This window comes from Aegilops tauschii, chromosome 3 (assembly GCF_002575655.3).
Source record: "Aegilops tauschii subsp. strangulata cultivar AL8/78 chromosome 3, Aet v6.0, whole genome shotgun sequence".
NCBI classification, from domain to species: Eukaryota; Viridiplantae; Streptophyta; class Magnoliopsida; order Poales; family Poaceae; genus Aegilops; species Aegilops tauschii.
Window position 1 is genome coordinate 594,847,501 of NC_053037.3, and position 72,089 is coordinate 594,919,589.

Here is a 72,089-nt window from a genome sequence, read left to right on the forward strand (position 1 = left end):
ATCGGTAAATGACTGAAAAACTGCAAATGATGTCAGAACGTGTTGGAAATTGATGACGTCGCTTTGAATGATGCATACTGAACGCAAAAATAGGCTGGAGTTCAAATAAGTTTAAAAAACATTGAAGTGCCCGTGTAACAGATGAGTTCTCGTCCGAAACTCTGATACTCCGAAAGAGATTGTCCAGTTTGTACACGAGGTGCGTCCAGTTTTCGCCGTGACCCTCTCTACTCTTTTGCACATGCTATGCGGGTGAAATGATGATACCATGCCATGTTCCAACATTTTCAGAGTTCATTTTGTAATGATTTTCAATTTCACGGTCATTTAGCTCTCTAAACAAATCGGTAAATGACTGAAAAACAGCAAATGATGTCAGAACGTGTTGGAAATTGATAACGTCGCTTTGAGTGCTGCATACTGAATGCAAAAATAGTCTAGAGTTCAAAAAAGTTTAAAAAACTTTGATTATCATAAAAAAATACATTGATTATCAATGATCTTTTTGTGTACAATCTAAATTGTCAGTATGAGTCCTCAACGGTTTAGAAACCGGTGAAGACTCATATTGCGACCACAAATTCTACAGATAGAGTTCAATGAAGACCAAGTGCTTGTGATAGGTTGAGAATTAACATATTTAAGGTGGTTAAAATCTTGCTAGGGGAGCGGGGTGGGACTAAAAACAGCCTGCCACAACCTCTTTACTACCGGTTCATGCCACGAACCGGTACTAAAGGGGCTGGCCGGGCCCCAGCCCCTTTAGTACCGGTTCCTGGCATGAACCGGTACTACAGGTTCGCCCCGAACCGGTACTAAAGATCTCCTCCCGCCTAGCCGTTTGAACCGGCACTAATGGACACATTAGTGCCGGCTCAAATGCAAACCGGCACTAATGTGTCTCACATTTGACCCTTTTTCTACTAGTGTGGGCCAGGGGGGACGTGCAGTGGACAGAGGCAGACAAAGAGGACACATAATACGCCGGCTTTGTGTCCGCTTCGGACCCAAATCAAACCCAAATTTGAGCCAGAAATAGGTCCGAGCGGACACGAGACGGACAAAAAATGTAAATGGGTGTGTGCGTTGGGCATCGACCCAAACAGATGCAGGCGGACAATTTGGGTCATTGCGTTGGAGTTGCTCCGACACCTTCTTTCTAAAAGCTCAACCTTTTTTTAGCCCCACCCCCACCCCAAATTCTCTACTACTCCCTCTGTAAACTAATATAAGAGCGTTCAGATCACTACTTTACTTAAAAAGAATATATCCATTTCATCTTTTTTTCCCACCACTCCTTGGTCCAACCTTCCCCGTATAGTAATCATCACCTCAATTTACTTACCTCCTGAATCATTTTCACTTTAATTTTACTTATCAAACTTTTTATCAAAATATAAGGTAAATCACGGGCATAATTTGATGATCATTTATTTACACAATTGCTTATTATGAACAGGTAAATCACAAGCTAACATACTTAGAATACTTATACCCCGTTGCAACGCACGGGCATTGGTCTAGTTTCTTTAAAAAACAATATAGAGGTTCACAACTATTTTTTCCGTCAGACTTAAGTGCTACAACAACAGCCTAGCTATATCACCGGTTAAACCAGAAACTAGACTAACTTCCAACTACAACCCAGACATCCAAGGGCAAAGCTGATAAGTTCACATCATCAACATTTCGAAAAGAGCTACAAGCTTGAACCAGCGACATAAAACAAGGTCTATCAAAATACAAAGAAAACCCAAAGATAGATTAGGAGTAAGAGTAAAGATCTAGAGCCGGGAATCAACAACAACCAAATAAGTCTAAATCAAAAGAGGTTCGAACGAAAGAGTCCCCTGCGATGATTTCGTAATGAAAGAACATGCTGTGTTTAATCTTCACCGAATAGCAGTGCAATTTCGAAGAAGAACAGTGTTGTACTACTCGTTGATTTTATTAGGCCAAGTCGGCCACAGTCACCAGCACTACGTGTTTGTGCTGATGTTCCTGCCAACCGCTCAGTTCTTGCAATTATGGAGTGCCAATAGCGGACATGTCTGATTAATCGGTGCGCGCTTTGCACTGCTGCCTTGTTGTTTAAGGGCCGGCCAGCTACACAGCAGCCCGTCCCGAATGGCCCGGCCGTGGCTAAAATTCTGCAAAAGCTTGATCGAGCTAGGTAGATGTTGGCCGTTCCATTGCTACCACTGGGGTCGATCTGGGTGCATGACCGCATCGTACGTACAGTACGTGATGTGCTTTCAACAGTTTACCACGACATCAGTGTCCACTGGTCAGTCAAGGTAGCAGGATCAATCACCGTACTGTATATATCACGCAACATACAAACGCCACTACATCCCACTCGGACTGAACATGAGCAGAACCTACATGCGTGTGGACTAGGACACGATCGTGCATGTTTGTGTGGCAACCGAGAGAGTTACGGCCCGTGTTCATCCAATTGGCAGAAGACCACACGATTTGCGTGTGGTAATCGTTCGCCAAAATGTGAACGGGTATAATTAAAGGGCGCAGGAGGTCGCCCTTCGTGCATGTATATATCGTGGTGCGCACCAACGAACCGTGGAAAAGGTGCAGTACACGCAGGGAACAATGGTGTGTGCGTGTGGTAATGGTTTGCCAAAATGTGTTAGAGCTAGGTACCGCACCAAGCAGGCTAGCCTACGCACGCAGTGAGAAGAGCACGCAGACGCAAAAGTGCTTCCTGCATTTTGACCAGACTGTACATACATATGTCCAGAGCAGAGTGTGTGAAGCTTTCGTGTTTTTTGCTCCAGGAAATGACGGCGTGTTCACAAACGCAAAGGTAGACGGTTGGCTGCCAAACGTCTCATGGTCTATTTCATTGATGCTAACGTTGGAATGTGGGATGTGACGTAAAGAGTCGTGCTCTACGCATTATACTCGCTGATGATGATAGGATATGCCTTATCTGAAAACGAAGGAGAGGGAATCCTCATCCAGTGGTAACTCCATCTCCTTGCCTCGGCGGCGCAACCGTGCTCCGCCCGGCACGATGTGTAGCACGTGTGGCATCTCCTCATCAGAGCCGTCTTGTATCTCAAATCCGGGCTTGTTTAGAATTTCTCAGTGACTCTGCTGTGCTGGTCAGGGGCGGATTTGGGCATATGGCAACTGGGCTATAGCCCCAACTAGCGCTATTACTTCCAGTATCAAATTTTCATTTTTTTTTTTGCTGTAAGGAGGCCTAGCTCCAGGCATGAATACGTAGCTCAAAGCGTAAACAGCCGGGCCCTGTTTGGTTCGGCTGTGGATTTCTAAAAACAGCTGTGAAAAATCTGCTGTGAAAAATCTGATGTGAAAAAAATATAGGTCATTTGGCAAACCAGCTGATACAGCTTTTTCAGATTTTAGTCCGCAGCGGAATCAAATTTTTGAAAAGCACGTCATGGGCTGCTTCCGCTTTTGGTTCAAATTTTGGCAGCGGATTTTTTGAATCGGATTCTGCTGGGTTCGCCCTTTGGTTCAGATTCTGCTGCGCGGTAGCGGAATCCGTCGATAAAAGCTGAACCAAACAGGGATGTCTCGCTTGACATGAGACGGCGCGGGAGCTATATCTCGCCCATACAGCGGTGGTAGTTCTCCTCGTCTGAAGCACTCCACAGCGCTACGCGTAGGCCGGCCCAGTAGCGCTTTTTCTCAGTCGTGCGTTCCTTATTTTTTTTTCTCATCGCTGCTTGTTTCGTTTTTTCCCCTTTCTACTTCTGTTTTTTTGTATCTAGACCGGTTTTTTTTTGTTATGATTCGTTTTTTGTATCTTTCTTGGTCTTCTTTCTTTCTTTCCTTGATTTTACTTTTTTCATTGTTTTTTCTCTGGTTTTTTGTTTTCTTGTTCTATTTTTTCCTGTTTTCCTGTTTATTTTTTGTTCCTTTCTCAGTTTTCTTCGGTTTTGTTTTCCAAAACAAGTTTCATATAAATCAGGTACATTTTTTAATAGATGTTTAACAATTTTTAACACATCATTAGCATTTTTTAAGTATAGGTTTTGATGCCTATTTTATTTTTCATACACATTACACTTTTTTATACATGAGGAACATTTTTATACACATAATTAACATTTTGAAATACATAAGTAGCATTTTTATAAATATATGACTACTTTTTAACATACACCTTATAATTTTTTTTGTATACATTAGGAACATTGTTTTATACAAGTTTAACATTTTTAATTACGTGATAAACATGTTTTAATATTTACATTTTGATGTCTACTTTTTTAGATAAACTTCTATGTTTTCTGTATATATTGGGAGCAATGGTTTATACATGTTTCAGATTTTTACATACACGAGAAATGATTTTTTTCATATTTATATTTTGATTTCTACTTTTTTAACACACGTTGTACATTTTTTGTGTAAATTAGAAACATTTGGTTTTACATGTTTAACATTTTTAAAATACATAATTTACATTTTTCTTTATATGTCTACTTTTTCATACACATTGTACATTTTACATACACCTTGCACATTTTCTGTATACTTCAGGAACACTATTTTATAGTACATGTTTAACATTTTTAAATACATGAGTAACAATTTTTATTTACTTATATTTTGATATCTAGTTAAAGCGTTTCCTGGCGTGTTCACTGGACCAACGCCAGTAGTAGAATATGCCAGTGGGCCGGGTATTTCCGCGACGCCAACGGCGTGGCCTAGAACTGGAGCGCCACACAATGCACTCTAACAGTGGCACAGGCCTTTCTTCAAACGTCGCTGGTATTTTCGGAAAATACTAGCGGCGATTGCCCGAACTGTGAGCCACGCCACTAACTTACTACACAGAGTTTTTCTATTAAGGTCATTTTTTCAAAAAGGAGGAATACCCCGACCTCTACATCGAGCGATGCACACAACCATTTTTATTACGTTAGTCAACAAGGTCTTACAAAATAAATACATAGATCAACTCAAAGCCACCTTCATGGCGAAAACTATCGCCCTACCTACAAGATTGATGATGTGCCCTGACCGCGCGTCACGCACACATAGAAATCTTGTGGGCTCACAAGCCGCCCACCGGCTAGCCGGGAGCACCAACCGGTCTAGCAAACTCTCAACGTGCACCAAATGCGCACGCTGTAGAATCCGTCGCCACCTTCTTCCACAGTCCAATCTTCAGGATCAATCAATGCACTGATCTTGCTAGACCTTTCTGCCGTCGACGCACCACAATGCCAAACGACGCCTACCTCGTGCCCATCGAGCGGTATCCAACGCCGAGACCCCACTTCACCTTACCGCCAAGACTGGTCGTCGTCAATACTGTAGATGGCATGCCACTCCACCTTGGTCACCACACGAGAAGCATACGAAGACATGCGCCCAGCCAGCAAGCCAAACACTTGTCCCTCCAGCCGGTGTACAACCCCAAAGATGATACCCCCATGAGGTGACGACGCAGGAACATTGCCATCATCCAATACGAAAAGCCCGAATCAGGGGTTTCCCCCGAGGCACACAGGGAACGTGAGTTGCCCCACAACACCTCCAACGAGGTAAGGATCCCCGCAGGCGCTGCCGTTGACAGTTCTGGCCCAGACTGAACCAAGCTTTTGTTAGCAAATCCGCGCCCATCCCCAGCTATACCACCAGATCGACCTTCTCCGTCATCTAGCACGCCCATGGGTGACGTTTGCCACCGGGAAACTGCACGACTGGAGCCGGACCACCGCCCGGAATCACCATCCCCTGTGTGAGCATCGACGGCGGAGGGGCCCTCACCGCCGCGCCGCCGCCGCCGGACGACGCACAAGTCCAGGACACCCGCGTGAATTTGTACCGCAACCGCATCCCAGAGCCTCGATGGAGGAAGGCCCCGCCGCCGTCATGATCCATCGCTTGGTCTTTGCCCCGCGGAGCTCCAGCGGTGGTGAGGAGAGGGGTGGGGGCGGCTCGAAGCCCTATTTCAGATCGAGAGGTAGGGGATCGGGAGGGAGGAGATCAGGGGTCGAGGAAAGGGATGGCGGCCGCTCGAGGAGGGAGGAGATCGGGAGCCTTCACTTATTAGTGTCATGAATGTACTACTCAGAAGCAACACACACACACACACACACACACACACGGTTCCCACAAATATCATAGTGTGTGTATGATTGCATTCATTTTGACTAACATGTGTACAACAAACCAACATGATGTACCCAGTGTGTCATGCGCCACATATTTGGTGCAACCGGTTACATGTGCAACTCATAATTCGTGAAGTCCGCTCGAGCTGCTAGAAAAATAATAAAAGAAAAAGGGACAAGTTTGTTTTTGCCACTCTAGATTGTCCCAATTTGCCTATGCACTCTAGAATTTAACATCTCACTTTTTCCACTATTGGCTTTCAACAATGTATCACAAATGTCATTCCGTGGGAAAAGCAATGATTTTTCATTTCATTTTTGTTACTCTTAGCTTTTGACAATGTATCATAATTGCCACTTTGAAAATTTTGCTTTTGCCACAGAATGGAATCTTTAATATATTGTCAAAAGCTAAGAGTGACAAAAGTGAGATGTCAAATTCTTGAGTGCATAAATAAAGTGGGTAAATCCTAGAGCGGCAAAAACAAAGTTTTGCCAAAGAAAAAAACATATAAATATGATGTATTATATCTTGTGCACCTATAAAATGTCATTCAATAGTATGAATTTACAACCTTATAGAATAGAGCAATAGACATGTCAATTGTATCATAGGTACATGTTAATTGGATGCGCATATGCATATGCTTGGTACCATAAATGGGGTGTGTTAGCATATTGTTGTGTCCACTCTGTACTCAAGGGAGAGTTACTTTTGTCAGAATGAAGATAATTCTCATATTTGTATATGGCCTCTAATTAACATAGACATAAAAAATACGGAACATACAAATATCTGATCTCAGCTAGCTATGAAACAACAAGTTAGTGAATGAATGTCATTGACTGCAATTTTTGTTGGTAGCTTACCAAGCGACCATTTGGTAGTAAGTGAATGAATGTGTTCATGTGATTAAGACGTGTCCACCAAACATCTGTGCACATAACGGTGATGACCTCTGCATATGCATGTTGTCAACTAAAGTAGATTATTAGTATCCACATGCAATGTAAACTATCAGTATTCATGGGTTCTCAGCTTTGGTTCCTCTAACGAGTAACGAACGAAGGTTGACTATCCGATCATATAGGAATTGCAAGACAACTGGTTGGTGAGCCTATAGAAATTATAAGGTATCTTATATTAACTCAAACAATGTTCATCCATTTTCCCATGGTGGCGACTTGTCGCGGACTAGGAGGCAGCAACTCGCTCACACAAAAAGATGCTCGGGTCAGACTCTCGCAACTCTACGACGGTCTCATGGTGAGATTTTCATCGAATGACAAATCACCACATTCTGTGCTATATATGGTTTATCTGGTTAAATAAGGCCCTATGAGCTTCTCTTATAGGACATGACGAACAAGAGCCACGTGCTGCTAGAGCACAACCCCGTCGGCAATAAAGTGCATGTGCCTTCGCAAATCAACAAAACTGCCTACTAGGGGGTTGCCACCGTCAAGTACATCGACGAGGCCTTTGCTGAGCTGCCCATCTTGCCGTCTGACCCCCACAAGAGGGCCGACTTATGTATCTGGTCAAGTTCTTTGTAGAGAAAGGTAATCATGTATATAAATGGTTCTTAGAATTCAAATTAGTTCTGCTGGCTTCCATTCTTATTATTATCTAATAAAGGTTGTTTTGGACATTGACATTTGTCTACAATATCAACATTTGATTTGGACGCCGCTGTACTTATCGCAAGCTCATGTGAGAGCTCCGGTGAACAATGAAATGAAAAAGAATGGAAAAAAGTTCAAAAAGATCTGAACTTTTTTGTGTCAAACTTTGACAAATATTTTCATTGGTTGCAAAGTTTCATAACCAGATGACATTCGTGGAAAACATGACAAAAAAACAAAAATGGTGTCCCAAAATGCTTAAAGTTTGCAACCAATCAAAACATTGGTCAAATTTTGGCACAGAAACATTCTAGATTTTATTTTAAAAACCATTTTTACTGTTCATCCAAGCTCACATGATCACAACACTTTCACATTTGATTGTTACTTCCTATTTGTACACAATTACATATTATTAAATTATTTTTATAAAATCGTACAAACAATGTTTTCAGCTTACCAATACGAATATATATTTCTCAATATTACACATGTTGGATGCACACTTCCTAGAACGACAAACATTTAATATTTGGAACACAATTGAAATATTTGGAACGACAAACATTTAATATGTGGAATCCAATTGAAACATTTAATATTTGGAACGACAACCATTTAATATACATTTCTCAATGTTGCAGATGTTGCTCTGCTACCGCACACATGTACCATATGCATGCTCTCTAATCATGAATTCAATGAAATATTGCAAGAAAAAATATACACAGTAATTTCATATGTCCTCTCTATCAGCTCGGCACCATCCACGGCCTACCAGTTGAATATTCCTTTTGGTAGGCCGAGATGTGCATGAAGCCCACTTTCATCCTGTGGCTAGAATGGTGGAGGTTGACCAAGTTTTTGTGCAATCCGGTATCCATCTTGCCATTGCTAGTCAATAGTCATCACATTGTGGGGGTGCTCTCAAGCAAATGCTTCCACACTGTCCAGTGAGAAATATACAAGCCTCCTATCACTGTAATCTGGAAAACCAAAGGAGTAAAATGTGTCCGAGGCCATTGAAATTATAGACAGTATAGATCAGTCCTCACACAGACAAATTGAACACTAGATATCTTTACGCTGTGTAAAGCATCCATCTGGGGTGGAATTCCCACCCCCAATATGTATTGCGCTAATGAAGCCACATATCAAGTGTGACGCACGCCAGCGTGGCTTTGGGTCCATTTTTGTATTCCCCTCTTTCTTTTATTTCCATGTTCATATGTGAGATTGACATTTTGTTTTCTGCTGGAGCGATTCCTTCCCTGGCTCAAAGATAGCTTAAACGTATAGGCCAAAAGAAATTCCTTACCGGTATAAAAACTTCATATTTCTGCATGTAAAATAGCATTCAACAATATTAACTTTTATACCTTGCATTAAAAGGAAAAGAGACAAGTGACTTGTATCACGGGTAGCAGTTAATTAGACGTGCATATCTCTACTCTTATAAAAAATCAAGTGGTGATGATGGTGTGCCTGGCATCTTGCAATATAGACCGTCCGATCTATATCTGACGGATAGAAAGCAAACTATGACAATTTTGCAAAAAGATACCCGCACCTCTCTCCACATTTACAGATAAGGCCTTCCCTCGTTTATTCTTATCTCCCACAACCTCATTGTTGAGCAATTTAAAAAAGGAAGCCTTTGGAACAATCTGGCATGATGGCAACTGCCGGCGTCGTCCATCCCCATGCCTCCACTCAGTCCGACCACCAATCACCACCACGCCCTACTTCTCCTCACCTTATCTCTCCTCTTCCTAGAGATATCATTAGTTTTTACACATGGGATTACTCCCGCATGGGTCAATCATAACAGGTGTTTTATAAAAAAAAATGCATCTTGATGTTCCATGCAATGCACGGGCATCTTGCTAGTATATGCATATGTTTGGTAATAGAGAAACACAAAATTATAGGAGTATGAAATAAGTAGATCTTTGGTCGGAGCTAGCTACCAAACCACAAGCTAGTGAATGAGTTGCATTCATGTGAATAGGACGTGTCCGCCAAACATCCCTGCACGTAATGATGATGGCCAACCATCTTCCGAATGGATTACACATGTGCATGTCGGCAGCCTGAGTAGATTACAAGTAACCGCTGATTGTGTAAACCATCATTCTTTTAGGGTTCTCAACTCCATATTCTAGGGTTCTCGGCTCCAGTTCATCTATCAGACCAAGATTGACCAATCGACCACGGATATTCACATAGAGAACACACGACAACCGGTCAGTGAGATGCTAGAGACTGGGAGGTATCAGGATATTAACTCAAACAATGTTTAGGTGGGACTTGCAGTGAGTGACGATTCACTGCATTCTATACTATATATCGTTTAGCTGGTTAAATTAGTCATGTTGCACCTCAAAGGAGTCCCCTACGGATGTCTCCTCAAGGACACGACTTAGAAGAGTGAGCTGTTGATGGAGCACAACCCCATCCACAAGAAGGTGTATGTGCTTCCCAATAGCAGACATGCCTTCTGTGAGTTTCTATTCAACGTCGAGTAAGTCGACGAGACCTTCGACGAGCCACCCATCTGGCCCACCGACTTCCACGAGTGGGCAGATGCTCGTTACTGATCCAACTTCTTCACAGAAATGGTAATCATTTATAGAAATGATTCTTATAAATCAAGTTAGTTCTATTGGAGTAGGATACTCCCAAGCTCACGATTTTATCATACAAGTAGTCTTGGACATTGACATTCGTCTCCGGCATATGTATAAGCTCGACCTTTATTATACATATATAAATACATACTATGAAAATATTTTTTTATAAAATCCTAAGGATAATATTTTTGGCTTACCAATACTAATACACTTTTTAATATTAAGTTATGCAATTTGACTGCACATTTTCTAGAATTTTACTAGATGATACCCCGCGCGTTGCAGGAATTTGTTGTAGTATATAATTTTGATAAGAACTTTTTGTCTGAAATTTAAATATGAGAACGAATACTGACATAACATATGATTTACCCTATTTGTTTCTTATACAATTGCATAGCTATTTATAGAAAAATAAGTGGTACCCCCTCCGTTCCTAAATATAAGTCTTTGTAGAGATTTCACTAGGTGGACTACATACGGAGCAAAATGAATGATTCTACACTTAAAATGCATCTATACACATCCGTATATGGTTCATAATGAAATCTCTACAAAGACTTATATTTAGGAACGGAGGGAGTATTTGGCATGCATGTTGAGACAAATAAATATAGTGGGTTTGGTGAGGTGCTGTGTGTGCATGTTAAGTATAGTAGCATTGTTCATGAATGTTGAGACACATAGAAGTAATGGGGCTGATGAGTGGCATGCCTGCATGTTGACAACAATTACAACTTATAAGGGGAACGGGTTTATCATTTCGCTGGGCAGAACAAGTCAATGTACAGTTGGTCTCCAATATCATCATAGGTCAGACAAACTTGATACAACATATAAACACTCAAGTGTATGATGCGTCACATAGATTTACTGCATGGACCACCACAAACTATCCTTTTATCATTCCCAACAAGGCAACAAAATCTTGATGGAACCTAAGAAGAAAAATCATTGTAAAAACCTCAACAGGTTTGTGTCTTACTGAAAATAACAGATAGTTCAACAGTTGAACAATGACAAAATCTTTAACATCCATCTCCAACAAAAGTAATTCTTACAACCGGGAGCCTTTCCGTAACCCTGCATTGACAAATAAAATAAGTAGACCATTAACATGGCAAAATGACACGTACTCCCTCCGTCCGAAAAAGCTTGTCCTAAGCTTGTTCCTCAAATGGATGTATCTAGCACTAACTTGATGCTAGATACATTCATTTGGGGGACAAGCTTTTCCAGACGGAGGGAGCAGCAAACACCTGATCTGCAGATGCGCCAGGTTCTCTAGGCAGCAGCATGCACGGTTCTAGGCGGGAGCTGATGCGCCCAGGTTGCAGGAGGCTTGAACGTGTGTGTTCGAGGCCATCACGTGACATGCTCTCAGGGCATGTACAATGGTGGCATATGGATACAGATGCCCCATGAGAAAAAGTAGTTTCAGGCAATTACATTGATTTTTTCTCCCCAGGCCGGAGCTCACCCATCAAGTCGGAAAGATTTAGAGGTAACAACTTTCAGCTCTGATTCAAATCAAAAATATAATATCACACCCAATACTTGATTGTTTACATACTTCCTCTAAAATACGTCTATATACATCCATATGTAGTTCATATTGTAATCCATATGTCTTTTTAGACATTTCAATATAGACTAGATACGGAGCAAAATGAGTGAATCTACGCTCTAAAATACGTCTATATACATTCATATGTAGTTCATATTGAAATCTCTAAAAGACTTATATTTAGGAAAAGAGGGAGTACATTGCATGCATGACAATTCAGAGTTCAAATTGTCTACATCCAAGCTAGATACAGCGTGTTCGAGCAAGAAGCACGGAACTCATCAATTTACAGACTGATTAAAGCGAACCAGATGCAGCTAGTTGGTGCATTTAACTTGCTGTTTGTCCAGGCGGTTGAGCTGATGAATAGGAGTACCTTGCATATTGTGATATACAGGATAACACTTTGCATATATACCTGGCAAGATTCAAAAGGAGCTTCTCCGAATAAAACACACCCTGGCGTATCATGCTTGTTACTAGCAGAGCCTTAATCATGCCGATTGCAGAGCTCCAGCCGCCATGCTCCGTCCATCTCCTTCTGGGAGAAGAAGGAGAAAGCACCTGTCATACCATGTCAGCACATCTTCTCATGGACCATCGATCTACAACATTCAGTAAATCAGTCAGTCAATATATTTCATGTTTAAGTAGTGTAAAGCTTACTTCAGGGACCAATCACTAGGCCGTGTGTTTTTTTCTCCAGAGAAGAGGAATTGCTCTCAGACAAAGAATGAATATATCCTGTACCTCCTCTCTACCACATATGTAAACCGTATTTGCAGGTAAAAAATCTCTTACAAACAATGCTACTGCCTGTGGCTACACAGACGACGGCTTGGATCACAAACTCAACACTACTACTACAACTAATACCAAATACATAGCTCCCTCTCTCTACTCTTCTGTTAAATGTGGATCACGTTGATTTTTCTTCAGGGGCCAACTCCTATTATTGCTCATGTCCAGGCAATTCCTCCCTCCCCTGTATGTACATGCACAAGCTGTCAACACTAGTGCTCCTCACTGGACTCTGCAACCAGTTACCATGCTACTGAACAACTAACTTTTTCATAAGCTTCAGGCCTCTGTTCCAAGAGAACAAAATACGATTGCAGATACTCTAGCCAAGGCTGCGTATCATGCAGGAGCAGGACATGTGAATTGCACATCCCCCAATCTCAAAAATAATATATTAAATAGCATATTCTCCCAGACCCATAAGTCATATATAACAGGGAAAGATCGGCAAGGTCCCTGGCTCCCTCAGCCGAGCCGCGACACTTCCGCAGCCAGGCTAAACCATGGTTGCATCATGAAGAGAGTTGACAACATCAGAAAAAAGAGGTGGACTAATAAACTTCACCGTTTACAAAAGAGGTAGACTAATAAACTTAACGGTTTGCTTGGCCAACTGCAAAATGTTAACTTGTGCATTTTAGTTACAGAACTAAATACCCACACGGGAATTATAAGATATATGGAGACAGTAAAAGAGCCATCTGCTAGCATTCACAACAATCACTACTTATAAGGGGAACGGTTTTATCATATACGCTGAACAGAGCAGGTCAAGGTCAATGTGCAGTTGAGCTTCAATATCATCATAGTTCAGAAAAACCTGATGAAACATATAAACACTCCAGTGTATGATGCATCATATAGATTTACTGCATCGACTGCGACAAAATATTATTTATCGTTGCCAACAAAGCGACAAAACCTTCATGAGACCTAGGAGGAAAAATCACTGTAAGACTTCAACAGGGTTGTGTCTTACTGAGAACAACAAATAGTTGGCAGTTGAACAATGGTGCATCTTTAAGGTGCATCTCCAACAAAAACAATTCTTACCCCTGGGAGCCTTTCCATAACCATGCATTGACAAGTAAAATAAGTACAGCATTAACAACACGGCAAGATGACACGTAGCAAACATTGATGTATGATAGGTTTAAGTACCGTCAGCTTGAAATCTTAATTTGTTTCAGAAAAAAGCAGACCATGACAAGTATAACCTATCTGCTTGACAATTACTACCTCTGTAATAACTAAATATAAGACACTTTTGCAGTTCAAATTGAACTGCAAAAACGTCTTATATTTTGTCACAGAGGTAGTAGAAGTTAAACTAATTCTAGCACGCTTTGGGAGTTACTTTGGAGGTTAAAGAAAGTACTGGAGTTCTTTGTATTTTCAGATCAAACATGGTTGTGAAAATCAAACAGACACAGGTATCAAATTTTACTATTCGCCAATGAACTTCAATGATATATTTCTCTAGATGAACACACCCAAATGGCAGAAACTAATTCAAGTACAGATTACGTGGTCAGTTGGAAGTAATGTGCCCCCAAAAGTTAGTAGATTCTGCGCGGCATTTCGAACAAACAAGAATACTAGGGGGTTGTAATTAAGAACCTGCAGTCGCTACCGATATTCAGACCATGTATTCAGAGTAATGGATGTACATGATACCAACTGTTTGGTGGCTATATTCACAATCACACTGACCAAAGCAATAAATTAAGCACTCGGTTTTAGACAAACTAAAGAAGAGGTAGCTCAGTTACAGAAGACAGAAAAAAACTGCTAGTGAACCTGCTGGTGGTGATTGGCACCAAGAATTACCCACAGGACCAAAACACAATAATGAACTAAAAATCTTAAGCTGCCATCCAAAATAAACACATGATTTATGGCCATGGTGCAGAGCATGAAAAATCCACAATACACACAATAAAAAATTAGTGCTTCTTTGTCTCAATAACATTACTAGCAGGAAGTGCTTCTCCATTGTCTTGATAACATTACTGGTATAAAAATGAACAGAGGCACATAGGTTTACTTACTTAAACTTAAATGATGCTAACCCTCCTCCATGTGAGAGTTCGAGGTTTAGCAGATAACCTGTACAAGTGAGCCCTCCTCCATGGCCTGATCTCACACTTAGTTTCAATATGTGTGTTTAAAAACATGAATGAGGACAAAAAAGTTCATAACTGATCCATGGTTTCTTCTCTGCTGAGTGATGACACTACATATCAGTATTCAGGGATCAAATTAACAATTCCATCACACATTAGCAACGACCAACCCAGCACCTAAGAGTCATACAACAGCGAACAACCAGATCATAGCCCGTTCTTGGCTCATGTGAATCTGAAATTAGTCGACAGTTTCCCTTTACAAGCAGCATCATAGTCTTCTTCGAGATGTGGTGCAGCTTCCTTGTAAGGCATATGAACTTCTCCCTGAATACCTTCTCAGCCTCCTTGAAAACAGTACTGTAGCTCGGGTCACGCATGAGCAATCCATTTTCCTTGAGAAACTTTACAACATGGTACCGGGGCCTGAGCCGACCCTCTAGGCTGTAACAGACAATTGCCGGCTGTTGAGCAATGTAAGCCGGTTGCAAGCCCACCTCGTTGATGAGGAACTCGGACCTGGGCTGCAGCGATTCCTTAGCCCTCATGAGCAACGATGGAGCCTTTGAAAAAGCAATGCCCACCTCGGCATCCGACCACCTGAACGCTTTCTTCAGGTGCTCCACTTTGGCGGCGACTTTCTCCTCGCTGAGGAATGCAACAGCTTGTAGCGCATGTCTGAACATCTGAGATCCACGGGGTACACCAAGACCTTCGGCGCAGGCCACTGCTGCCCGGATGCGTTCCGTGCTGATGCTGAGCGGCGATGGCCTAATTACGTAGAGCTTGGCAATATCGCAAACACCTAGCCCGCACTCCTGCAGGAAGGTGACATTGGGCTTGACCACCCGCTCGAGGTCGGAGCCGAGAACAGAGCCACTCTTGAGGGCTCGAAGGAGGTTCTCGGAGGACCCGAAGAGGGGCAAGCAGTACTGCAGCCCGGAGATGATGGATCTACAGCGGAAAGTGGCGCCGGCGAGCGAGACGAGGCGCGCGATCTCAGGGCGCGAGAGACCGAGGCCGGTGACCGCTGCGACATTGGGGGCCAGGGTTTTCTCCACCTTGGCGCAGAGGAGCTGCGGGTCCTTGGCGACGACGGCAGCGACATCGGCAGCGGAGAGGCCGAGGCCGGCGAGGAAGGCGAGGACGGCGTCGGGATTGGTGGGGGATTTGAGGTGGGAGAGCTTCGGGGAGGCCTTGAGGGCCTGAGGTCGGGTGAGGCCGCAGGTGGCGACGAGGTAGTCCTCCGCGGCGAATCCGGCGCTTGGGGAGATTGCGGGCGCTACGGCAGAGACAGAGAGGAGGCGGCGGAGAGGGGGTGCGGGAGAGGTGGCTGGAGAAGAAGGTAGGAGACGGGCGAGGATGGAGCTTCGTAGCCGGAGCATGGCGCCGCGGCAGATAGGGAAGAGGTGCGACGGCGGCGGCGGCGTGGGAATGGCGAAAGCGCGGCGGCTGCTTTTCTGTTCTCTTTTTGTGCTGGGGGGAGAGAAGAGATTAGTACTACTACTTACTGTACTTGCGTTTTTGTTTTTTGTTTTCTTTGGCGTGATGTGCTGCAGTTACAATATCTCCCAAACACAGATCAAACATACTCCAAGACATAAAATTGCTATTACTTACAACTAGCAAAATGGCCCGCTCGATGCGCGGGCTAGCAATTTACAAATGTAATTTACATAGTCAATATCTTAGCCTTTTATTTGGAGAACATATTATTCGATTTGTCTAAAGAAGAATTGGGACCCAATTTTTTGTCACTTACAAAATGATCCTTTCACAATATAATTTCACATTGGGTATATCATAAATAAAAATAGAAACTTTGCTCCACAAGCTGAATATAAGTGAGTTGAACTGTAAAGTTCAATATATTTTCTACACGACAATACAGTGGACAACAATAAAATTTCAAACGTTCTCCCACATCCCATAATGTGGAGGATATTAGAACTTTATACTAATCAAACTTAAATTTTCGCTGGTGGTGTTTTCCATATCTTGTAAGAAGTGACATCTCTTCTGTCGTAAGTATTAAAAAAATATATTCATTGCAAGACTGGAATTAATGAAGAACCTCTAAAAATAGCCAAGAGGCATATAGAAGATGTAAATCCTTTTCTAAGCACATCTCTTCCGTTGAGAGGTATTTATATATTTTCCAGTTATAATTTTCTTTAGTGATGAACTTAACAAAGTGCTTGTACTCAAATAGGATCAATAGAACGAAACTATTGGAACAATCTGGGGTAGTAATAACATTCTTATCTTCTGAATACCATGGCATGTTTTTTCGCAACAGAAATGGATAATCATAGTTGGCATTATTTGTTATGTACAACTGTTTTACCAAAATATTTTGTTCCTCCTTCTGTATCATCATATACACATAGCCTGCTTTTCTATCTTGCTCATGCTGTTTTTGCATATTATGGTCGAACAAATTGTGGCACTGTAATTATCCATGAGAAAGTGATCCTAACTCATGTGGGTTTAGAGTTAATGTACAGTCTAGACACCTAGATAATAATCAGCGCAAACATTAATCTATTTTCATACATACGTATTATATTATCAAGGTATCCCTAGAGATTTCATCTATAAAAAAATTATATTGATTGAAGATTATGGAAACATCTCCTTGCCTCACTCATGTCATACCCTTGTTATTTTGGATTTCCGCACATTTTTTTTATGACCTGTATCTTTAGAAAACCCGAAACGACATTTTTTGCATAATGAACATCATAATTAACGTGATCTCTTGCTTTTTGTATTTTATTATTGTTGAGCAACATTGTTTTTATTCCTTCATATGATACAACTTACACATATATAATATTGGAATCGACCCACGTATCCTTTCTGCCTGGTGTATGCATGTTTTGTACCAGGTTTGGTGCATCCATTTTTTTCTTTCCAAATTCACAGTTGTACTGTTCTTATAGGTAGCAGCCGTGATGTCGGTAGTGGATGGCTGGATGCTAACGGGAGCAGTTAAAAATGAAACACCTACAACGTAGGTGTGCCTTTATCTGGCTCTAAGTTGTCCACATGCATCAACCGGTCTTGCATTGTACTCTTTTTGTCTGGAAATACTTGTCGGAGAAATAAATAAAAATGGATGTATCTAGAATTAAAATATGTCTAGATACATTCATTTCTTCGACGAGTATTTTCGGACGGAGGGAGTATTTCTTTAGACTAATCGGTCTTGCATTTGCATGGCTGCATGTATGGTGCTTACCTAGCCAAGATTAAAATCTCACAACGCTGATATGCATGTACGTGGAGTCTAGAAACGACCGGCCGATAGAACCAACGTGAATATGGACGACCGCCCCCCGATGCGTACATACCTGAGCTGATACATACACTGTAATATGACGGCTGCCGGACAAAATACATATCTGAGCTGATCTGTAAAATGGAATATGGCAGTAATGGCGGGGAAGCTTATATATATATTTTAGATGATACGTAGATCAAAATATGGCGGCAGCGGCCGGACATCATACATATCTGAGATGATACGTAGATTGGCCTACATACCTTAGATGATACGTAGATCAGAATACGGCAACAGCGGCCGAACATCATACATAACTGAGATGATGTATAGGGGTCAGCACACGTCCTTTTTTTCTGATCTGGTCAATGCAACGCACGTCCACTTTGTTTTTACATGGAATCACCGCACGTCCTACTTCTTTATATTTGCTCAGCGCACATTTTTCTCTCTCCCTTTTTAGGATGCAGGGAGCGAAACGTTTTCTTCTAGTATAATTATAATGGCATTGGTGGGTAATTTTTTTTAACTTCTGTCTTATCTAATGGCTATAAAATTTTTGTCTATTAAATTAACGGTCCGGTGTTTCTAATTTATGTGGTAATTTCTAGCTAATTCTCTTTTTTCTGGTTAACCCGTCAACTATTTTTAATATATAATAGATGATATGATAGGCAAATACTTTACTACTAGGAAAGGACTCCATTTTCTTAATGAAAATGGGGGCCATGTGGCCCCTCTCATCGAAAAGAAAACATAAAATTGCGATCAAACATAAATCAATAGTGACATCGTTTTTTCAAGACGCGGCGCACCATCTTGTGAAGTTCGCGCTATCCAGCGTCAGCTTGAAGTCGACAACTTTGGCGATGCTAGTGGGCAGGCCACCGACTAGAGCGACAAAGAGGGGCACCGAGAGGGGAATATGGTGGAGTGGGTTGGGAGGGCTTGCCGGTCGCCGGATCCAGGAAGATCGGGCGCGAGGGCAGCTCTAGGGCGCTCAACGGCGGCAGTGCTAGTAGCTAGTTCCTGAGCGAAGGGAACTTTGCCGAAGCCATCATCGCCGGTGTCGGCGGGCGGCGGAGGACGTGGACTGGTCGACATGGGAAGGAAGGAGATTGTATGCACTATCCTTCTTGATGTTGTTGTGGCTGAAGCTATAGATAGAGGGGAAGGTGTACAAGGTCCTTCTCATGGGCGCACACGAGTTCTCGAGCAACCGTTGCACGCCAGTTAAAATAAATGATAAAAGTTCTTAAATTACGCAAAATTTGAGAACTCGCAAATTCAACTTATAGTTTGAGAAAAAGGAAAGACAAAACATGCTATGAACAGTTACTAATTCAATTTGGGTCCATTAACACTACCGCAATTGGATTTGTTTTAAAAAACCGAGCTGTGAGTTGAATTAGTTGTAACCGAAACATTGTGACATGTTAGATACTCCTATGTGCTATGTTTATGTATACTTCGTTATTTTCATAAGTTTTGAGAACTTTTAACATACTTCCTCCATCCTAAAATAGCTAAAATCAGCGACACTTAGTTATTTCGGGATGGAGTATGTTTTTTTACATTGAGTGCACTGGTTGTACAAGGACTTGGAGTGCACACAATATATTCTGAGCGTGCAAATGTTGTTTGCTTACGAAGATCGTAAGGCACTAATGATCGACGGCCGTAGCCCACTGATCAAATGCAAAATATCGTCCATGCAGCAGTGCTCTTGGCAAGATATGTTGTTTGCTTATGTTGGCATTGGATTAGTACTCCTTAAACACCGTCCCCTTCTGGAGCTTCTCTGAAGTTTGAAAGGAAGCAAAGCAGTTTAGTTTAGTTTTCCCAAAGACAAAACTATTTGACATTCCGAAAATATATGTGAAATCTGAATCTTCATAAGATCTCTCTATCTATGTTAGAACTTGTCAAAAAATCCGAAAAAGTAGTACAGATAGATACCAGATACTACCAGCTACCAAATCTGAATCTCCATCCCGGAGTCGCTGGCTCGACATCGCCGAGTACATGGAAGTCGGAAGAGGCCTTCTTCGACGAGACGCCACTGCTGCCGACTGACCTCGACGACCGGCCACCACCCGCTTCTGGGCCCACTTCATCGATCAGAAGCTAAAGCAAGCAGACGATCGTTCGTATGTTCTCGTGTGGTTTTAGTTACTGAACACTGCCCTGCAGTTTGAGCGGCCGATCTGGATGTCCTTTTTGTTGACGGCGGATAGTGGCGAGGAGCAGAAGAGATTTGTGATGGGGATCCTGCTGCTTCTGGAGGGGCAGCTGAAGGGGAAGAGGCTCTTCTGCGGCGACGCCATCGGCTTCATGGACATCGCCGGCCGACGGCGGGCTGGCGCACTGGCTGGGCGTCTTCGAGGAGATCTGCGGGGTGACGCTGGTGGCCGACGAGGAATTCCCGGGTTGCGCTGCCGCGGCGGCAGGGTCAGTACCAAGCTCGCCGGATTCGGTCGTCCGCCCCTTCTATCCTGATACTCGGCAGTCGGATGAGGGGGTGGCGGCGCCGGCGGCGCAGAGGGATCTGTCTGATGTCGAGTTCTCCGGGGGGTCCTGCACCACGTTCAGCTCAGGCAGTGGTGATGTGGCGTCCGGGCGCGCCCATGGCGCGGCGCCGCCCGTCGCTTCTGGCGGCTCGATTCAGTCCTTACCACACAGTGCCCAAGCATCCGCAAACACCACCATCCGAGTTGGCTGGAAGCGCAGGTATCTCGTTCATTTCTGCCGATTTTCCCAAGAGGGGTTTTATTTGATTTTCCAGTAATACGTGCATTCTGGTATTAGTAGTCCGGTGGGATTTATTGTTTGCAACATCCGGAACCTGGCTAGGGCGACTAAGTAGAGTCTGAATCTAAGTTGGTGGATTTTTCCTCAACTTCGATACGGTCATAGTATATGGATTTTTTGAGAAGCGTCAACAGCCAAGCGATTACCGACTTTGGCTAAACATAGACACTGGTAAAAAAAACTGCAGGATTGAATGGCCATGGCAATCCTAGACTGCTCCATTCTAGTTTGTGTTCCGCTGGCGCTGGCAGGATGGTTTAATTTTGAGTGTAAATATATGCAAAGAGGAACAATAAGACTGTTCCCAGGTGTGCCTTTGTTTTCCCTTTAGCTTCTTCTGAATGTTGGTGGTAGTTGGTTAGTTACAGGGCCAGGAGCGCCAGACCATCGGTGCTGCATTAGTGGTGATTGCGTGCCGTCGTTCTGAAGCTCCCCTATGGTGATTCGCTGACTTGCGACCTTTTCTAGCAGTCTGCATCCAGTCTAGTAGTGCTGCGTTGTAGAATTGGCGCGTTAGGCTTGGTTGGTTTTGTAATTGCCCAGAACGAACCGGTAAGAATGGGCAGGCATGCTCTAGTTGATTTCTAAAAAACAGTGACCCCCGGCGTGAACCGTGGGTAGCTAACGGCCCTATGCAAATTTACACAGCGAATACTGGGTAGTAAGCTAGTGGTCTTGGAGGAGTTAAGCCATGGGCAAACATAGCCCGTTTTGCACTGCAGTTGGTGACACACAGGCAGTGCAATTTTTATGTTTCGAATTTAATAAATGTAAAACTAGAGGGAAAAGGGTTTTCCCCAATACAGGCATGCTTTACGGTTTATCTTATTTTTACTTCTGCTTTCGTTGGCAGGCCAAGAGGGCCGAAAGGCCCAGACGAGCGGGCGGTAGTGGTTGATCGTGTGCCGGCACTCGAATCTGGCATACGAGGATTCGCTGACAGGGGGACTGAGGTGGTTGTCAACTCGGCGCTTGGCACAATTTTCGATTCTCTGCCAGAGGCGTATGAATTCTACAATCTTTATTCATGGGAGGTTGGCTTTGGTATTCGTTACGGCAAGAGCAGGCAGAATGTCAATGGGACCAAGTGTATGCAGGAGATCATATGCGGCTGTGCTGTAATCTAATTTACTTGCTTTTGCCTTTTTGGTGTGCTTCTTCGTGTGTTTATGTGTCGCGTTTTGTGCGGATGAATACCGACGTATTTTTTTGGCAAAATTCCCTGTTGAAATCAACTTCAGGGCAAGCCAGAGAGGGAGAACAACTCGTTGATGAGAAGCAATTGCGCCGCAATGCTGCGACTGCACCGGACAGATGATGGTGGGTGGTATGTATCGGAGAATCGTGCTTCACACAACCATGAACTGCTTCGGACATGTGCGGAGAAGCTGCACTGGCCATCTCACCGGCGCATTGACACATACACGAGGGACCTTGTGAAGCAGTTGCGGCAGAACAATGTTAATCTGGGCAAGGTGTACAGCGTCATTGGCAGCCTGTTTGGCCGGATGGAGAATGTACCGTTCACGAAGAGGTGCCTTCGAACTTTCTGTGGAATGCTTAGTAGGGAGCAGGCGGACGATGATGTGCGCAAGACTATGGATGCATTCTCCGAGCTGGGATCTAATGACCCGGAGTTTTCGTATGTTGTTGAGGTTGATAAAGAAAGCAAGATAAAAACCCTTTTGTGGACCAATGGGAGAAGCAAGATCCAATACCACAATTTCGGGGATGTCATAACATTTGACACAACTTACAAGACAAACCTATATGACATGCCTTTCGGGTTGTTCGTGGGAGTGAACAACCACTTCCAGAGTATCATCATGGGGGGGTCATGATGAGGGAGGAAACAATCGAGAGTTTTAATTGGGTATTCACAGAGTTCATTAGACTGATGGGTGGCAAGCCTCCAAAAACAATACTAACAGGTTGGTTTACTCCTGCAGCATTCACCCCGATTGCCCTCTGATGTGTGTAGCCGGTAGGTGTTGTGTTTTTGCTACCAAGTTCCATGTCTGATCATGGTTTCTCTATTTGTAGATCAAGCGCGGGCAATGGAGGTTGCTATACAACAAACGATACCAGATACAACACACCGCTGGTGTAAGTGGCATGTGCTTCGGAAGGCGAACGAGCACCTTGGTCCGCATTACACGAAACGAAGTGATTTTAGGCCCGCTTTGCACAAGGTTGTTAATGAAATGCTGACCGTGGATGAGTTTGAAGCAGCTTGGGCTGAACTGCTAGACAGATACAAGCTGCACAACAACACTTTTTTGATCCAGATTTTCGAGGTTAGGCACAAGTGGCAAAACCTTATTTTAGTGGTAAATTCTGTGCGAAGCAAACCAGTACGCAAAGGAGCGAAAGTGCAAACCATTTGTTAAAGGGCTACATCCCCCCCCCCCCCCCCCCCCGCTTGCCCGATGAACCTTTTCGTGAAGCAATACAGCAAGCTGCAGTTTGACCGGGAAGCTGAAGAAGGGTTCCAAGAGAAGAGGGCCAGGCTGGTATGTGCAAGCAAAGATGACATTATGCAACCTGATATGACCCGTTCTCCGGTTTTTTGTCATTCTGCTAATATGTTTCTGCTGACTCCTGGCAGGGCGGTGTAGTTCTGCGATACGATTTCCCTCTGGAAGAGCATGCGAGCCACGTGTACACCCGGACTATGTTTGAGATGTTTGGTCAGGCTTTGTACCGTGCAGGGAGATATGATGTCGAGGAAGTCCAACGAGGCACAAGGTACCTTGTGCGGCATGTTGAAGCTGAGAAGCGAGAAAAGTGGTGCCGCGAGATGCATGCGGTTGATGTCAATGATGGCGGCGCTCGTTACACGTGCGGATGCGTCTTGTTTGAGCACATGGGGATGCTTTGTTGCCATGCTATCAAGGTTAATCCTAACACTACAACTATATGCGAGTGCCTTGAATGAAAAATATTACTTGTGTCATTCGTTTAGCCAGCTTTTCAGCTTCATTTATGTATGTCGTTGAACCATCCACCTTGCCTTTGCGTCCTGGTTCTTATTCATTTGGGAGTGCGGAAGATACCGAGTTTTCATGTATTGAAGAGGTGGACAATAGATGCCCGCGACAACTTGCCGCTGCACCTCATCCATTACCAGAAAGATCAAGGGCCTCCGCAGTTGTCTTCCTACTGGCATACTGCACTACACCTGACAGCGCTCGAATTTGTGCAGCTTGGTGATAGCAATGTAGATGCATTCGACAGAGCAATGGACATTTTAAATGCAGGCAAGGCTGAACTGACCGTTTTGGCCGCGATCAAAGATGGCAAATGTTTGGTGGACCAAACTCAAGTTGGGGAGTCAGCCAACCCAACCATGGCTATGATGGCAAACGGCTCGCAACAAGAAGATGTGTGTTCTCAGATGTTCATCTCCACTGAATGTGGCCTTGGCTCTGTCTCTGTGGTATCTGATTCGAGGCGTCCATTGTCCACATTACTAGCGCCTGATAGGAAAAAGCAGAGGGGTAGGCCGACAACGGCGAGGGACAAGCCTGGATATGAGATAAAAGATGCAAGATCTAGATTTTGCACAGTTTGTAGGGAGAAAGGGCACAAGAGCACAACGTGCCCCCGCAGGGGGACCTTCCGAAGAAACCGCGCAAAATCCCTACATGTAGAAATTGTGGTGTGGCCGGGCACAAGAAAACAAGCTGTTTCAACCCGGTGTTGCCGTTGGTGAAGAGGTCGCGCGACGGACCAGTCGAGTGATCTTCAGTTCGTTTTATGATCCGTAAAGTTCTTGATTCAGTCCAGATTTTATGTAGTCTGCTTATCTGGGCTTGTGATTTGCAAAAGTAATAAACATTGTGCCTATGTGTGTGGTAATGTTGAATAATTAGGCATTTCCCGTTTAGTTTAATCCAGAAAAATAATGGATAAAACATGAATAGCAATATATTGATGAAACTAGAAACTAGCAACAATTCGTTGAGACTAGTCATACAATCAAAATCATAAGCAAAACGCATCATATCCATGTCAATTGCTATTAGCAATAAACCAAATGCTAGTCCTAACAGTGAGGATAAGATGACATACGGCGCAGTAGCAGAAGGTGCAGATGTCCCGATCGTCATGTCGCTGAAGAGGTCCTTGACGTCGGGGAAGAAGTCATCGTTGGGGAACTCGTCGTCAGTGATGTCGCCGTTTGCAGCCACGATGAACAAGACTCCAGCAGTCGCGTAAGGACGCTCCCCAAAAACCTGATCGCCCCTCTCCCGTACCGGATCACAAGAGGCGGTGTTTTGGAGGCCTGCTGTCTCACTCTCCGGTGCACGCCAGGAAGCGAGATGGGAAAGAGGTAGACGGTGCAATGCTCTGGAACAATGCGAAGAGTTGCGTCTCGTTGGAAAGAGGAGCGACCTCTTATAGGAGCAACGAGATGAAACTGAAATGGACGCACTAATTCTCATTAAGGAGAGGAGAAACAGACGCACTAAAAATCCTATCAAGTGGTCAGTTTCGTCTCCCATTAGTAGGCAAATCGTTTCAAGTTCTTGCATGACAAAATATGCTAGCACGCACGGTATGAAGAAACCAATGTACTAATGAAGAAATGAAACCAAAACCAAAATATTGATGCCATCAATGAGGAGATGAATGTCATCATTCACCACCATTCGGTTTCATTTTCCACTAGCGCAAATATTTTAACTTCTTTCTTGTCATGCATGAACGTGCCACATGGGCCTATGGGATTTTCCTAGAAATTATTGGATATAACAGATGGTTTAAATCCCAATAATTCTAAAAATCCCCCACCAGATCCCAGAGGCACATCAAGTTTGCCTATGGTTTCAAAACATTGTTTATATACCGGTGTTTCGGTGGAGACTGTTAAGTTGAACTTCCACCTAGAACTCCATGCTACACTCGTTCACAACTTGAACAGTGGACTACGCCTTGAACTGCAAGTTTTGTGCAAACAAGTTTCACGTAAAAGCCTTGACCGATACTAGACTGCTGAAAACTTTCCCGCGGGTAGGAGCATATGCGTCATACTCCGGGGCCTCTTCATGAGTTTATTAGAGAACACCCAACTCTCACAGACCGTGACGTTTAACAGTCTAACTCATATAGGTGTGTTCTTTCTAGATGTTCTGTAGGACAACATCTTTGCCTACCCAAGCCATTCAAAACACATTAAGATAAATATCAGCCTACCATACAGATTAGGAGAGAATTGCATCATAACGGAGTGGATTTTTGTCAAATAAATATTCTCCTCTCAGTTATCCAATAGTTTGTCTCGCCAATTCTAATTCACGGGATCTCCGATCACAAAGAATAGGTTACCACCATGAACAACTTATGTAGTGGGTCTCAATCCCATCTCCTTCGATGCATTGTCTATCACATTTCGTGATAAACCCTTTGTGAAGGGATCTGCCAGATTCTTCGATGTGTTTATATAGTCCAACGCTATAACTCCGGAGTTTCTCATGAACCTGACAGATTTCAGTCTCCTTCTCACGTGTCTTGATGACTTCTTATTATCCTTAGAACCGTTTACCTTGACGATCACTGTTTGATTATCACAGTTCATTAGAATAGCTGGTATTGGTTTTTCAACCACCGGCAAGTCCATCAAAAGTTCTCGAAGCCATTCTGCTTCAACTGTTGCCGTGTCTAATGCTGTGAGTTCTGCTTCCATTGTTGACCTTGTTAAGATGGTTTGCTTGCAAGACTTCCAGGAAACAGCAGCACCACCAAGTGTAAACACATAACCACTTGTCGCTTTAAGCTCATCAACATCAGATATCCAATTTGCATCACTATAACCTTCAAGTACTCTTGGATACCCGGTATAGTGAAGCCCATAACTCGCGGTACCTTTCAGATAGCGCATTATTCTCTCAAGTGCATGCCAATGAACATCTCCCGGGTTTGAAACAAACCGGCTTAGTTTACTCACAGAAAACGAGATGCCAGGCCTCGTAGCACTAGCTAAATACATAAGCGAGCCAATGATTTGAGAATATCTCAATTGATCCTTTGTTTCTCCCTCGTTCTTCCGAATTAAAACACTCGGATCATAAGGTCTCGGAGAAGGTTTGCAATCTGAATATCCAAAGCGATCCAGAATCTTCTCCATATAGTGAGACTGCAAGAGAGTGATCCCACCATCACAACCTCTTAAAAGCTTGATGTTCCAGATAACATCAGCTACTCCAAGGTCTTTCATCTCAAAGTTTTGATTCAGAAAATCTTTCACTTCCTGAATGACCTTGAGATTTGTTCCAAATATAAGTATGTCATCAACATACAAACATAATATAACTCCTTCGCCCCCACCATGGCGATAGTACACACACTTGTCGGCTTCGTTTGCAACAAAGCCCGTAGATGTCAAAGTTCTTTCGAACTTCTCGTGCCATTGCTTAGGTGCTTGTCTCAAACCATACAAAGATTTCAACAATTTACACACTTTTCCTTCCTGACCATCTACTACAAAACCATCGGGTTGTTCCATGTAAATTTCCCCTCCAACTCTCCATTTAGGAAAGCTGTCTTAACGTCCATTTGATGAACGAGAAGATTGTGTGAGGCGGCCAATGAGAGTAGTACTCGAATGGTGGTCAATCTGGCCACAGGCGCATAAGTATCAAAGAAAGCTTCACCTTCTTTTTGGGTATAGCCCTTGGCAACAAGTCGTGCCTTGTACTTTTCAATTGTACCATCGGGCCTAAGATTTTTCTTAAACACCCACTTACACCCTACAGGTTTACACCCATAAGGACGATCAGTGATCTCCCATGTCCCATTGGCCATGATAGAATCCATCTCACTACGCACAACTTCTTTCCAGTAATCAGCATCATAAGATGCATAAGCTTCTGAAATAGAAGTGGGAGTATCATTCACGAGGTACACAATGAAATCTTCACCAAATGAATTTGTGGTCCTTTGTCTCTTGCTCCTTCTAGGAGCTTCATTGTCATCCTCCTCAGGAATGTCTGTGTGTTTCTTCTCGGAATGTTCCAATGGAACAGTAGGTCCAGGAGTTGTCCGTGACCTCTGACTAGATGAGCTAGGCATATCCTTCATAGGAAAAATATCCTCAAATAAAGTCGCATCATTCGACTCCATGATGGTACCAACATTCATGTCAAGTACCTCAGATTTCACCACTAGAAATCTATAGCCAATGCTATGGAAAGCATAACCCAGGAAAACGCAATCAACTGTTTTTGGCCCAAGCTTACGCTTCTTGGTAATTGGTACATTGACTTTCGCCAAACAACCCCAAGTTCGTAAGTAGGAAAGTTTAAGCCTTTTCCTTTCCCATTCTTCAAACTGGGTAATCTCTTTATTCTTCGTAGGAACTCTATTTAGGACATGACTTGCAGTCATCAAAGCCTCCCCTACCATTCCCTGGAAAGTCCCGCTGTATCTAACATGGCGTTAACCAAATCAGTTAGAGTTCGGTTCTTTCGTTCGGCAACCCCGTTTGACTGGGGAGAGTAGGGAGGCGTCCTCTCATGTATTATACCATGTTCCTCACAAAATAAATTGAACTCATTGGAAAAATACTCTCCACCGCGATCCGACCTAAGCCTTTTGATCTTTCGATCGAGTTGATTCTCTGCTTCGGCTTTGTAGATTTTAAAGTAGTGCAAAGCCTCATCTTTTGTTTTCAACAAATATATCATGCAATATCTAGTAGAGTCATCGATTAGAGTCATGAAATATCTTTTTCCATCTTTTGTCAACACACCATTCATCTCACAAAGATCTGAATGTATGATTTCAAGTGGTGCCAAATTCCTCGCCTCAACAGTCGCATGAGACTTGCGAGGTTGCTTTGCTTGCACACAAATTTGGCACTTAGAACCTTTGACAATTGTAAATTTTGGGATTAAACTCAAATTTGCTAGCCGCGTCATGACACCAAAGTTAATATGACAAAGTCATGAATGCCAAACATTTGATTCAGTTTCACTGCAAACATGATTAATAACTTTAGTGCAAAAGTCCGACAAAGATAAGCGGAACAAGCCTCCGCTCTCATAGCCCTTCCCAACAAATTGTCCACACTTAGATACTACAACCTTATTGGACTCAAATAACAATTTATAACCATCTCGACACAAACAAGAACCGCTGACAAGATTTTTATTTATAGCAGGGACATGCTGCACGTTCTTCAGTCGCACGATCTTTCCCGAAGTAAACTTCAGATCGACCGTACCAACACCATGAACAGAAGCATGTGTCCCGTTTCCCATCAACACGGGTGTAGTTCTTGCGACCTGATAAGAAGAAAACATGTTTATGTCAGAACACACATGTACATTGGCACCGGTGTCAATCCACCAATCTGGAGAATGACATACTGAAAGGATGGTAGGAAATTTACCATACCCGACATCTTTCATGTCAACATCGCAATAACAACATTAGCGGTCTTGCTATTGTTCTCATTCTGACGCATGTCCCAGCGGTCCTTGCAGGATGAAGCCCAATGTTCTTCACTGCCACATACATGGCACTTTCCTTTCTTCTTATAAGTATCCTTCTTCTTCTTGAAGTTGGCAGGTTGTGGGGCTTTGTACTTGCCATCAAATTTTCCTTTGCCCGCATAGTTTTTGTTCTTGGGTTTGTGGGTTTGGAAATTTCTCTTTTTGTACCAAATTGGCACTGGAATTCCCCTCATGGAAACGAGCACGTGTGTCTTTTGCCCTCGCCTTCTCTTCTACATCAAGAGTGCCAATTAGATTGACAACAGTAAACTCTTGCCTCTTATGCTTCACAGAGGTAGCAAAATTCCTCCATGAAGGAGGAAGCTTGGCAGTGATGCCTCCGGCAATGAATTTGTCCGGTAACACACAATTGAGATGCTCAAGTTCTTTAGTGAGCGACTGAATCTCATGAGCCTGCTCAACAACAGAGCGGTCATCAGTCATCCTGTAGTCATGGTACTGTTCCATGATATACAACTCACTTCCTGTGTCCGCGACTCCAAACTTGGCTTCGAGTGCATCCCACATATCTTTACCGACCATGCTGGTCATGAATGGATCGACAATCTTGTCGCCAAGAACACTCAAGACAGCACCTCTAAAGAGGGTGTCTGTAGCCTGGAAAGCTTGCTCCTGCTCAGTAGTCAGCTCTCCCTCTGGCTTGCCTTTAGAGGCGTGAAAACAGTTCATGGTGGTAAGCCAAAGAACTGCCCTCGCACGCCACCTCTTATAGTTCACGCCCTCAAATGGTGCGGGCTTGAGAGTTGCAGCAAAAGCAATAGGAGAAAATTGCCTACACATATCAGGTTTTTTGGATTGTTGAATAATTAGGCATTTTCCCGTTTAGTTTAATCCAGAAAAATAATGGATAAAACATGAATAGCAATATATTGATGAAACTAGAAACTAGCAACAATTCGTTGAGACTAGTCATACAATCAAAATCATAAGCAAAATGCATCATATCCATGTCAATTGCTATTAGCAATAAACCAAATGCTAGCCCTAACAGTGAGGATAAGATGGCATATGGCGCAGTAGCAGAAGGTGCAGATGTCCCGATCGTCATGTCGCTGAAGAGGTCCTTGACGTCGGGGAAGAAGTCGTCGTTTGGGAACTCGTCGTCAGTGATGTCGCCGTTTGCAGCCACGATGAACAAGACTCCAGCAGCCGCGTAAGGACGCTCCCCAAAAACCTGACCGCCCCTCTCCCGTACTGGATCACAAGAGGCGGGGTTTTGGAGGCCTGCTGTCTCACTCTCCGGTGCACGCCAGGAAGCGAGATGGGAAAGAGGTAGACGGTGCAATGCTCTGGAACAATGCGAAGAGTTGCATCTCGTTGGAAAGAGGAGCGACCTCTTATAGGAGCAACGAGATGAAACTGAAATGGACGCACTAATTCTCATTAAGGAGAGGAGAAACAGACGCACTAAAAATCCTATTAAGTGATCAGTTTCGTCTCCCATTAGTAGGCAAATCGTTTCAAGTTCTTGCATGACAAAATATGCTAGCACGCACGGTATGAAGAAACCAATGTACTAATGAAGAAATGAAACCAAAACCAAAATATTGATGCCATCAATGAGGAGATGAATGTCATCATTCACCACCATTCGGTTTCATTTTCCACTAGGGCAAATATTTTAACTTCTTTCTTGTCATGCATGAACGTGCCACATGGGCTTATGGGATTTTCCTAGAAATTATTGGATATAACAGATGGTTTAAATCCCAATAATTCTAACAGGTAATGTACTTTGCTTACTGCTTTCTAATATACTCTTCCAGTCGTTCTGGTTGAGGCTCCTTTGAGCGAGTTGTACATTCGTTCATTTTCAAGTGAAGTTTTAGTTCAGCTGCGAGAAGCGACATTTTGGCTTGCTGTGCGGTGGTTGGATTTTCAAAACCCAATTGGGGTCCCCATCTCGCTGTGTGGTCGTCTCTTTTTATATATTTCGAAGCTTATTTGTCACAGTGAAAAAATGCCTACTTGTGAACAAATGGTGATGGCAGCTGTACGCGTGTGCTGGGGCCGTTTCAGAATTGATGTCTCAGTACCTGTGCAGAGACCGTGCACCGTGCTATGGGTTTTGGATTGGATTGGTGTTTTTGAACGTTTGAATTATTGTGGGGCTGGGGAGGTTTTGGGGGGAAAGTTCGCTCGTGGGCTATTTAAAACAATTGCTTGGTGATGCTGGTAGGCAACACTGGTCGACGCCTTCCTCTCGTTTGTTTTCCTTGCCAGGTCCTTTAGCCAGAGTAGATATCCCAGGCCTGCATGGCGCCCCTGGAGCTTTCTCTGTAGGAGATATGCCCTAGAGGCAATAATAAATGCTATTACTTATCTCCATGTTTATAATTATGTTTATGTTCCATGCTATAACTGCTATGGTTCTCGAGTCTGCAATAACCATGAGGCTCGGAGGAAGACTCATATGCACGTATGGAATAATAAACGGTAAAATGTATTCCTAGTCTGGCCTGTAAGACTAGCTCAAGTATTGCATGATGGTTCTGTTTTCCTGATCATGGGCATGTCTATGTCAGCAACCTTGAGGGCACAATGTTAAGAGAACATTTGTGTTATCGACCCGGATTGATGTTATGCTATGAGATTCATTCATCACAAGTTAATGGTAGATAACACAGAGATGGTTAACGTTTGCATGATTCCTTAGACCATGAGAGTATCGAGTTTCTTCATGCTTGCTTCATGAACTTTGGGGTTTATTAAACGTCATCCGTAAATGGGTGGCTATTACGGCGGCTTACAGGTTCATGGAAAAGTATGTCAAGTAACTTGATAGCTCAAGATTGGGATTTGCTCCTCCGACGAATGGAGAGATATTCTCGGGCCCTCTCGGTGTTACGGTATCCATCATCGTCTGGCCAGACACAGTGTGATTTGATCACAGGGATGCCGGAACATGGAAACGAGAAAAGAGAACAAAACCAGTAACGAGGTAACTAGCATAGTGGACAAGTTGTTGATCCACGGGGATGCAAGTAAATCTCACCTCGGGTCTTTGTAAGACATCGCGAAGCACAGGAATAGCTCACTGCAACTGGAGGTTCACTCGAATATTCATTCGTGTGGGTATAGGGGTCAATATGGGTGTCCACGGCTCCGATGTTGATCATTGATTGAAAGGGTTTCCGGGTCATGTCTATACTTCACCGAACTTATAGGGTCACACGCTTAAGGGTCATCTATCTGCTGAATACTAGACAAGGAGTCTAAGAGAAAATCACCAAAAAAGTTTCGGACACCGAAAAATTTCGGACAGCGGAATCGTACCGCAGAGAGAGGTCATCGGATAAGTTTCGATGATACCGAAAAGTTGTTTCCGGGATACACCATTAAGTCAAATTGGTTTCGGCACATGCCTGATAATTCTTGGAGGATGCCAGAATCATTCTGGAAGCTTTTTGGAATTTTCTGAGATAAAAACCGGAAATGTTCCGGAGCTGCCGGAGCCACTTCAGATGCGTTTCGCAGATGAAAATCACTAAAACCGGAATTGTTTCGGAATGCGTTGAAAATCATTTGTGGGTACTGGAAATGTTCTTAGCCCACATAAATATTTTCAGTTTGATCAGACGCTGAAAAATGTCGTCGTAAATAGTGAAAATCAGCTTTATGGTTACTTTATGGAAAGCCACCTTTTGGGGCTTTGCTCCAAAAGATCTTGGGGATGACATGGATGGATAGGAGCCATTTTTTGGGCCCCTCATGAGGGTGTGGCCGGCCACATGGGGTATCCCCCTTGGGGACCCTCTTGTTCATTGATTTCACTCCTAGGTCCTTATGGAAGGACTTCATTCATGTGCATTTTGGGTTTTTGTGTGAAACTACCATACCCCTTGGGATTTCCTATAAATAAAGGTGGAGGGGCAGCCCTCCACACTCACTCTTTCTCACATACAAGTGCCATGCATGATCTGACTTCTCTCTCCCTCCCAGCGAAATAGTTTCGTAGAGCCGAAAGGCTGTCTGGGTTCCGGCAGGAATTAGTTCCAGACGGCGAAGCCCTGCCGGATAGATGACACCGTATGTGTGCAACTCTGTAGAGAGATCGTAGTTTCGGTCTTAGTTCGTGAGTGCCTCCCGAAGGGCTGTCCGTGTGACCGTCCGAGTTTCGAAGGTCCTACCGAAGGGCTGTCCGAGTGACCATTCGAGTTTCGAAGGTCCTCCCGAAGGGCTGTTTGAGGAGCAGATGAGGGTATACATCCTCGCGGTTGGGAGGTTGTAAATCCTAGCTGCGGGGATCTGCACCGCCGATCGTCATCGACTCTACTTCCCGCTGCACTACGAGTCGGTAACGGAAAAGATCAAACCATGTATGCAGTCTCCATAGTGGTCCTGGGCTGGTGCGTAGGTCGGAAATTTTTTGTTTTCTACTACGTTCCCCTACATTTTCCTCTTTAGTTGGTTTCGGCTGCCTGCTTCACCCGCATGTCCGGTTCCAGAGGAGGGCGTCGGTTCTGAAAGCCCGTGGATTGGTGAAGCGCCAACGCAGGGCACTCCCTCCTTAGTCTAGCACGGCGACCGTCAAGGTGATTTATTTTAGTCACTGCTTCCCAAGAAGAGCCTGGTGCAAAACCTTTTTCCGTGTTCTTCTGTAACAGATTTCCTCTAGCATATTTTCATCGGCATATAAACTCTCCGGATTTGTTAAGTTTTCTGCCTCCGTGCTAACGAGTAATATTTCCATTTTTGCACCGGCACAGGTCGCGGCAACCATCATTGTGTATGACCAGGTCGGAGACCACGACCACCTCGTCAACGTTGGCGGCGGAGTGCGTGCGCCGTGCTCGCACGCAGGGGATGCCTCGTCCGGCATGTACGACGGCATCACTGATGTTGAAAACGACCGCGACATCAATGAAGCGTGCAACGGTGGCTTAAATGCACCTGCTTAGTTAATTAACGACTTAGGAAGCAAGTTTGCTTATGTGTGTGTGCGCTGTGGGATGCCGAACCGTTATTTTGCTTTATCCGCAAATGTACTGGACTTATGTTCTAGAATAAGTACCTTAAATCCTATGAAAAAATTGAAGCTGCTTATCGAAAAAGTGTTCCCCCACTTTGTATGCAAAGCAACCAACCAAGATCACCAAAAGATGGGTGCTGGGGCGGAAGCAGCTAAGTCGCGACCCAATAAAAAAATGGAAAAAAGAAAATACCCCGACAAACAATTGACGATAAATGGCATTTAGGAAAAAAACGAAGAATCCTCGTGACGGCTGCATCCACATGAGATCGTCCGCCAAAAGCTCTGAGTCTCCGAAGCACCGGTACCAACTAAACACCTTGGAAAAAATAGGCCGTGCCGATGACGAAGCTGGCTGCCAAGTGTTTCCGCCGTTACGCGATGAAACGTCCGCATGCAAACCCGGTCACGGAGTTTCCGCGCGTTGTGCGGCACCGAAAAAATGTGCCCTGCATGAGTGAATAAGAGGGGCCGAGCCTAGGGCAGCAACACATTCTGCTCCGGGAGGGGGGGGGGGGTGCTGGTAGGGGTGGTGTGGTGTTGGTGGGTGGGGTGTGGTGGTGTGGTGCCATCCCAGCCGTCTATAGCGGTATCTGCCGGGATCCACGCAACCGCGGCCCCCGCCGCCTGCGGGACGGACCCAGCCGGAACGTACCCAGCACCCGGCCCGCGCCCCTCCCTCCCCCGCGAAGCCTACCACGTAGCCACGCCGGCCAGGAGGCCGCGTGCCGCCACGGCGCGCCCGCACCCGATGAAACGACCAGCGCCACCCAATCGCGCTGGAGGGAGAACAAGCCCCGCCGCCGCCGGCGCCGGTCGGGCGATGAGCGAGGAGGAGGGGCGGCACGCGTCGGAAGATCTGGAAGCCCTCCCGGGCGGGTGCCGGCGCGGGGGGTAGGGTTTCGCCGACTAGGCCGTTTCCGTCCAAGGATTTTCCTACCTGTGTGAATTCCTTTGAGGCTGCTTGTGGATGGAAACAAGCTAATCACCCCGCACGTGTGTGTGTGCGCGCGCGTGGATCGAAAACTCTCTCGCACGGGTGTTGCGGTGCACACCGATGCGTGCGTGCCATGATGACAGATTTCCAGCATCTCTCCTGCTCCCTACCACAGCTATAAGCTGCTACGCCGCATGCTACGCGCCCCCTATGGGTGATTGGACTCGCCGGCCCCCTGTACGTCCTTGGGTGCAGATGCGCCTCCACAAGCGTAGCTGTGTGGGATCATTTGTTGCCCTTGCTCCCGTCTGGACGTACCTCTTCATAACGATTGTTTGCACCTGGTCAAACCAACGGCGGCTTGCCACTGGTGTGTGGCTGTGACATTTGGGCAACTAGCACTCGTGCCCTCGTGTATTGTTTTGAAAATGCAATTTAACCTTTTAAAGAAACGTAGGGGAGAGAATGGATTAATGATGTGGTTGGGCAGAGGTAGTAATGCGCCGTTTCCTGCATGCATATCGAACCGTGGTCGGAGACACTCCACTCTCTTTGTCTTCTTCCATCGCCACCTTGCTAGCTCGTCTCCTGCAAAAGCAGACTTGTGGGAGCGATGTGATCCCTGATGCACGGACTCTCTTCGGACCATTCCCAAGCCCAGATAGCCTTGACTTGAACCGCAGGACGTCATTGAGGGAATTTGGTTCAACCAGCTCCGGAATTGGTAAGCTCCCAGCTGGACAAAACTTTTCCGAGTTCGTGTGCACGAGCTGTATACAATTCCGGGTCATTACTAACTACTTGCACGGGCGGGGGGTGTCACTGTTTATTCTGTAGGTGTGGCCAGGCGTCTTGATTTGAATTTGACGAATGATGTTAGTGAGTTCATAAATGGGACGTCATTTGTTCGTCCGATCAACCCTATGTCTGTCGACGCGAATTTAACCATGGGATTTGGTGGCCGAACTTCATTGTGTGGTAAGAAGCTATGCACTACAAGCTCTAAAGAAAAAATGAAGTGTTTTCATGGTGTGAAGATAACTCCACTTCATCAGGTCAAGTTGTTATGTCAGATATTTCAATGACAAACAGGAAAAAAGAACCACTTCTTGCAATGTTTCCTTGATTAAAGTCATCTCACTCTATCAATTCGGTCTGAGGATTGGTATGCCCAATGGTCTTATTCACTACTCCCTCTGTCCCAGAATTCTTGTCTTCAATTTGCCTTCGACGGGCTGCCAATCCTGCCGGCTGACCCCACGCCCGCGCCCCCGCCCGCTTATGGGCTCACTTTGCGTGGCCGTTCTGGATGTCCTTCTGGCCGACGGCGGTTGGCGGCGATGAGCAGAAAGGAGGGACTCGTGATGGATCCAAGGGGAACCTGTTGCTTCTGGAGGGGCAGCTGAAGGGGAAGATGTTCTTCAGCGGCAAAGCCATCGGCCTCATGGAGACCGCCGCCAGCGTGCTGGCACACTGGCTGGGCGCCTTCGCAGAGATCTGCAGGGTGACACTGATGGCCAACAAGGAGTTTCCCGGCCTATGCCGCTGGGAGAAGGCCTACGTCGAGGAGGAGCACGTGAAGCGGTGCCTGCCGGATAGGGGCGCGCTCGTCGCCATGTTCTGCGCGTGCAGGGAGATGTTCCCCGCGATGACGATGGTGCATCAGAAGTGATCCACGTATGGGGTCTCACTCTCTTCCGTGCGAGAAATATGGTTACGAGTTGAGGACTGTATGGTCGACATGCTGGCAATGCTCCTTGATCCGCTTTGCTCCATGCCCGTCTTTGCTGACGATGTAACACATCGCACATGTGTTTTGCTCTGTTTTCTGTTCAAGGCCTTGCTATGTTCTTCTTTATCAGCTTCGCAATGAAGAAAATTTGATTATGGATGACATAAAGTATTGGAAAAAGCAGGAGGGGAACATCCCGGCGAGTGGCAATATATTTGAATCAGTGTGTGAAAGCTGGCAATCAGGTACCATGTTCTGCAACTCACTCTTGCCAATGATATGACCTGGTGGTATGCATCAAATCCAGTCAAGCAGGAGTCAAAGCAATGTAAGAAATAAATCGAACACCCTCTCTCCTAGAGAGCTTTTGAAGACATGTATTCACCTGAAACAAACAACAACTTTCTTAAATATGTTTATGAGAATCTTAGGAAATCCTTTGTCTAATCACCTTCCAAAATATCAACAATAAAGCTGTAGGGGAAAAGGCATACTAACTAATATTTCTCAATTGCGCACAAATAACTCAATCCTGACCTAGATTAAAGGTAGAGTAACAAATCTATGGACGTGCATACATTTCAATTATGTGCATGTAATTATGAGCAAGAATATATATCCCACACTTAAAAGAATCTTCTTGTGAACCCTGGCAACAACTCATGCCTGCATAATGCAAAATGTAGTAAACTGAAGAGAAAAGTTTGTAGCATATTCCATGACAACAATCAAGATGTACGTTCCGGCTGATTTAGCATGAATTAATGTAGAACAAACCACGAGTTTGATGAGTGATAGCTAATTTACCTTCTTTAAATACTCATGTAACCTTGTAACCGATAACTCATATCACAATATCAAACTAAGAAGGACGAGGCTAGCCAGCGCCGCTGCGCTGGATGGTAGTTTCGAGCGCACCCTCCACGCGGGCTGTGAAGAGAACAGCTCGATCACTCCTCCGCGCGATGCATGCGTAGCTAGCAAAACCAACGTCCTCAGCCACCACGCATCCATCCATCAGCAGCAGCTTGCCAGCACGTACGTGTGCATCGGCAGCTTTGTGACGTCTACCTTGCTATGTCTTTTTGAACATGTGTGACTGCTCGTGACGTCTACCTCGCCGTCCGCCCGTCGCCAATACTTCGTCGACCGATCCGTCCGTGTATAGTGCCGATCGCTACATCGGCCGATCCGTCCGCACACCTCTCACCGGCACCGTTGGCCTGGAGCTAGGGCGACCGATCTAACGGGCCCAACAACAATGGACTATGTTCATCAGTGGCGTACCTAGGCCCCGGGCAACAGGGGCCTTGGCCCGGGGCGTGGCAGTAGGTTGCTTTATTAACTGTAGATAAAATGGTACTGTTTGCTACTGTAGCATCGGAGCTGGCCCTGGGCGTGGAGCCAGCATGCCTACGCCACTGATGTCCATAGGGTCCATTCTGTTCGGGCGTGTACTAGATCATGTCCCCCGCGACCTCCTCTACAATGAACACTACTGCAACTGATCTATGTCTCTTGCGACGACCACCACCATTACCTCAAAATGAAACGGAGCCACAACCCCGGAACCAAGGCACCAATCCGTTGTGTATCGCGTCACCGTGTGACCCTCATCTATATCAAGCAAGTTCGTCAGAATGGGAGATCATGTAACCACATGCATGTCGTATGACAACATCTTCTCCATAGAGGTAATTATCGCAACCGCCGTGTTGTACTAACCGTGGGAGTGCGTCGCTGGCGACCACAACTACTACCTCAAAATGAAACATAGCCACAACCCTGTAACACCTCCTCCATCGTCTGGTCCGCATTGATAACCTACGACGAGCTTGCCGATAAGTCAGCCTTAGTTTGTCATGCACATCGGTCTCAAAGTCAACTCGTTGGCGTTGGAAACAAAGGTCTGCACATCCCACTAAGAGGTTGCCTATCCCCGGAGATGCTCGGTTGCCTACAACACTATGAAAGTTACACATCGTGGTGTCTAAGTTGAATACTTCAGAAACTTTTGCTAGAATCTTTTGTAGGTGTAACTTAAAATAACATTAGTATACCCTAGGCATGTTAGGCAACTTAGGAAAAAATTAGGCAACTCGGCATTCATGATAGCGAACTTAAAAAGAGCATTAGTCAAACCGGCATAATGGAAGGCGAACATAGTAGGGAGTTGCTTCACATAGCACAAAAGTTGCTCGCCGTAGCATGAAAAATTCTTTTGAAAAAAGTTCATTGAAATATACCCATATGTGATATGGCGAAAAAAGTTCACTGAAATATGAACTTTGCTAACATTATCACAACTTGCCTATTGTGGCTGCTCAGTTGACTATCGTTGATGGTCAGTTTACTACGGTTGATGCTCAGTGGCCTACAAATACAATGAAATTGTCTATCATTGATGTCGAGTTGCCTGCTATTGGTAATTAATTAGTTGCCTACAATTACTACTTAGTTGCCTCACTTTGCAAATTAGTTGCGTACAATATTATGAAATTGCTTATCATTGTTTTTCTAAGTTTCCTACAAACATTACGAAGTTGCCTACCAACAATGTTTAGTTGCCTACCATTACTATTTTAGTTGCCTACAATACATTGAAAAGTATTGTAGCAACTTAGGATGATGGTAGACTATTCACTAGTCATGTCAGGCAACTTAGGATAATGTTATGCTACCTCAGAAACTAAGTTACCTACAATACTATCAACTTGGAGGTGAAGCTAGTCAAGGTAGAATATTTGTCATGGTAGGAAATTAAGATGTCAAGCTAATTAACTTGATAGTCATGGTAGTCAACTTTGAAGGGATTTTCCATGATAGGGAACCATGTGACGCAAACTAACTAGAAGTTACTTTCCTATAGCACCAAAGTTTCCCCTATAGCACCAAAAGATGCTCGTGGAAAAAAGTTAGTCGAAACATCAAAACTGCAGTGCACTCATCAGGCAACTAGTGTCTGCTCTCAAACTGACTTGATATGTAGACAAGGAAACCACATATGAAAAATCCTAAGTTCACGTTGATGGGGCTATTGGAGGCAAAATAAGGACAAACAACTTTGAGATCATTATGCACTCGAGTAGCACATAAAAATGGGTTAGCAACTTCTGGGGTGTTTTTATGCACCTCTAGTGCATTCATCAAGCAACTTGTGTATTTTTCATCATTACATCTAAAGATTTCAATGTTTTTTGTGAGCAACTCGTGAGAAAACTACAAACAACTTGTGTAGGTTTGTGTGCAGCTATTCGATCCGCCCCCTATGAAACTTCTCAACGCCCCCTATGCAACTTCTCATCTGACCCCACCCCCACACAACAACTCATCCTCACACTGTGAGCAACTCCCGTGCATCATGTGAGAAACTCCTGCTCATCCTATGAGCAACTCTAATATTCGTCAACGTCTTGCCACCTCTCCCTCTCCAATCCCGTTCATCACATGCGCGATAGTTGAAAAAAAATAAAAATAAGTGAAATAATTCTAAAATTACTACCTTAGGCAGAAAAGTGGTGAAGCATCATATCACACAAAAGAGTAAAAAATGACATCACAAAAAACCATAAGGTTATTCAACTTATTTTACTTTGCAGGTAACTTCATGTAGAAAATATGAACTACTTGCATCGATTTGTGGGCAAACTGTTTGATATGCCCCCTATGCAACTCGTGATCACCCCTAGCAACTAGAAGTCACACTGTGAGGAACTCCTACTAATCTTTTGTGTATGCAACTGTACATATCTATATAGAGCAACTGGTCTAGCAAAATAAAACGCAACTGCTAGCAAAATCCAAAAGCAATTGTCCCTAGCAAAAGAAATCCAAGCAACTTTATTCCCAAAAACACAATGCAAAACTGTTCTAACAAAACCAAGCAACTATCCCAACAAATCCAAGCAACTATGTTACCAAAAACACACACAACGCAAAACTGTCCTAGCAAAACGAAGCAACTGTTCTAACCAAGCTAAGCAACTGCATTATGATACAACGTCACTCTTTCTAGCAAATTCAAGCAACTGCTTTGTACCCATAATTCACACAATTGCCTGTCTATTGACTGCAAAAAATTGTCCCATTGATTTAACAAAAATATCCCTGATTGCGTCTCAATCCTCCCTATAATCCCCATAATGGCCTAGAATGTTGCATACAGAATGCCCGACGAATTTGATGGGGGGGAATGCCTCTAGTGTACTAGTCCCCCTTGCTCTCCAACAAATTTTATGGAAAAATGGGCGCTCTCCATGCTCACCTTCACGTAGAGCGCACCTTGTGTTGCAATGTCCTCTCCACCCTTGCTCTTGGAGACGCTCACCACCAGCGTACTCTTCCGGTAGTTGCACACGGGGCGGCGTCCCACAACCTACACCTTGGCATGAGAAGGCCCTTCGATTAGTAGCAGGAAACAATGGATCCAATTTCAAAGGCAAAATCATATGAGGTTTATACGAAAAAGTTTCACTAGTTTCACATGTTCACAAGTTTTAGGTTGGGTGTTTATACGAAGTAATCAAACATATACGGTTTCTCAATTCTCATTTGCATACTAGTAATAGTATGCGATTATAGACATAAGAGCAGTAGCATCGCAAGTTGCACATATGACATTCATCTTGACAAGGCCCCTGTTTCGAACAATGGAGACAATTGATCGAGCGTATAGTGTGCGCCCATAAAATGTTAAAAGGAATGACCGTGCCCACACCTTCAAGCCGAAGCAGAATTGTAGAAGGTTTTTGCTGAGAGCACCCGATGTACTAGATCGAATGGGGGGTGCCATCATGTCGGTGAAAGTGTTCTTTCCCGCCGATTCATCAGGTGACATCGCCAGTGGCGAGCTCCGGTCCTGCCTCCGCATGCAAACTTAATTGTAGGTATGCCATAAACTTAATGACAGGTATCTAAAACATTTAAATATTGACCAAACTATGGCCTTGTTAATGTTTCTGCTCATGAAAATTGGGCAACTGGATAATGTTTTTAGGCAATTGTGTGGTTGATTAGGGGCAACAATGTTGTCTTTCTACTATGCACAAAAGAGGATCCAAACTATGTAGGGCAACTATGGTACCTTGTTTTTTGTGTTTTTATTGCTTTTGTTGTTTGGTAATTCTTTTCAAATCACATTGCGTTTTATTTATGGTGATTTGTGATTTTTGGCCTGGAGTTGCTCTATTCTACTTCACAGTTTCTATATTGTGTTTGCACAGTTGCTTTATCCCTAGTAACCCCTTTTCACAGGCAGTGTGATGTCTTCGTTCTACAAGAAAGAACCAATCACCCAGTACAATTATGCAACTTCTAATCCACTACTAGGCAACTCCTTTATGATATCTTATGCAACAATCCCCCCCCCCCCCCCCCCCCCCAAAGAAATAGCTTGTCCAACTGTATTTAGGAAACTCCTAATGTCATTTTATGCGAGTTCCTAATGCAGAAAACACTTCAAAATGTTACTTGGCAACCCCACTTGACAAATAGAAAAACAGGAAAAACTGGGGTACTTCTAATCTACTCCTAGGCAACTCCTTCTGACATTTTAGGCAACTCCAGTCATAACCCTGGGCACTGCTCCACCTCAAAGCCGGTAGTATCTCGACGCAGCAACACCCTGACCAACTCGTGTCATCACGGAATTTATGCGTCGGTAACTCTGGGGAGACGGTAGCATGCCATTGGATATGTTGGGAGGTCGGCGTTCATTATGCCAACCTGCACACTAGCAGAATTCCAAGGCTATGTAGCAGTACGTATATACAAGAACCCGACCACTGCAACAAGCTACAACCAACCACAAGTTCCAATTGTTCTGATTTCTGAAACTACACTAGCACAAGTTGTCTGAAGAGCAAATAAGAAAAAGGAGTGAGCTATATTTCTGCAACTACAGTAGATAGTCCGCACACTAAACCGTAGCTCTGTCATCAACAATATTAGCCAAAATATATTGGAGGATTTGTACACCAAAACCTAAGCTAAAATGTGAAATATTCTAGTACCACAACTACTACTCCCCCATAGATCTTGCTTCAGAATATATACATAGGCAACCAAGCAGTATAACACTATATCACGCCTTTCACACGCCATCCGAGACCCATCGTATAAATCTAGTCTAAAAAGACACTAATCAGGGACCCCTAGTGGGAACCAAAAATTTAGCACCAAATAGTGTGACAATCCCCATCACTTGTTACAGCAGCTCACGAGCAGATTGCTAGCAGCACACCGGTTCATCACAAGCCTAACAACAGCTTAAGCAATATGGTCTGGCAGTCAGGCTGCCAGCATCAAATACCCAAGCACCCAAACCTACCGGATAATCCCCAAAGCAATACGTCTAAACTGAAATTGGACAGACACCAATCCACGGAAGCAGGAACTGCACGCCTACCAGCGAGTAAATCATTGCTGGAATTGGAGGTGCTGCCGCGCCATCACCTCCAACCTACGATAGATCCACGTCTCCATTGCCCTTCCCTCCATGTCCTGCGTCCCCTACCCATCGATATGGAGAACCTGCCATGGCGTCCGGGCGGCGCGGCCGAAACCCTCGCGGCCAAGGCCGGTGTGGACCAGAAGGAAATTCAGATGCACGCAAGAGGAGCAGGTACCTCCACGACGACGACGACGGCAACAGCGCAACCGCCACCCTCGACAACGCCGCCGCCGACAACATCGCTTCAGCTCCAGCTCCGAGAAAGGAGAGTAAGAGACGGCAACGCTGCTGCTTCGGTTCCACGGCCGGTCTTCTATTCGGGCTCCTCCGACCCGCCGCCTCCCTCTCGACGTCCCCGGCGTCGTTGCCGATGTGCTCCTATGTTTCTTCGCCACCTTCCTGTCTTATATGGATGGAGACAGGAAGGGATTAGGATAAGATTTTTTTTTTTCTGAAGAGAGATAGCGAATAGATGGAGCGCTGGTTTTCTTTAGCGACAGCTGCTGGTTTGTCGGGTAGCGGCGAGCGCTCGTAACAACGAAATCGCGCAGCTGCGTTTATTAGCATTTGAGAACTAAGAAACAGTTGCAAGGACAGGCTATGGTGGCCAACCAATCTCGTATTTCATGTGGGTGTGTTCTTAGGTTTATGCGTTTGCACCTGAGGAGGATTGATCTCATTTCATATGTGAGTGTGTCCGCCTGCAGCCAAGTGGAATCCATCAAGCAGCTAGTTCTGTGCACTTGCATATCTTGTTGGAAGATCAATCAAGTGTTGGTTTGTCTCGTCCAAAATTAATCGCCGATAACATCAGGAGCATGTCGAGGGCGTGCATGGAATTGAGCATGGAGCTGGAGAGGATCACACAGAGCGGGTGATATTAAGACGTTATTTCTGTTCGTAGGATTAGGGATTTAGTAGTTTTTTTTCCTTTTACAGAGAGGGATGGGGTAGGTTTAATGGTGTCAGATTCCTAATGTTCCGTGATTTTCTTTTGAGATGATTACGTGCTAGAATATTTTAGGCATAATTGAACAACTTGCTCGATTTATTTTGTCTACGCATATATACGTAGATATCTTTTTTTGGGCAAACGTACCTAGCTAATCAACCGAGATATCTTGATTATGTGCGTCTGTTATAGGCTGCCACATGCGAGGCCCATGTGAAAGGATGAACTGAGTGTGGTTTCTATTTCTACAACAATGAAAGGATTTTGGGCCCTATGTGTTTCTTTTCTGCCAGGATTATATGGGTTAATCTACACCGTAATAATTCAGCCCACCAAATGAATGATTAGTATTTTTTTGATTAATGTGGGATTTTTTGTGGAGTCTGTAATTAGTATAGATAGATAGGTGGTAAACCAAACCGATCCGTGAAGGATTTTGAATTATTTGTACTTCCACGCATGTTGGTAACATCACATAATTAGCTATCATGCATATTTTGTGCAACTGGTTGCGTGAGCAATTGTATGAGGTCCTTTTGAGTTTCCATAAGCATACAAAACACTTATACACATGTTATATTGCCAATCATAGGCCAAAAGTTTAAGCTTATAAACAATTGTGTAAAAGTATAGCCCAAAAGTGGGCTTTGCAATATAACCAATATTCAAACTTCATATTGTTGCATGAATAATAGCATTCAACAATATGAGTTTTACACCTTGAATGAAAGGAAAAAGGGACAAGTGAACAGTATCATGGGTACATGTCAACCGGAGGCGCATATGCATATGTTTGGTAGTAGAGAAACAAAAGCTTATATGACATAGTAAATCTTTGCTCGTAGCTAGCTACCAAACGACAAGTTAGTGAACAAGTTGCATTCATTTTAGTAGGACGTGTCCACCAAAAACATCTGTGCAAGTGGCAATCATGGCCAACCATCCGTCAAATGGATTGGAAATAACTGCGCATCTGCACGTTGGCAACCGGAGTGCACTATAAGTAGCCACACATAGTGTAATCGAACAATCTTTGAGGGTTCTCAGCTCTAGTTCATCTATCAAAAAAGGATTGACCAACCGATCACCAATATTCACATAGAGACGCACGGAAACTTGTCGGTGAGCCACTAGAGATTGGGAGGTATCGAGATATTAACTCAAACAATGTTTAGATGGGACTTTCATCACCTGATGATTCACTGCGTTCTGTATTGTATATCGACTAGCCAGTTCATTCAGTCACGCAGCCCCTCAGAGGAGTCCCCTACAAACTCCCCCTCATGGACACGCCTTGCAAGGAAAAGCTGTTTCTGGAGCACAACCCCATCCACTAGGTGTATGTGCTTCCCCATGGAGAAAAACCTTCTGTGAGTCTCTAGTCATCGTCAAGTACGCTGACGAGGCCTTCGACGGGCCACACATCCTGCCGACTGACCTCCACCAGTGGGCCGATTCTCTCTTTTGGTCCAAGTTCTTCGCAGAAAAGGTAACCATCTATAGAAATGAGTCTGATAAATCAAATCAGTTCTGCTGGAGTAGGACATTCCCACGCCCATGATTATATTGTACATGTTGTCTTGGGCATTGCTATTGGTCTACAACATATCTGTTCATTCAACTCTTTCTTATATGTATACAAATACATATTCTTAAAATCCTAAAGATAATGTTATTGGCTTACCAGTATGAGTATATTTTTCAATATTATGATAGTCAAAGTTACATTTGAATGCACAATTCTAGAATGAAAAACATTCAATATTTGGAACCCAATTAAAATACTCACATGGTACTTTCTTCATCCCGTGGCTGACGTTGGGGATAGAGGGGGAGGCGCAGAAGGTCCTTGTCATGGACGCACACTGGTTCTCGAGCAACCGGGGCACCCACGTTAAAAGTTCTAAAAATATTCAAAATTCAAGAACTTTTGAGTCACAACTTCAACTCATAGTTTGAGAAAGTTAAAAAGAGAAAACATTCAATGAATAGTGGTCCACTCAAATTTGGTCCGTGTACGCTACCACAACAATTAAAAAAAAATCGAGCTGTGAGTTGAACTAGTTGTAGCTGAAACGTTGTGACATGTTCGATACTATATGCTATGTCTATGTTTACTCAGTTACTTTCAGCAGTTTTGAGAACTTTTGATATGTTTCTTTAATGTTGGGTGCGTCGGTTGTACAAGAACTCCAGCTACACACGATGTACATTCTCGAACGTGGATGCCATTGCAAGATACTACTCCCTCTGTTCGGAATTACTTGTCGCAGAAATGGATGTATCTAGATGTATTTTAGTTCTAAATACATCCATTTTTGTCCATTTATGCGACAAGTAATTCGGGACGGACGAAGTATGTTGTTTGGTTAGTTGCCCCTGTAGTACTCGTTCAACGCTCGACTTCCCAAGCCTAAGCGATTCTTCTTCCAGTCACGTACAGTGTACTGAGCTGAGCGTGTCCTTTAATTGTTGTTTTAGTTCTTTAATTATATAGTTGTTTTAGTTGTTTTAGTCCTTTAATTGTTGTTTTCAATTATTTTTAGTTAGTTGTTTCTGTGGATTTTAACATGTTGTAGTATGCTTCTGTTAGACAACAGTAGATAAATTTTTATTATTAATTAATATTAATTTTGCTACTGTTGTGTATTAATAGTTGTTTAGCCTTTAATAATAGTTGATAAAATTAGTTTTGCTATATTAAAAAGTTCTTATTTTTGCCATTTTAATAGAACGTGACTCTGTCTTGGTTAACCTTAGTTGTGACTCTGGTTGGGACGATGCTACCACATGTAGTCGACGGTAGGATTGGATAGACACCATCCCGGACTAAAGGGGTTCAAACTCTACCCCCCACCCCCTGCGTCTATCGCCATTTCAGTTTTGAAAAAAAATGATAAAAACTTCAAAAATTAAAATCCTTCGAGATGTAGTTATGTTACTACATCTACTAGTTAGGAAAAATTTAAAAAATTCAATTTGGACATGTTTTGCAAAAAAAAGTGTTATGAAAAAATAAAACGGCTATAACTTTTGCAAACGATGTCAAAAAAAGTATAATATATCAAAATGTTCAGCATGAAAATCCGGTTCCGATTTCGACCGCCGTAGGCCATTTTGCAAATTTTTAGAATCCTCAAATTCTGAAAGGAAAAAAAGTTATCCTCAAATTTATGTTTTTTTTGGATTTTTGCTCAAACTATGGTCGAACTACTTATTCAAGAAATATTAGTGTTACTAAATAATTATTGGTTTTAAGAATAATAGTTTCAAACTCAAACGGTGAAACGTGTGAGTTCATGATCAAGTTCAACTCCTAAGGGTTAATAGGATTGACAGCTTACTATTGTCAGAAAAACAACAAGTGCTGACTTGGAAACGAGGGGGAATAGAACTTGAAAGTTAAGCGTGCTCAGGCTGGAGTAGTGAGCGCCACTGCTATATAGCAGGTGCGCCATTGTTATTTTTTTACTAGTGGCGCACCTTTAGTCCAATGCGCCATTGCTATTTTTTCCCCGGGTCCACCCCCTTCTCCAGGTTTACCAATGGCACATCTTTGCTAGGTGCGCCATTGCTATTTTAGATAGCAATGACGCATCTAACAAAGATGCGCCATTGATAAGCCAGGGAAGGTGGGCATTTTTGTGTAGCAATGGCGCACCATCCCTGATGCGCCATTGCTATGTGCTGCACCGACCGGCCCTGATTCGAGAGAATCCAATCCAACCAAAGCAACACAACACAACACAACGCTTCCTCCTCCTCTCCCCTCGAATCGATCCCCTCCAAACCCGCCGCCGCTGCCGTGGACTTCCTATCCCCATCCCCACCGGCGTTCTCGTCTCCTCTAGCCTCACCGTCGACCTCCCGCCCCGCCCTGCATCCCGTCGCCGGCGCCCCCACCCTCTCCCCTCTCCGTCTCTTCCTAGGAGGAAGCGAGGCCTCAGATCCACAGGCCGCGGCAACCACCGCCACCGCGTCCTACTCCTTCCACCCCACCTAGCCGCCCTCCGCCTCCACAGCTCTCCGTCCCTCCCTCCCTCCTCGCGCCCGCAGCCATGTCGACCGAGCTCAGGACCCCTCTCCTCCAAGACCAAAACGCAGGCAGCAGGCCAGGGCGACTTCAGCGCCTCCCTTCTCCTGGACGGCAGTTCAGTCATGTTGGTCGTGCGCCCCCACAACCAGAGAGGAGGGGAGAGGAGGCGGAGATGCTGCTGCTGCACGGGCTGACAGGGAAGAACAAGCAGGCGTGGAAGGAGGGCAAGATCCGCGGCACGGCGGTGCTGGTCAAGAGCAGCGTGCTCGACCTCGGCGACTTCAACTCATCCGTCCGCGACGGTGTCCACAAGATCCTCGACGGCCAAGGACGATGGCGTCTCCTTCCATCTCGTCAGCGCCACCGCGCCCAACCCCCGTAAGCAGTCGCCTCCTCTCCCTTCCTCTCACCCCCGCCCTGCATCTTTGAACTCACCACGCCGTCTCCTTCCCTACACCGCGTGCGTTTCAGTTTTCCTCTTGGCCATTGCAATCTGTACTGTTGATTTCAATCCAAAATAAAAGAACAAGCAGTGCAGATTTGGTTCCTTTTCTTTTCTTGCCGGAGCCAATATTTGTAATTTATACAGTTTTTATATTTCCAAAAGGGAGATGCAATCAACGATGGCAGGAGAGTTAGTTTTTCCGGGTCACGTTTGAGTGGTCGAACGACTCACAGGGCATCACCAGCACCATTCCGAGTTCTTCGTCAAGACGCCCACCCTCGACGGCGTTCTCGCAACAAGAGTTCTCGCGTGTGTTTCAGTTTGCCTCTGGCGTTCTCGCGACAATCTGTACTAGCTGCCATCTGTATTGATTTCAGTTTAAAAAAAAGACGATCAGTATTGATTTTGATTCGTTTCCTTTTCTTGGCGGATGCACGACCTGTTTCCTATGTATGTATAGGTACACTTACTATGTTTTCAAAGTTGGCTGGCACAGAGCAAAGTCATCAACCAATGCCATCTTCCAGTCATTCTTTGTTTATCTGAATCACTCACTATAATTTGTAGTACTTGGAAATTTACTTGTGGCAGTCTGAAGCTTTATTTTAGTAATATACTTGGAGAATTCCAAATTGATTTTGAGAGCAGACCATGTTGATAAACTATAGCACTTCGTCTTGTCGTTCCTACTCAGACCCCCCCTGCTGACCTGCTTCCTTTACTAATCTAATCATGGATTGAAGGTTGTCAACAAAGAAAGGAAGAAAGAAAGAAAGATCCATTTCTCCATGGAAGGAGGAAGGGACATCTTGATCGCAAGTGACTGACTGGAAGCAACCGAGGGAGGTAAGATGCATGCATATTCAACTTGCTGGTTTTCCAAGTTTTTGTTTAATCAACTTGTGGGTCGACACGGCCGGCGTTGCTGGATGGCATGGCATGTCACGCCCGCGCCTGCAAGTCCTGTGTGTAGCAATGGCGCAACTTAGTGGATCCTTTTAATTTAGGATCTATTCTCCTACTCTCTGAATATTGTTTCCATAAGCTCCATTTTATCTTCAGTTACCTCAACTTGTACAATGTTAAGTGAGTTATCAAAACGGTGAATTACTATATTTTGTACAATGTTGGTTAACACTTAACTTGACTATTCTTCATTTTGAAGCATTAGCTGGCAACCTCTCCGACATGCTGCTCATGACCACCTCCCCAACCAGATGCTGTTGGTAAGCTCTCTCTTCTCCCCCTCCATCTATTTGCTAAGCACACATGTATGCAAGATGGAAATCCATCTATTTAACTCGATTTTGCTGAAAAATGTTTCTTTTTATCCTATTGGATGTGTAGGCAGTAGAGGAAGTATGGATGTTAATTTTGTTTCACTTAATAAAATCCTTGTGTGTGCTAATTATGCATTGGCAGTAGGCAGTAGACTTAGCCATTTGTCGATAAAATCCTTGTGTGTGCTAAGTATGGATGTTAATTTTGTTTCACTCAATTTCACTTCTCTGCAATGTTCATTCTCACATATTTCTATCATTCTTTGTAGGGATAAAGTAAAGAAAAAGAAGAAAAGATTACTAGAAGATTAGTTTTAGAATTAACTTTTATTTCCTTGTAATTTTTCTTTTATTGGATACTTGTAAAGACATTGTAATATTCTTACTATAATAAAAATTATGATTCTATTTCATTTTTTGTTTTTAAATTATTTTTCCTTATAGGTTGTTTTCTGTAAATTTGGATTTTTTTTTGTTTTCCAAATACATTACTAGTGGCGCATTTCAGCCCTTATTAGTGGCGCACCTTCCTTTATTACTAGTGGCGCACCTATAAGGCTATTAGTGGCGCACCTAGAGGCAATACCAGTGGAGCACCTAAGGGTTAGTAGTGGCGCACCAGAGGTGCGCCATTAGTATCTGGTATACTAATGGCGCACCAGGGATGCGCCATTAGTATTAATTACTAGTGGCGTGGTACTAGTGGCGCACCAGTAGTGCGCCATTAGTAGGCAAAACTGGTGCGCCACTAGTAAGCCTTTTCTTAGTAGTGATACTTGAGCAGTGACGAGGGGTGATTAGAGATTAAATTGTCAAATAATTCAGAAATTTGAAACTAAAAAAATCATTTTTTTCAAAAAAATTCAGAAAAGCTAAATTTCAAAAAAATTCCTTTACCAACCGACACTAAAGGTGGAGCTCCAGACAGCTGCGACGTGGAGCTCCTTAAGTCCCGGTTCATAAGCCAACCGGGACTAAACTTTTTGGGCTTTAGTCCCATTCCAGAACGGGGACTAAAGGCCCTCTGGAACCGGGACTAAAGGCCTGTTTTCTACTAGTGAACCTACAGGGCTGGCCACTTGCTAGGAATATAGGCAAATTCATGATTAATTTCAGTAAATAATTCATGACTAGAACGGTAATTAGCATGCACTAGCTGCCAACTCATGCATTCACATGGGCTAGCATATTTAGAATATCATCTAGAATATATCTTTCTTTCTGGTGTAGCTTTATTTCTTGTTGCTCTAATGATGTCTGGTTGACTATTGATTCTGGTATCGCAAGTTTGAAGCTTGTATGCTAAGGAAGCAACCTTTTCTTATCACCTTCGTTTTTTACACATTCAGATTGTTTCATCACCTAACATATTGCTACATTATGACGTGTTATGATTCAGTAATCCATATTGATAAATGGGTAAATGATTAATTCTTGGTACTGTGGTAACAATTACCTTCCGTTGTTCTGATTTATACCACTATGAGCTTGATGCATGTTGACTATGGCTAGTGAGCAATAGGTGTGCCAACAATTTAATTGTTTTAACATCTATTCTAGATTAAGAGGCATTTTAATAATTCGCTAACACAAAGGAAGGCATTAACGACAAAGTATATATGAAGTAAGATCCGATGTTCTCGTACATTCTATTACATCCTAAATGTTACTAAATACTCCCTCTATCCCAAAATAAGTGTCTCAACCTTAATACAATTTTGTACTAAAGCCAGTACAAAGTTGAGACGCTTATTTTGGGACGGAGGGAGTATTCGTCAATATGCCACTTGTCTTTTGTGTCCATGATACACCATGTTTCTAATTGTCTAGGGTCATTGATTGTTTACCACCCCATTGCGCACTGTCCTGAATCTTGAATATTTATGCTTCTGAGTAACTTCCTTTCTAGATTTTGAATCATCAAGACTGTATTTTTTACTTCTTATGAATACTGCACATTTTCTACTTCTAGCATGCTTCTTCGCGGAGTTTGATTCCATGAATTTTGATTCGTTTATTTCTTGACTTCCCTCAGTGTTTGAGTTTTCATCAAGATGCACAACATGACTTGTGCTCCTTGTCCTAAATTTTTTAGTCTGGTTTACAATGACTTCATCATCAATTGGCTCTTGCTTATATTTTTCAAAACATGCAACATATTCACTTGCTCTTGCAAAAACATAAGAAAAATGTGTTAGTCAAAAACTTAAACTTCCATAGCAATTAGAGAGGTCTGAAACTTATATTATGAAAGACCAGGATAATACACAAATAAACTTTACATAGTTGTCCATTTGAATTCTCTTTTTCTCATGCCACTACTTCTGTTGATCTTTGAACAATCTCAGTTCCTTTGATTTTTGAATGTTTTTTGGTACTATATCAACACCGCCCCATCTATTGTTATTTTACGCTTTGTCTTAGGTCCTGATTCGTTGAATATGAAATTTTCTGTCCTAACTAACCTTATTTCCAGTTCTTCATCATAATACAACACAACATGTGTTCCTGTCCTAGTATTTTTGTTGTCTTGCAAAACTAGTTTATGGTCGACAACATGAATTTGTGTTAATTACGGGAAGATAAGAATTATATATACTGTGGCAAGTGGTAAAAGGGTATAATATACAACAATATAAAGTAGAAAAGCCTCCCGTTCAACATTTGCATGCAATACTGATGACTCCTTTTTAGAATCTAAAAAAAAGATTCTATACACAGTAATCCTGGTAACCATACTTGAGGTATAGTCCTCTATTTAAACTAAATATCAATTGTTGTCAACACCGCCATGTGACGTGTTTATGCCGACGGGCAAGCTGTCGGCATAGATTTAAACTGTCGACGACCAGGCCGTCTACATACACGTGGGCCAGAGAAGAAGCATGGTGTGACACGTGGCGCTGCTATGCCGACGGCCTGGCCGTCATCTATGCCGACATGCCCGCTACTGATTGGGTGGACTTGGTGACGGTGCCGTCAGCTGCCGTCTCAGCGTTTTTTTGCCAGCGGTCTTACGGAAAGCCGTCGGCATAGGCCGCTATGCTGACGACTTTTTTATGCCGACGGTCTGACAATACTAAGCCGACGGGCCTATGCCGGCGGTAGCCGTCGGCATAGCTGTTTGCCAACGGGTTTCGGGCCTATGCCACCCATTGGCATAGGAGGTCATTCCGTTAGTGAGTACCTAAAGAAACTAGATATATAATAATACATGTGTATATATGATTATTATGTCTTTGCCACCCGTGGGAATTGCCACCCCTCTGGCTTCCGTCTGATTTGGCTTTGAGATCTGTGTAGCATCTTTTAGGTCTGCCATTGATTAGTCTTTCATTTGTCTAATTGCACTTAGACGAGTTCATAGCACTAAGTATTAACAAGGTTAAATGTTGATACATGTGTATACACACGAATCTTTTTTGAGAAATCTTTTTTGAGTTCATGGGGAACTTCTTTTAGTAACCTTTTTTTTGTACTATTATAAAAAGTTAGCAAGTTATACTACTTTTTATACTATCAGGGAATCTTTTTGGTTAAGTATTCATGACTTAATATTTTGATAGCCCTAGTCTAAGACATACTCTACTGGAACCATAATAGTGTGATCATTAGCATGCTTCCTTAACTGAATTTCGATAAAGTAATGACGATAGCATAGTGTTTGCACGGATCATGAAGCATGCATTGAACGTGGATAACATGGCGTGGCACTGCCACCCAGTGGGGTGGCAGAGTCCCCGGGTGTTAAAAAATCCACACACACACACACACACACACACACACATATATATATATTCGCCAGTTTTCCTCTTGTCCCCGCGGCTGCAACCCTAGCCGCCGCCAGGGCAGATCTTCCAACGCCGTTCTCCGGCGGCTCCCCTCCGCCGGCGACCTCGGTCGTCGGTGGTGAGGGGGACCGCCGGATCCACGCGTGTGGATCGATTTTACTCCCTCATAGTTTAGGTTTTTAGGTTGTTTATCGTCTTTACTTCGGTGGCGACGATAGTGGCGCTGAATAAAGAATCTTCGGATCCTTTCCTGACGAGGCCATCGGTCCTATGGTTGGGGATGGATTTGGAAACCAGTCTGTTCAAGTAAGGATGGTGTGGCGACGGCGGCATCCTCATGGTGGACCTGTGTCCTCGGGCTCCACAGTTGCGACGACGTTTGCTCCAGCGTCGACGTGGAACTTGGGAGGTAGTCCAGGAGCGAATGCAGATTATGGTCTGCATCGGCGACATCTGGAAGACGGAATATCTGTTGGGCTCGTGCTTCGTGGATGGCAGGTATGGTTTCCTCCTTCGGCGTCTTAGTCGTGGTGGGGTGCTAGATCTGGAGTTCGATGGCGTGTCCGGGGTGTTGCCCCGGTCTGATTCGTTCAACAGTAAGGGCTTCACTTTTGGTGAGCCACCTTGGAGGTCCGCAAAGCTGCATATCAGCGATGAAGCCGCGTCGAGCTCGGGTGAGGTGGTGATTCGTCATTCTTTTTTTCGGTGGCTGCTATGCTGGTGCCGGAGGCAGTTGACGAGCGTTGGTGTCAAGCTCAGAGATGTTCTGCTATCTTTTCAGTTTTGTCATGTCGATTTTTACGTGATTTGTATTTTGCTTTATGATATGAATGAGACACGTATTACCATGCAAAAAAAAAAGTATGCGGCCGCTATGGATCCGCATGATATCATTAGGAAATCATCTGCCCAGCAAGCCATCCGATTAGGTGCATATGGCTCGTCCGATCATATCAACTCAGCCTCCCGTCGTCCTTTCTCCTCTCTCCTCTTGAATCCAGCAGCCCTCGTGTTGGAACGAGTCCGCTGTCCGGCGCTCCACCCCTTTAGTTACGCTGCCCACTAACCATGATTACTCTAGGTGTTAGCTAGGCTATTCTGTTAGTTGGTTAGCAGCTCACGTGGAGCCTTTGTAATCTGTATATGTACGGTGTAAATTGTAATACAAGTGATTCGACCCTTTGCTCTGCTTTCTCTCCTACTGTCCTACACCCTGGCACTGCCTCCTCTCAACAACAACGATGATGCAAAGAAATCGATGACTGCAGCACCAACGCACACGTCGTCGCACCAACGCTGGCGACCTCACAGCAGCGGCGATGTTGTGACCGCGATGAGTGCAGCGCCGGCCACAGTTTGTTGCACCCCTCGCCCACACAACAATGACGATGCTGCAAAAGTTGGAGGGCAACGCTGGCCACAGTATGCAGCAGCGGTGAGGTTGCAGGAGCTGCCACAACGGCCATCATACGCCACATGATGGTCGTCGGTGACGCTCCATTGTAGCTTCATGGGAGCCCTGCGCGACGTGGCAAAGCTACAACGCAGCACCGACGGTTTCGATGATTCTCCGTTGGACTCCATGGCAGCACCGTGTAGTGCAGCAAAAGCTCCAACCCAGGCACTGACGGCCCCAACGTTACTCCATTCAATCTCCAATGCAGCACCGTGTAGCGCAGCAAAAGCTCCAACGCAGGCACCGATGGCCCGTGGCATTGCTCCATTGCAGCACCGCTATGAGGCGATCGTCGGACCGTTGTCGGAACATGACTTGCAGCAGCCGTGGACGGGTTGCAGCACGAGCCCCGCTCCACAGCACCGGTGGTCACTGGTCCACCCTCCTTTCGTAGGCCATCCCTGGAGTCCTTGCTTTCAGACCATTTGTTTTGAGAGTCAGTTTGCATCGGAACCCGACCACGCCTAGTGAGACGGTCAGCAGTCCAACATCTATTCTTCAAGGCCAACCAGCACTAGTAGAAAAAGGGTCAAATGTGAGACATATTAGTTCAGTTTGCATTTTAGCCGGCACTAATGTGTCCATTAGTGCCGGTTCAAACGGCTAGGCGGGAGATCTTTAGTACCGGTTCAGGGCGAACCTTTAGTACCGGTTCATGCCACGAACCGGTACTAAAGAGGCTGGGGCCCGGCCAGCCCCTTTAGTACCGGTTTGTGGCAAGAACCGGTAGTAAAGAGGTTGTGGCAGGCTATTTTTAGTCCCACCTCGCTCCCCTAGCAAGATTTTTACCACCTTAAATATGTTACTTCTCAAACTATCACAAGCACTTGGTCTTCATTGAACTCTATGTGTAGAATTTATGGTCGCAATATGAGTCTTCACCGGTTTCTAAACCGTTGAGGACTCATATTGACAATTCAGATTGTACACAAAATGATCATTGATAATCAATGTATTTTTTATGTATATTTTTACATGTTTACGCCCTCACTCTCTCCACTCACTCGGTCTCCCCCTCAATCCCCCCCGCGCCGGTCCTCCCCCGCCGGCCGCCCCTCACTCTCTGCTGACTTAGCATCTGTTACACGGGCGCTTCATTTTTTTAAACTTATTTGAACTCCAGACATTTTTTAAACTTATTTGAACTCCAGGAAGGCACATCGAGCGCGAGTACAAAAGGAGTCGAGCTCGAGCTCGAGCCAAGCATCTGGCAAAAAATGCGGGAAAACCGTTCCCCAGCTGGGAGAACAGGCGACGCAATCGATCCCCCCGCTTGTTGTGCCAACAACACATAAGAGTACCGGCGCCCTATATATATGTGGGCAAACCGTTAACGTTCCCCAGCTAGGCAATCTGGTAATAACCGAGGAGCATATAATGCAGGCTGAAATGCTCGGTATGACTGTTGGACAATTCCTCGAGATCGAGCCCATGTCTCCGCTTAGAGAGGAGGAAATAAAATGGAAATATGTCCGCGGCGAACCTTTGGTCAAGCCCGAGGAGGTCAAGAACCTCCCAACGAGAATGTATGAATTGCATCAATGGTACATGGAAATTTGCAAGACCCACAATCTACAGTCCCTCATGGTGAAAGTCGAGGAAGAGGATTAATTCCATAAGCTAGCTCTATCTATTGAGTATACAGAACTGTTTCAGTTATTCAATTATGACGCACTCGACAAATCTATCGTCAGTTGCTATTGTCTGTAAGTGATTTCTTTCTGTAATTTAAGTCTCAAGCTAGCTGTAGTGCTCTCGTTGATCATTACCTGTAATTATCCTCACTGTATTCTTTTCTGTGGTATTATGCAGGATGAAGATGTCCGAAATGAGAAAAGCTGGACGCCATGGCATTGGGTTCATTGACCCAAATACCATTAATGAAGAGACATGGTCATATGAACATTATAAACAAGAAGTAGAGAATAACACGCTAGAGTTCTTGAAGCGCCTCAATACCAATGCAGATATACTACTTCCTTACAACTTCCAGTGAGTCCACACTGTCTTGTACTACAAATTCTGTTTTTGTTACTAGCTAGATACCACTGGATCTTGGTAGACATTAAAGTGCGCATGCAGGTTCCACTGGATCTTGGTAGACATTAAAGTTAAAGAAGGAAAAGTTGAAGTACTGGACTCACTGCTTAAAGAACCTAAAGAGTACTCAATCGTGAAGGGGATAGTCAACAGGTAATTTCAATCTCATTATATATATGTCCTGATATCAACTAATTAATAACTCCTTTATTCATTTTCTTTACCGGCAGGCCGGCAGGGCTTGGCAAAAGTTCATCGAAGACGTTCCAGGCCCGTTCAGAGATAAACTGTATTGGTATCGACCCACGGTAATTAATTAAGTAGTACTATAGCTAGCTATCTAGCTACCATGCAATCTCTTTAATTCTATAGTTTCAATAACATTAATTATCAGGCTTGATTAATTATTATCTGATTGAACTCTATTCTCGTACAGGCCATGAAGCAGGAGCCGGGGAATGATTTATGCGCATACTACGTTTGCGAGAACATTTGCATGATGACGTCCGAAAGGAGCACATCTGATAGACAGATATGGGTACGTTTGCCAGAACACACTATACACAATTTTTACATCATTATTGATATCTAGTCACACAACTAATACATGCATATTGATCTCCTTCTTAACAGTTCAATGAGGTGCGGCAAAAGCTCCTACCAATGGATCGCGTACGAGCAATTGCAGAGGAAATAGCGAGATTTTTGCTCGACCAAGTCATAGATCCTAGAGGAGAATTCCATTACCCGCTACCGCACTAATGCCTCCATGTAGGAGAAATTGTATATACCAAATTGTATATATATATACGTACATGCATGTGTATGTGTGAATATGGTGGTGCGAGACATTCGATGATATGTATATATATATATATATATGATCGGTTATACGAGAAATTCTATTTATATATATATGCATAACGTGTACAATATGTAGTATCGTAAAATACAAGCAAACAAAAAAGAATACCGGTTGGTGTTACCAACCGGTACTAATGCTCTACCCGCACCCGGCCCTGGCTCATGCCGCGTGGTGGCACTTTAGCGCCGGTTCGTGACGAACCGGTAGTAAAGGGGGGCCTTTAGTCCTCACTCTTTAGTGCCGGTTGTAGAACCAGCACTAAAGGTCCTTACGAACCGGCGCTAATGCCCGGTTCTGCACTAGTGCAGGTGAAGAACCGACATTGTAATGGTGCTCTAGATCTCCAAGTGAACTCTGCAGTTGGGTTAATCTCTCTACCCACGAACTTTCCCGCATACGTAGATCACACCGAGAATTCACCATTTCTTTCACATGCCCATCTTAGCTTGTTTGGAGTGCCCGGCTCGAGTTCCACCACCCCAAATCTATGCCAATGATCCAAGTATTCCCTTAGTGTATCCAAGTCCAGGTTTGGTCCAATGTCCATCGGCCAATCATTATCTTGTACCACCCTACTGACCGTCATAGAGACGTTTTCTCATCTTGATTAATGTGTGGCATAACTTTTATAACACATGTGACATCCTTCATTTTGCTATTAACGGTCACATTGCGTCCTTTACGCTACTATTGCTTAGTAGGAACTAGTATGATGCCCGTGCTACGCTACGGAAGCACAAATGATCAAGTAGACATTGTTTCATACTGGACAAAAAAAGATGTATCATGACATTGATCACAGTGAAGCTATATTGTTGATAAGTACACACTGAGCAAAATCAAATGTATGGTTTCTAAGCAATGAACCCCCTTGTTCAAGCCAAACATTTTCTTCTCCATTTTCACCTTGCCGAAGATTTGTTGTTCTCTCTTCTCAGCATTCTCATTACTCTCCAAATTGAGGGGACAGGGAGTATGTGGTAAATAGAAAATCCATCGACACACATTTGGGAACTGTTGGGGATATAACTATTGAGTATAAACCGCCCAGGAGGGGCCGCGTTATGCTCATAGTGATTTACTCCTATTTGAAGCCCATGAAGACAAGGAGTATGGCGCTTTACGGAGGAGATTTGACAAGAAGGCCCAAAGCCCAAAGGCGGATTAGGGCCCGTAGATGTAAACCGCCATATGATATGTGACTTGTGTTGTAATATAGGAAGGAGTAGAAACCGAGCCGGACACGTTTATGAGCCGGCCGGGATTCTGTGAACCACCGGGCGTCAACCTGTGTATATAAAGGGACGACCTGGCGGCGGTTTAGGGAGAAGAAAGAAGGGGTCGAGAACCAGGCTTAGTGTATTCGCTCCCTGGTCATCGAAACCCTAGCAATACCACCTCAACTGGATTAGGCCTTTACCTTCACTACAAGGGGCCGAACCAGTATAAACTCCTTGTGTCCTTTGTCCTGTTTAACCCCTTTAAGCTAACTACGTTGTGATGGCTCCACGACTAAGTACTCACACTAGGACATCTGCCGTGACAAGTCCACGACAGGAACTGTGACAACACCAACCTGTTTTTGGATAACATAGGCTCCACATCCAGCCCACACAATTAATATATCCAATAATCCAAATAACATATATACTATTGCTTGAGCACACACTTTCATGAACAAACATGAATGAAGTAGAAGTGTTCGACTGAATACTTCGATAAATATGCACAAGCATGTATCTGCATACATTGCCACCATGAAGAGAAAAAATATTTTAGATTGATTCATGCTTAGTTGCATATACCGTAGGCATCTATGAGGCCATGGAATCATTTTCCATTTGCAAGGCATAGTATACCCTTCTTTTAGTCGTTTGCTCAAAACATTCGTGCCAAAAATATTAACTCTGGAGCTCCATCTTAATCTATCTTCTCACATAAAGGGACATTAGGCAATCAGTACTGCGTATATATAAACGGTCTGTAGTATATTTGGACAAAGGGAAAAAACAAGGAGCCTGTAGAGGGTTTGTAGTATATTTAGACCAAGGAAAAAACTATGGACTACACTTGCAGTACATTTTATACCGAGTAAATAAACAAAAAATAAAGTAAAAGATGCTTTTGAATCACATGTATATACAAGAGGTGAGTGCACAAGTACATACATACGGAAGTATTAGTACTTGACTATTTGTAACTTCCTTAACCAGGTTTTTGCAAAGAAAAATGTTGATAAAAGACATCAAGGAAACAAATATTCAGGTTGTGGCCTGAAAAATTGGAGTGGAGAAGTGAAAACATTGGAGAGCTGCATCTCATATTCTCTATCCCATGAACATACATGGCAAACATAATTTTGTCGCACGGAGATTTCAAGTGTCGGCAGTTGGGCGACAAGGGGTGTCAAGTGTGTGACCTCACTTCTAGGTTGGTTGCCAAGGAGAATGGCTTGTTGTGCAATATGTTCTGAACCTGAGGGCAATCAGACAAGCTTCTCCACATATGCACAATCTAAAGTCAACAGAAGCAATGGACATAGAAAACATAAGATATAACTAACACATAATTAACACTTTATGAGAAAGGGATGAATGCAGAATTTACAAGACAAATACTGCAACCACAACATTTTGCAATGACAATTTGGTAATGCATCTATCAACAATGGAAACGATACAAGAGGCATACGGCACAACTACAGTCTAACACAAAGAGGCAAATACTAATTTCTCTCTCTGTAGGGCATAAGCCAACCATGAACGACAATAGAGTTGTAGTACTTGGGTGCTTGCGATGAAATTATATAGCTATTGGAACCAAGGACACAGATAAATAGAACTTGTCGAAGTGCATTACTTGTATTTAAAACAAAGACCATCCACCTAAATACTTGCAGTAAACTAATAGCTCTGAACTATTGAAAATGCTAGTTTATAAAATTTTGAAGCTCACTTTGCAAATAATACAAATAGCCTGAGGATATAATTACTGATGCATGAGCTTTGACATGGTCAAGCATGTCCATCATACAAATTTCTTCCAAAGATATTGTCCAAAGTTGCAGTTCCATTATCCGGAACTTTATGTACATTTTCTCTGATTCTAATCCATGAAGTTATGAGCTGCACTTATGTATTGAACCACATAAAAATAATAACCAACAATTGTATTTGTAGAAGAGAACCTGATTGTGTATTATGATCCAAATTCTGATCATAGGCAAGAAAAAATACGCAATCTGAAGCATAACTGCACGTACCACCCAGCGGATGGAATCACAGCGACCAAGTGAGGAGGTAGAACACGACAGCAGCGCCGTGGCAATCGTCACTGAGGAAGACAACGCGACGAGCTGTGCCGGTGTGATTGCGCTGCCACCGGATAAGCAAGCGCTTTTAATTCTTGGTAGGAATGAAGGATAGCAGCGGCGGAGCAATGTACAAGTCTGTGGGGGAGGGGGGGGGGCATACCCCCCCTAACTTTGGACCAAAGTATGAAGAAATGTTTTCGAGGAGGGCTTAGATGATTGTTTTTTAGCATTTTACGCCCTCAAACACCCATGTTTTAGCCTTGCCCGCCCCAGCAGTTTCTACCTAGCTCCAACACTGAAGGATAGCATTACCTTTCTAAGCCGGCGAAATGCTTCTAAGTGTAAGCAAGTGCTATCCACCGCGACCCACCTATATAGGTGTCATCTCTCTCCACTTCTGTGTCATCAGGCCAGCAACTACTCTTCGAGCTCTCACTCTCTCCAGTTCCCTCTCCTATCATCTCTCTCGCTCAAGCTCGCTCGTTCTCTCTCTCTCTTTCGAAATCACTTCAACAATTGCTTCTGTCACTTGCAACTCCTCCGACCAGAGTCAAGGAAGCTGCATCACTCTCCACCTCAACTTTCCCTGTTCTACCCCTTTGCTCTCTTTCCCTCTCCCTCTACCTCTCTTCCCTCATCTATCTCTTATATTAGTTTTTGTTTTGCTGGCATGTAGATGGCAGACGACTTTCCCGCCTTCGACGAGTACCCTGGTACTGCTTGGTGTGGAATGCCGCAAGCCCAAGCACATGTGATGTTGCCTTCATCGGCGTCGCCCTTGGTGTTCTCGCCATTGAGGCGCTGGCATACTGCATCTGCGGCCAGCATGGCAATGACAACAAGAACAAGGCCCGACAGTGGAGCTGGAGATGGCGTAGAATACCTGGTACGTGCGAGTGAGGCCAGCGACAGCATATAGTAAATAAGGGTTTTTATCAATTATGCCACTAGTTGTGTCCCACGACTCAGTTTTGCCACTAAGAATTTTGACTGCTCAAAAATGCCAATGCTTTGTTAGACACATGCTCAAAATGCCACTAGACACCATTACTATCAGCTCAAAGCCTGTTTACCATGCTATAATGACAAAAATACCCATGTACCAACATGTCAGCTCTCCCTCTATGTCACTACGATAAAGGGTGGGTCCCACTCGATCCCAATAACATTCTTATTTTCCTCTAAAATTATTTGGTTCTTACTCCTGAGAAATGGGGCCCACACTTGTCTTTGTGGGGTAGAGATCAGACACATGGATCTAGGAGTATTTTGGTCATATAACATGGTCAATGGGTTGGACCTGATAGTAATGGTGTATATTGGCATTTTTTAGCAGGATCTCACATAACCATAGCATTTTTGAGCAGCTGTAATTTTAATGGCAAAACTGAGTACTGAGACACAACTAGTGGCATAAACGATAAACGCCCATAAATAGAAAAGGAAACGTCGATGGCTGTGAGGTCACAGGGTTACTATAGCCTATCTTAATATATTGTATGACACGATTACTGTATGCACCATCTCTATGCCTATGAAAATACTGATATCGACATTGTACTCCAACCTTTCCAAATATTGATGTCATATTATCAAAAATGTACTGATATAACCAAAGCATGTGTCAACATTAAAGTATGCAACGTAGATGTTTAAATGGACAACCAGATGTCCAACTATACGCGCCATCTCACATTTTAGTCTCTGCATTTCTTCTTTTAATTTTGTTCTTTTAGTTCTGAACATTGGCATATTAAAAAAATCAAGAAAAATTCGGTAAACACTTAGTCTCTGCATTTGGGGTCAGTAATGGACTAATGGGCATGCAAAGCTTGTTGAAATGTTTCTCCTGCCTGGGTGTTGATATGAGTTATACCGTGCAAGTGTTCTGCAAAATGGATATCAGGGAATGCCCCTTTTGGTATCAGTAGTGAACTGATTTAGTGCTATGACTTTCATAAAATGTAGGAGGTAAGGGAGTGAAAGGTATGATGCTATCTGTTGTGTGGATGGAACTGAGTAGGGGATGTTGAACCGATGATTGTATAGTGTAGCAGAAAAAAATCAATCGACATTTTGGTTGGTAAGAAGTTCTGGAATCAGGTTCAACTGGATTTGTACAAGTAATCTGATCATGAATCACTGTCTTGTCTTCACTGCTGAGTACATTTATAACTTAAAGCTGCTAGCTTAGGTTGACTGGTAGTTCTACCAAAAAGGTTAAATAAAAACAAAATTGAGTTGAATTTGGAAGTTTTCCACACTACAAAACAAAGGTAATAGCCGGGTCACTACAATAAACAACTAATATGCCGACGACTTGTACCTAGAGATAAGCCGATAGCATCCAGAAACCCGGCGGCAAATCCAGGCTGGCAGCTTGGGATATGCCGACGGTGTCCGTCGGCAAATCACCCACAGAAGCCGATGGTGGCCGTCGGCAAATATCAGTCATCGGCAAAGCTCCAATGTACGCCGACGGTGGCCCTCGGCATATGACACATTGGCTGACGGAAGGCTGACATCGTTATAGCTATGCCGCCGACGACCAACGGCATAGATTTTTTAATTTTTAATTTTAATTTCTTTTCCGTTTTTAAAAAGGTTGAATTTGAGGCTTTCAAATCTGAGTTAGCTAAACTTAAACATATACAAATTATATATCAATTTGGGGTAGATTTTTTCATAAAGTACTAATATACACTTTGTTTATGTTTTTAAATGGTTAGAATGTGACCTCATGTACTTTTGCAAATACATTCTTATACTTTGTAAAAATCACAGCTAATTCGTATTGCATTGATTTTGACAAACTTTATATGTTTTTATACCATAATCTGGAAAGTATTCTGTTCGCACACTAAGTTTTGAAATTTGAACAAACAAAAATCATGTTTGTATCAAAATTTCCAGATAACACCTTTTTTCACTTGTTTGTATATTTTTCATTCCTTGGCCAAACGAGGCACATTTTATATCTATTTGGATCAGAAAGTATGAAGGATTTCAAAAATCATGTGCTTAGTATGAAATATTTAATTACTACTATGATGCTTTGCCGTAACAGAGAAAGGCAAAAGGGGTAGATAATGCAGCCAAATGGCCAAGGTTAGGCCGCTCGGGGGTCTTCGGAGTGTAGAAATGCCACCAAAACTTGCGTTGGGTCCTCAAACATGTCTAAAACTGTTATGGGAGGTTCAAACACCCATCACACAGCTTCGGAGTGTGACCCCATTCACGGATGGCACTACCGCCAACACTTCGAGCGAGAAACTGCCAAGGATGGTAGCCTGGATGTAATCTTCTAATAGGTTGGGCTCAAACATTGTTTCCAGATTTTCCTATGGGCTAACCTAGCAGAATCAGGTAGAAAAGTACATCGGTCAAAGGACGTCCAATGAAAGTCAAAGAGGGTAGCTTTCCCCATTATACTGGCTAGGGTTAGGCCGCGGCTAGCTAGGTCTCCGGAGGGTAGCAATGCCACCAAAACATGCATTGGGTCCTCATACATGTCTAAAAGTGTGGTGGGATATTTGCATAGGCAATACACAGCTCCGGAGTGTGACCCCCTTCATGGGCGGCACTATGTCTGCACTTAGAGAGGGTAACTATGATGGAGGGTCAACCCGGAGGGAATCTTGTGATAGGTTGGGCCCAAACTTTGTTTTAAAATGTTCCTATGGGCTAAACTACCACAACCAGGTGGAAAAGTCCATTGGTCAAAGACCATCTGGTGAAAGTCAAAGGGCTAGATCTCTGGGTCAAACTAGCCAGGGTTAGGCCGCTCTGGGGCATTGGGGGGGACGGGGACGGGGGGGGGGGGGGGGGGGGGTAGCAATCCCACCAAAACTTGCATTCGGCCCTCATACATGTCTGAAAGTGTGTTGGGATGTTCAGACACCCATCATAAAGCGACCGGAGTGTGTCCCCTTCACGGACTGCGATAACAACGAAGTAACGTTCAACACTTTTGTTGTTGTATGAATTGTCCAGAATAGTAAGAGCATGATCAATTCATGAATTTGTTACATAGTTGATACACAATAGCTAACCGGCTGGGACTGAAAAGGATCTGCTGCAGTGAAGTTACTTGAGAGAACAAATTGTACAACTTAAAAATAAAATCAAGTTCTTTTACAGATGTAAGAAAATGTCTGGTTGAATTCATGTCATGATATAGCTGCTCATATCTGATTCCTGACCATCTGGTGTTCTTTTATAGACTTGGTCATCATTCAATAGTTTTTTTCCGGACTTGGTCATTGTATTCACGATTCACTTGTTCACTAGTTTGTTTTATGCCAGGCTTGGTCAAGACTATGCTATAAACTGGCCTAAAGTAGTGGCCTAATAGCTAATACTACTGAAATTTCCGTGTTGTTCTTTTAAACCCCACCTCTCTGTTATAGGCACCTTAGTTCTACAATCGATCTGCTGCCACTTTTTTACTGTATGCTATACCACTTATTTTTTAAAGATGTCACGTTGTCTCTGCAAATTGATTTTTGTGTGTACAGTGCCACACGGCATGTATTAGCAGTTGAATCCGCTTTACATGACAAATCGCATCTCCTCTGTTGTAATACTTTCTCAAGATCATATCGGATTAAGGGTTGGCTATTGTGGAACAGGTTATCTTTAGGAACTAAGGGTCTGATGACCAAAGTTTGTTATGATTGGGACAAAGCAATGTTATAATTGCAACTCACGGGCAATTACCTAGTCACTTATAAAAGACTAGATTTGAGTTGTACAGATCAACTAGCTTAAATCATGAAACACCGGAATCACTTATGAAAGACTACATACTGACCTAAGACGACTTAAAAAACATGAGTGTGACAGATTAGCATTCAGAAAAAGGATGAGATTGGCGGACGCACCCGAACTTGAAGAGGCGGATGAAGGCGAGGCGCTGAGGCCATGCCGCCGCAGCACGTTGTCATCGAAGAGCCGGAACGTGGCGCCGTGGCAGGTAGATGGGGGCGTTCCACAGCTGCTTCTTGAGCTCGAAGAAGAGCGACAACACCACCATCGCCAGCCCCACTAGCGTGTGCAGTTGCAGCCGTGCGCGGGGTATACCCAGCTGCTCTTTTGTTTCGGGCCCGTGTGCATGCGTTAGCCGGAGGCGGACGGCGATGTGGCGGTCGCGCGTGCGCGGGGCAGACAGAGTTGGACACGTCCATCTCGCATCACAAATGGAGAGAGGAGATGCGGACCCGATGACCGCCCATTATTAGGGAAAACCTTATACACAGAATCTTAGCAGCAGCGCGATTTAAAAAGAGACGCTACTGCTAATTACACGCTACTAATAGCACGGTAGCAGTAGCGGTCTAGGTGAAACAAGCGCTATTACTATAATTGCCAGAGCGTTGGCCACAGGCTAGATATAGTAGTAGCGCCCTTCCTGGGACGCGCTCCTGCTAAAGTACTTAGTAGCAACGTTTTCTTCAAAACACTGCTAAGTATTGCACCTAATTAAGTTTAGTCCCATACTGCTATGCGAACAAGGTGTTTACCACCTTAAATATGTTACTTCTCAAACTATCTCGAGCACTTGTCTTCATTGAACCATATGTGTAGAATTTGTGGCTGCAATATGAATCTTCACCAGTGCCTATACAGGTACTGTGAGGATTCATGTTGACTATTTAGATTCTACACAAAAAGATCAATGATGACCAATGTATATTTTTGAAGTTTATACATGCTTAGACTTAGCAGTAGCGTTTTTCAGGGCAAAGTGCTACTGATATTATAAAACAAAAAGAAATAGCTGTAGCGCGTTTCACTTGACACGCTATAGCTAACTTAGCTATAGCGCGTTTCGGCAAAACGCGCTGCTGCTAGTTTGATTTAATCCCCGGCCGCGCGGGCTCAAAATTTTGCTAAGTCCTTCCCCTCCACTCCCCCCTCTCCCCCAACTGCTCCATCGCCGCCGTCGCCTTGCCGCTCTCGACCTCACCGCCGCCGCCCGCCGCTGCCCTCAACCTCACCACCGCCGCCGCCCGCCGCACACCCTCGAGGCCGCCCCCGACCCCGACCTCGACGCCGCCCCCGAACTCAACGCTGCCCCCGACCCCGACATCAACGCCGCCCTCCATCGCGCGCCCGAGCCCCGACATCAACGCCGCCTGTCCCTCCCTCGCTGCAGTCACTGTAAGGCTCTGACTCTCCTCTCCCCTACCCTCCTCTCTCTCTGCTAGGGCAATTCATATATGTGTTGATGCTGTGGTGATGTTCATATGAACCCTAGGTGTTCATACGAACCCTAGATTTGTTTAGGGCAGTAGGCATTTTTTAGCATTTAGGAAAAATGATTAGCAATTTTTTTAGGGAATTAGCTAGGGCATATTTTTATGAAAATGCCTAAACAGTAATTTCATTCAAAAAACAAAAAACAGAATTGTTTTTCTTTCAAAAACTTGGTTAAACTAATTGTTGCTATGTAAACAAAAAACAAGATTGTTGTTATATGATATATGTCATTGATGTTCATTTGCATATTCCATTATTGAAGTGGTTCGATTGTGCCCAAGTGGCTTTGTTGTTTCCAGGGAATGAAGTCAAGTGGCCTATGTTTTGCCGGAATGTTGATTCATTTCCGTTCCGGCAAATTTCAGGTTCTCGATTTGTCCACTTTTTAGTAAAAGTCATGCCGAAATTTTCCGTGAATTTCGGCATGACTTGTGCTACAAACTAGGACATATCGAGTGTCCGGGATTTGCCGCACCGGGAAGGAGTCAACATTCCTGCAAAGCATAGGCCTTTTTTATGTCATTATTCATTTTATTAGGTATAGAATTAATTGACTAGATTTAATCGTAAGAACTAGTTGAATGAATAGAACTAGTTGAACATGTCACATTTGTTGTTATTTTTTTAGTTAAAGCAATTTTTCGCGCATCGACGTCGATGATGCCTATCCCGCATCCTCGTCGTCGAGTCGGCGGAGGACACCTGCGTCACCAGATGGGCCATGTCCGGGACTGGGCTCCGTCGGGGTGGTACTGGGAGGCGCTACCTACCGAGGGGCGCAGGTTGGTGAGGAGCCAGCCTATCGTTGACCCGAACCTTCTTTGGTGGCGGTCGCGTGGGCCAGTGACGGTCCAGAGGCTCGAGGACCCCGCGGAGGTGGTGCGTCACCGTGTCAGTGAGGAGGACGCACACGTCCGTCGCTACTTGTTTGCGTTGGAGCACATGTTCTCCAATACCTGGCAGGTTCTCCAAGGATCTCACTGGAGCTATGATCCTGTGATGGTTCCTTCTCTTTGGGTGTCCACCGCCCGCGCCGATACCCATCGTGCGCTAGGGTTTTAGTTGTATTAGTGATGTTATATGTATGATACTATTCGGGATGTATTAGTGATAATATTCGACGATGTACGGACGCATGAGATGATTTACTTTTGCTTATTGAATGCATGCTAATTTGAATACTTATTTATTTTACGATTTGGTTTTGCTTATTGAATGCTCATATCAATATGAGTCCTATAAGATATTTTGAGTATCCTGGTAGTTGTCTTCGATCGATTTTTAATTAATGTTTCAACTATGAACATAGGAAATGTCTAACAACGAAAAGGATTTCGGTATTTGCAAATACTGCGAAGACGAGCGCGGCCTGTGCGACGGAATCTTCCTAGATGATGATAGGCGCTTCAGCATCAAGCTGGACATGAACTTTGAAGTGGATACAGTAAGTCACAACGACAAGTCTTTTTTCGTAATTAAGCATGACATCTGCTTCATTTGCTTCAACTTATAATTTTTTTTACTATTCTTCTAGCATATCCCCTGCCATGCAAGAGTTTTTGTCTTGGATAAGATAGGTTTCAGTCGTACTATGGAGGTAAAGAAAGTGTACTTGAAGACTGAGCATGGTTATATTTTCCACGCAAAATTATACAACGCAGACGACTACACCTATTTTGGATGCAAAACTTGGCGAGCACTATGCAAGACTTATGCATTTGAGCCTGATATGGTTATCACCTTTGATATTCGTCCGAAAGATGATATTGAAGGTAATACCGACATCTGGGTCGATGCGCAGACGCCTCCAGTTATACCATTATGTGAGTTTCTCAACCATATTTATGTCTTTGATATTGTTTATTCAATAATAGGTGACAACTAATTTCTATTGTCAGCTTATTTCTGTTCAAGCAAACATGTCCAGCGCTTGGTAGACAGGACCTACTATTGTCCCGGGGCTGAACTAAACTGCAGGAGCTAAGTCATTATGTTTCATGGCTTCAGGATCTTGATACTGTCAAGACAAATTTTCTTCCTGCACTTCGAAATGTTAGTACTGAAAACGTGCGACCAATAGTGTTCGTAATGAACTACAGTCACATCTATTTAGGAAAGATGGTAAGATTTTTACTATTTGTCCCTAGTGCATCTTTTGCATACATTATGTTTAAGCTAAACTTCATTGCTATGTATGTTACTATACGATGTTCTTCAACAGGGACTCCCGATGAATATTGTGCCTCATGGGATCGATACTAATGGTACCATGAGTATTATTAGCTTACGGCCAAGATATCCTGCAATGCACTTTAGTGCATTCAGGATTTCTAAGAGCGAGGAAGTCTTAATAGTGAAAGACTGGACCAAATTTGTGATGGAGGAGTGCAGAGAAGTACTAGAGGGCAGCAATCAGAAGCGCATCCCACGATTAGGAGACATGTTCATCTGCATGCTCCAACTTGATGAAGGAGGAGAGCTACACATGTTTTATGTTATTTTACCTGAGAGAGAGCAGCAGGAGTGATTAGCTAGCTAGAAATGAGTTTGAAGATGATGTGCTCCACTATGACTATGATGATTAAATAGCTAGTGTTGGTGGTAATGACTATGATGATTATTATTAGCTAGTGTTGGTGGTGATTAGATAGCTACCGCATCTAGTGTTGGTGGTGATTAGCTAGCTAGAATGAGTTTGAAGATGATGATGTGCTACACTATGACTATGGTGATTAAATAAATACTGTTGGTGGTAATGACTATGATGATGATTAAATAGCTTATGCTGGCGGATTAGATTCAAGTGGAGGCAACATGTGGTGCACATCGAAAGTACTAATAGTCCAAACTAGATCAAGTTTGGATTAGTAGTATACTTTTGACATGCACCACATATTGCCTCCACTTGAACCTAATCCACCTTCATTTGACACACTGTTATGGACATAATGATATAAACCTCATAATTGGTATTGTACCAAAATTTGTATAACGGCGTATAAATACACTAAAAATGAAAAAAGTGTACTAATAGCGATGGATAGTAAACACGCTGCAACTAGCTAGATTAGCAGCAGCGCGGGATAGAACAAGCGCTGCCACTATGTGTCTTAGCAGTAGCGCTTGTCGCACGCACTACTACTAAGTAATAGCTGTACCGCCTTACTGGTAGCGCGGCTGCCCGCGCTACTAGTGGGCATTAAACCCGCGCTACTACTAAGGTTTTCCCTAGTAGTGGCCCAATGTGGTCATCGGCCCATGGTTCACAACATTTTGTGGCCGAGCGCGACATGCACCGAAGATGTTGAGAGCATGTTGTGTGGGAGCTCCTATATGCCGCTGAACGAATATGTTGAGTTAATCGGACTGAATTATTGTAGCAATTTTTCTTAAAAAGAATTCTGAATATATTTTGAAATCGCCAGTAATTTTTTGAAAAAGAATAAATTTGAAATTTTGAACAATATCTTTCATAATTCAAACATTTTTTTTGGATTCTTTTGAACATTGTATTCAAAAGCACAAACAAAATTTTAAAAACACATTTGTTTTGAAACTCAGAAGATGTTTTGAAAACACGGTTGTTTTCCAAGATATGAACACCATTTGATCTGAACATTTTTTCTTAATTTTTTAAAGATGCAATCATTTTTTGAAAAATGTATTTTCTTGAAATTTGTGATTTTTTCTAAAAAAATGTTTGTTTTGAAATTGGTGAATTTTTAAAATAACCAGAAAAGAAAATGAAAAAAGAACCGATGAAGAAAACTCGTGGTGTGGGAACCTTCCAGAAGGTTTGCAAAACTCGTGAAAATAGGATTTGCCATGTTGTGTTTCATATCGCGGATCTGAAACCAAATCTTCTCCACGGAGGTAAGATTTTAATAGTTTTTCCCTGCTATATAAATTTAAATTATACTCTGTCTACCTTAAAATAAGTGTCTCAAGTTTAGTATAACTTTATACTAAAATTAATATAAAATTGAGACACATATTTTAAGATGAAGAGAGTACAAAGTGTTGAGAAAATCAACGGAAGTTGATTAAACAGAAAAATCACAACAAAG

General features: G+C 43.7%; 4 protein-coding genes and 1 pseudogene across 5 annotated transcripts; 4 read left to right on the top strand and 1 right to left on the bottom strand.

Moving 5' to 3' along the window:
- Positions 1-14,931: 14,931 nt before the first annotated feature.
- Positions 14,932-16,361, bottom strand: LOC109784143 (transcription termination factor MTEF18, mitochondrial-like; annotated as a pseudogene).
- LOC109784144 (uncharacterized) lies at positions 16,259-22,665 on the top strand. Its single transcript, XM_020342738.4, has 3 exons — positions 16,259-16,284; positions 20,460-20,891; positions 21,826-22,665. The coding sequence occupies exons 1-3, from the start codon at positions 16,259-16,261 to the stop codon at positions 22,097-22,099; spliced, it is 732 nt and encodes a 243-aa protein (XP_020198327.2). The 3' UTR covers positions 22,100-22,665.
- Positions 22,265-22,813, top strand: LOC141020768 (protein FAR1-RELATED SEQUENCE 5-like). The gene has a single exon (XM_073495712.1). It carries the CDS (start codon positions 22,265-22,267, stop codon positions 22,811-22,813), a length of 549 nt encoding a protein of 182 aa, XP_073351813.1.
- A 588-nt stretch (positions 22,814-23,401) lies between these two features.
- Positions 23,402-23,910, top strand: LOC141020769 (protein FAR1-RELATED SEQUENCE 12-like). Its single transcript, XM_073495713.1, has 2 exons — positions 23,402-23,485; positions 23,581-23,910. Exons 1-2 carry the CDS (start codon positions 23,402-23,404, stop codon positions 23,908-23,910), a joined length of 414 nt encoding a protein of 137 aa, XP_073351814.1.
- A 24,333-nt stretch (positions 23,911-48,243) lies between these two features.
- On the top strand, positions 48,244-50,709 carry LOC120962043 (uncharacterized). Of its 2 annotated transcripts, none has more exons than XM_073511243.1 (4): positions 48,244-48,949; positions 49,760-49,862; positions 50,182-50,242; positions 50,566-50,709. In XM_073511243.1, the coding sequence occupies exons 1-2, from the start codon at positions 48,594-48,596 to the stop codon at positions 49,827-49,829; spliced, it is 426 nt and encodes a 141-aa protein (XP_073367344.1). In that variant the 5' UTR covers positions 48,244-48,593; the 3' UTR covers positions 49,830-49,862; positions 50,182-50,242; positions 50,566-50,709. The 2 variants fall into 2 exon arrangements, with proteins under 2 accessions (XP_073367344.1, XP_073367345.1); XM_073511244.1 differs by having other exon boundaries at positions 50,188-50,242.
- The last annotated feature ends 21,380 nt before the right edge of the window (positions 50,710-72,089 follow it).

Coding starts and splice junctions, on each gene's coding strand:
- LOC109784144 (XM_020342738.4), top strand. CDS start 16,259: ATGGCGCCGCGGCAGATAGGGAAGAG. Junction 16,285..20,459: donor CCGCGGCAGATAGGGAAGAG/GTGCGACGGCGG, acceptor GGGCAGCTGAAG/GGGAAGAGGCTCTTCTGCGG. Junction 20,892..21,825: donor CGAGTTGGCTGGAAGCGCAG/GTATCTCGTTCA, acceptor TTTCGTTGGCAG/GCCAAGAGGGCCGAAAGGCC.
- LOC141020768 (XM_073495712.1), top strand. CDS start 22,265: ATGCTGCGACTGCACCGGACAGATGATGGTGGGTGGTATGTATCGGAG.
- LOC141020769 (XM_073495713.1), top strand. CDS start 23,402: ATGAACCTTTTCGTGAAGCAATACAGCAAGCTGCAGTTTGACCGGGAA. Junction 23,486..23,580: donor AAGAGAAGAGGGCCAGGCTG/GTATGTGCAAGC, acceptor GACTCCTGGCAG/GGCGGTGTAGTTCTGCGATA.
- LOC120962043 (XM_073511243.1), top strand. CDS start 48,594: ATGTCGACCGAGCTCAGGACCCCTCTCCTCCAAGACCAAAACGCAGGC. Junction 48,950..49,759: donor CGCCACCGCGCCCAACCCCC/GTAAGCAGTCGC, acceptor CATGGATTGAAG/GTTGTCAACAAAGAAAGGAA.